Source organism: Puma concolor, chromosome B4 (genome assembly GCF_028749965.1).
Source record: "Puma concolor isolate L17-30 chromosome B4, mPumCon1.1.hap2, whole genome shotgun sequence".
NCBI lineage: Eukaryota > Metazoa > Chordata > Mammalia > Carnivora > Felidae > Puma > Puma concolor.
Window position 1 is genome coordinate 116,081,255 of NC_141673.1, and position 70,569 is coordinate 116,151,823.

Genomic DNA, 70,569 nt, shown 5'->3' on the forward strand with positions numbered 1-70,569 from the left:
GGCATCCTGAACCATGTGGCAATTTCGGAAGCCCAAGATTAAGAAATGCTGTACCAGGACTTTCTATCTGGAGGTGGAAGGGAGAAGCATAGGGCAGTTTCTATTTTCAGAGTATGGTTCCAGGACCTCAACTTTGAGGAAGTCATAGCACAAAGCAGTTAATAAAAACATAATACATGTCACACAGAATTACACAATTCAGGCACTTTGAAAGACCTACGTTTTAGCTTTCTGCACAGGAGAGCAGAAGGTCTCTGATTCACACACAGGCCCAGTTTTACACACAGCCCTCCTAGATAAACAGTGGCCACAGCTCAGAGTATTCCGGAACTTCCCCTCCCTCCCCATGGCTTACTGGGGGATTTTCCTCCCCTTCCCCCCACGTGAGGCCCCATTTTCCTTGTTCAGTTGCTGTTCCCACTTTGCATACTGCTGACCAAAGTTGATGAGTACAGTATTCCAAAAGGTGAGAAGGCAAAAAGAAGGAGGGGGACAGAGACACGGTCCCTTTCATCCTTGGCTGCACTCCCCCACCAAGAGTCCTAGGGAGCCGGGGAGAGGGCTGCAGGAGCTGAGGGCACAGCCTTGCACACAGATGTGTCCTGAATGCATCATAGATGCTCACTCCTTGCTTCTTAAGGTAATCACGCGCGGCCCAGAGCTCCAGGGATGGAGTTTCATCTGGGATGGGTGCTGCCGGGGCAGAGCAGAATTTAATGACTCACCATGCAGTCTCTTCAGGTCTAAGGGGCATCCCTAATCCACCTCAGAGGGTGAGTGAGGCCAAGCAGGTCCACAGCCAGCAGCTGCAGCGACCCAGGCTGTGACAGAGGAATCGGTTTGTTTCAGGTACCAGAGAAGCCTGGCCAAAGGCCCCAGAGCAGTTGGCCGTGGGGGCAGGGCCTGAGGTCTGGAGGTCCCTGAGCAGGGGGAGTCAGCCCTGAATCTCCTCCTCTACTGGATACTTCATCCTTTAGGCTAATGTGTCTTTTTAGTGTTGTCCAAGCTAACTGCTTCGACAGGGCATGGCTGTTCTGCAGATTGAAGCTTTGTCACTTTGAAAGACTTAACATGAAAAAGTCCAATTATAATTTGAAACTCTCACACTTACCATGAGAAACGTACATACGCCCATGAAGGAAAAAGAGTTACTGGATTTTTAAAACACCATTTCAACTTTAAAAATTGTTTTAGGGGCGCCTGGGTGGCTCAGTCGGTTAAGCGTCCGACTTCAGCCAGGTCACGATCTCGCGGTCCGTGAGTTCGAGCCCCGCGTCAGGCTCTGGGCTGATGGCTCGGAGCCTGGAGCCTGTTTCCGATTCTGTGTCTCCCTCTCTCTCTGCCCCTCCCCCATTCATGCTCTGTCTCTCTCTGTCCCAAAAATAAATAAATGTTGAAAAAAAAAAAATTTAAAAAAAAAAAAAAAAAATTGTTTTAAAGGTCAGGGAGCCTGGGCGGCTCAGTCGGTTAAGCAGTTAAGCGTCCAACTCTTGATTTCGGTTCGGGTCATGATCTCACAGTTGGCGGGTTTGAGCCCCACATCGGGCTACGCACTGACAGCGAGCCTACTTGGGATTCTCTCTCACTCCTCTCTCTGCCCCTCCCCTACTCGCACTCTTTTTCTCTCTCTCTCAGAATAAATAAGTAAGCTTAAAGAAATTTGTTGAAGAGTATAATGATTCTAAATTTACTCACGTCTCTGCCTGTATAGGGTCTCATCCGAAGTTTATTATCAGAAGTTTGGACAGATCATTATTCAAACATCTTAAGTGGTAAATGTGTAATTGTTACAATATAGAAAAAAATTAGAAAGTTATGCTCATGAAATCAGTCTCAAGTTCCTCTTAACTTTAAAAATATCTTATTTAGGGGCATCTGGGTGACTCAGTTGGTTAGGCATCTGACTTCGGCTCAGATCGTGATCTCGAGGTTCATAAGTTCAAGCCCCAAGTCAGGCTCTGCTGATAGCTCAGAGCCAGGAACCTGCTTCAAATTCTGTGTCTTCCTCTCTCTCTCTGCCCCTCCCCCACTCACACTCTATCTCTCTCTCAAAAATAAATCAATAATTTAAAAATATGTAAACAAAATATTATTCAAAGCTTTATTCAAATTCACAAATTACCTTCAAATACTTTGTATTTTACTGTTATTATAATTTAAGAAAATGAAACACATTTTTCACCAAGTGATCTATAGATATCCCCCAACTTATTCCAGTTAATTCCAGTATTCTCTAATCATTATACTTTATGAATATGCAAAACGTTGGAAAGCAGTGTCCTATATTCTGTTTATTAGTAGAGAGCCCCATTGGAGTTACGTAAGGTCGATGCTCTGACTGCTGATCTACCCATAGTTAATCATTTTGTTTCCATGAGTAAATGAGTTCTGATTTGCAAACTGCAGATTACAAACCCATTATTGTCCCGACCTGTAAGTGGAGAAAGCGTCAAGTAAACTGTAACAGGTTGCAACTCAATTTTAAAGTGCATTTTGTTGGCTGCTGAACAGCTTCAAAAGACCTGTTTTGTAATGAACTTCATGATGGTTTCTTGGGTAACTCTCCTATGGGTTGTGCACACGTTGGGTCAGGTGGTTTCTCCTTGTCAAGTTTAAACCTCACTTGGCTAGCAAGCTCCTAAAAAAAGCAGGATTGCTTTTGCAAGACCGTGTAACCAAGTCCTGACCAAGTAAAATGCAAGGAGTCTGCAAACTTTTTCTTTCCATTCCATTGTTCTCTTTCTTCAGTCTCTTCCAGGACACCAGATCCAATCTTTGTTCGACTTAAAAAAAAAATCTTTTGTTTAATAGAATACTTCCTCTCAATTCACCCCACCAGAGGAATTCTACCATCCTAGAAGTCATTAACAGCCAATCAGAACCTTCTGGAGCAGCCATTTCACGGGCTCCTTAAAATGCAGCTGTATTTGGGAGTCTTCTTTGTAGGAAGTACAAGGCTAATACTTAGTTCCCAGAAGATGAGGTGTGGTTTTAATGAGCTCATTCAAAGGGGTGGAGGCGGGAGTGGTTCCATGTTTCTATTTTTAAAATGCTTATAAACATCATCCCTTGCTGCTCAAAGACAACAGATGAGGGAAAGACATCTTTCACGTTCCCACTGGAGATAACAATCGCGTCAACCGTTCCCAGAGAAAAAGCTAGAGAGCAGTTTCTACTTCGGTTTCTGCACACGTTGTCTCTCCCGAGTCATAGCAGCGAAGTCGGTCCCTCCCTCCAAGAGCAGAAAAGCCCGGTCGTCCAGAAGGGCTTCTCCTTACGGCGCTGGGGACCCCTTCACTGCCCGGGACCACCTGGACAGTTCCAGAGGTTCGCATACATCCCGCATCATTCATGTCACAGCACTGCAGTGGCTAAAATAATGCGGGGGGGGGGGGGGGGGGAGGTTAGTGACGAGTCAATCAGTCCTGCCCGTTTTATTTGCTAGCTGGGCTCATTTTTACTGATGGGCTCAGCTACTTGTCAATCACTTTATCAGCCTCGTCCCTGCCTGACCGGAAGCACAAAGAGATTATAGGAGTCAAGGCCCTACAACGAGGGCCGTGCTTCCCACCTAAGCAGGCCTAGGTCCATCAGCAATTTTCACACGACTTCTTTGCATCGGAACAGCAACTCACTTTCCACAGAAGAAACATGGAAAACTCTAGAGCGGGTCCGATGCAGTTTTGAAACCGCGGGGGTAGAATGAGTGTGGGGACTGGAGAGGACAGGGCGTGGACTCAAAGTCGTGGGGCGTTTGAATCTGGGCTACGCCCGGGACCCCCAACGTCCAGGTCTGTAAGACCTAGAGAATTCCTACCTTACATTCCCTCTCTTTCTCTGGGCTGTCTTGCAGAATATCTAGCTGATAGTAGGTGCTTGATACTAGGGAAGTATTGAGGGACGAGAAGGTGGTGAGTTGCAACTCAGGTACTGTGAAAGGCCGGCAAAGTGGATTTCGTGGACAGAGGCGCTATTTTCCCTGGAACTCGCTTCCCGCTTCCCCTGGAGGAAACGCTTTCCCCTCGAGAAGGAAGAAAGCTACAAACAAACTTTGATCTTTCCAAGCTGTGCAGAAAACCCCAGACTTGCAGCCGGGGTTAGGAGGTGGAGAGGAGTACAGGTATATTTCCTAATGGGACGGTGCCACCAAATGCCCAGTTCCAAGACTGCCGAGAACAAGACCAAGTTTGGCTGGCGGGGTACACTGCCCCTCTCCGGGTGCTCCTTCGCCAGGTTCTCGCCCACCTGGCGCCAACCTCTCCCAAACTTTAAACGGGAGGCCTTGCGTGCGAACTACTACGGATCACGGCACTCATTGTACGTGGACGTGAACCGAAACCTGGCCGGGTTTGCCGCGCTACCCGCAATCGGGTGCACGGACCCGGTTCTGAGAGAAAGAAATCCAGAAGCCCACCTCGGCTCAGTCCTCCCGGAACGTGGGAATGGGCGCAGGGAAGGGGTGGGGCCGCTCGCCCTCCCCGCCGCGGCCTGGGATTCCGGGGTAGCGCGAACGGCTGGAGCACGCTAGGAAATACGATCTTCTTTCCGGGACTAGGAAGGGGTGCAGTGACACGGCCGCGGGGCATCTTACGCCACCAGGTGGTCGGGTCCCCAGCCCGAGGGAAAATCCCTAGGTGTCCCAGGCCACCATCGGGAGCCGCGGCTACAGTCCGGGGTGGGGGGATGGGGGTGAGGGTAGCGCTCCCCAGGTGGCGTGGCGAGTCCCAGCTCCAGTAATCCGCCAGCGCCCCTCCCCTCGCGGCGCTCCGCTCCTCCCTAGTCCCGCCTTCCGCTCCGCCCGGGCGCCCCGAGGACAAACGGGGCGGTGGGGGGGAGGGGGGGACGGAATTTCCCAGAGCGGGGGCTCCGGCTTCCCCGCAACGCGGCAGTCTCTTTCTGTTTACGGAGTGAAAGGGGAAATGGAAAAGGCGGGGAGGCGGCGGCTGGCGTCCGCTGCACCGCCCCTCCGCCGGCTCAGACGCCGTGAGTCAAGGGCCGACGAGGGCGGCCAGGACGTGCGGCCTGAGCTGGCGGCCCCGCGCTCACTGGTACGCTCGGGTCCGGACGACGCGCCACGCTCTGGGGCCGATCGCCCTGGCTCCGGCGTCTGCTGCCGCCGGATCTCGCTGCCCCTGCGCGCCCGACTCCGGTGGGCCGGCCACCAGCGGCGCACCGAGCCGTCGTGGGGCCGAGGCTGCAGCGCTCCGTCCGCCAGGTAACCCTGCATTCGGGGACTTCCGGAGGGGGGGGTCTTTGTGGTCGCAGCCCTCCTAGTGGTGCGCCCTCCCCACCTCCGACTGAGGGGCAAACTGCGGGGCTCTGGGAGGTGGGGGCGTGGCCGCCGCCCGCGCTGCTGCGCTTCCGCGGTTCGCGCGCGTCCCGGCTGCAGCCGGCACAGCTGGAAAGCACCTTGCGCAAGGGTCTCACGGGGTGCAGACTCCGACTCCTCCCCCTTCCTCCTCCTTCCCGGATCCCTAGCGCGCGAGCACGGTAGATCCGAGCAGTGAGCGGGGACGCAGAGACCCGCTGTCACCGCGCCTCCCGCTGCGTACGCCGCCCGGCCGGCCGCACTCTCCCCGCCGACCCCGGCGAGTGCGCTTCGGAGGCTGGAGACCCGGCAGCCGCCCGCCCAAATCGTGGGGGCTTTTATCATTTACAAGTCCTGGTAGGCTTCCCGGGCTTTGGAGAATAGGAGGAGGGGAGACGGGGTTGGCGGTTGGCGGAGCAGAGAACTTTTTGAATAGCTGAAACTTAATTTCGTGCTTATGTAACCCGGACGCTCTTCTGCGATTAAAGGGTCGTTGTAGCAGAACGTGAATGCTGGGCGTTTGGTCTAAGAGAGAGTGTTAAGGAAAAAGTTATTTCACGGATGTTTCCCGCTGGTCATGCGATATCAGGGCTCCGAAATTCTTCTGTGTCTGGGCGGAGAACGACACTTAGAAAGAACGGCGTGCATAGGATTGTCCCACTAGTTGACAAGGAAGGCCAGGAGGTGTCTTTAAGAGAAACGTCTATTTCACTTTCGGGAAGAGATTTTGGCACAGAATTAAGAAGTGCTCCTCATAAAAACAGGGAAAGAAACACTACTACAGTTGCATTAGGCGTCTGTAGCCTGAGTCTCACGTATTTGCCAAGTGGAATATAATCTGATCCCAACTCTGATGGATTGAGGTTTGTATGCCTTACTTCCGGCAGATGGCCCTTTAGGACTTTTTCTTTCTTATAAGGCAAACTGGATAGTTGAGGTATCTAGAGGTTTGGAAGCAGATTGGCTGTGCTCGTCTACAGCTAGAATGTGTAATTCTGGGGCTTTTGGAGAAGATAGATATAATAAGAGGTGGGCCCCGAGGGGCAATGTACCGAAAACTGGCAGAAAAATCTTTCGAGTGGGAGGTAACACAAGGTGTAATTATCCTTTGTTAGGCAGAGGCATATGCCGACAACCTTGGCCATTTTTCTTTTTTTTTAATTTTTTTTTAACGTTTATTTATTTTTGAGACAGAGAGAGACAGAGCATGAACAGGGGAGGGGCAGAGAGAGAGGGAGACACAGAATCTGAAACAGGCTCCAGGCTCTGAGCTGTCAGCACAGAGCCCGATGCGGGGCTCGAACTCACGGACCGTGAGATCATGACCTGAGCTGAAGTCGGACGCTTAACCGACCGAGCCACCCAGGCGCCCCCTTGGCCATTTTTCATTCACACTTGCTAGGGATTTCTCAACTTTTGTTTACATAAATAGAAGTAGCCAAGAGGGTAACGTTAATGCTTAGGATAGGATTTCCTCTTGCTGATTTCTGAAATAATTCAAAGCAAATAATTTGGGCTGTATCTGCCCATTTCTCCATATCTAAGATTGTTGTGTTTGTCCACTCCGTTGACAAGTGGGGGCGTCATGAGGATTTTTATAGTAACCTCTGTGGGGGAGAGTCTTTATTGGTGAAATAGAATAGCTTCACAAGCCACGCTTTTTCTACATGGGTAGTCATCTGTAGAACTCCGAAATCATTAAGCGTGTTGTCTGCTTAATTAAGGCCTGCAAGTGCTGAGGCTTTAGCAGGGGCCTTTAGCAGGCGGCCGGGTCCTGGGGTTGCTGGGGTGCACTGATTTGCGTGGGAGGAGGCTGTGTTGCTAAGGAATTAAGCCTGGCTTCAGTGTCCTGCACTCCTCCGCCTCCCCTGCCCTCCCTCTCTCCTTCCCCCTCTCCCTCTCCTCTGCTCCTCCTCTCTTCCTTCCCCCCTCCCTCATCAGGAAACTTAGGAGTGTGTGCACTCAAACCTCCTAGGCTTCGGGTATGAATGCTTGAGACTTTCTGCACAGTGTAAAAATCAAAACCTGTCTTTCCTCTCTGGATCATCTGACTTGTAAACTGCGTGGACTTTTTTTTCTCTTTCTTTCCTGAGTCACGTTGCTACTAGGAACTTTATTTTCTCTCCAGTCAGCCATTTGCTAAGTCCAGGAGCCTTGGAACTTTTCAAGCCAGCGGGGGTCCTCAGTCAGGCTGGTTTTGCTTTAACTTCCTTTTCTCAGTAAATTCTACGGGCAGAAACTGCAACCGAATGGCCCAACGAAATTCAGGGCGAATGTTCCTCCATTAACCTAAGAAATTCCTTTCATAACTCAAGACTCCAAGAGCCTGCATCACAGTCTCTCTCAAAGACACAGGGAGGTCTCTGAGAGGAGCTCTCTAGATATAACTGTGGTGGTAACAGCTATCAAAGCATTTCAGAGGTTTCTACCTTTTTTTTTTCATTTTGTCTCTTATTCTAGATACAGCCTTTAGAACCTAACCGTGGGGGCGCCTGGGTGGCTCAGTCGGTTGAGCGCCCGACTTTGACCTCTCGGGTCATGATCTCGCGATCCCTGGGTTCGAGCCCCGCGTCGGGCTCTGTGCTGACAGCTCAGAGCCTGGAGCCTGCTTCGGATTCTGTGTCTCCCTCTCTTCTCTTCACCTCCCCCACTCGCACTTTGTCTCTCCGTCTCAAGCTCTCTCTCTCTCTCAAAAATAAATAAGCATTAAAAAAAAAAAAAGTGAAGAAGCCCGGGGATTGGTAGCCACATCCCATTTGCAGATAAGAAAGGCCTAAGCGTATCTGCAAAGCCAGGAGTCTGACTCAGTACTTCTTTTATGCAGGGACCAGCAACCACAGATGACAGAGCTTATTAACCATGCAGCAGATACCTTGCACACCTGAACTTCTTTAAACCTCACAACCGCCCTATGAGGTAGGTGCTGTTATGCTTCCATTTTGCAGATAGGGGAAGTAGAGGTGCAGAGTGGTTCAGGTGCTTGCCCAAGGTCGGGAGGCAGTGAAGGAGGCGCTGGGAGCCCATCCCCAGCAGTCTGAGCCAAGTGGAGCATCAGACTGCAGGGTGTGGGATTGCTCTCTGCCGACACAACTTTCCGCAGCAGAAAATGGTCACGGAGTTAAGTGACTATCTAGCGACACCAGATTGCCTGGTTCTCTTCTCAAATGAAATTCACTCCGAGGCCAGCGGTGGGTTCCTGTGTTGCAGGTGGGTCCCCGAGGTAGAACATTTCCTGGAGCTTTGTACTTGAGCTCCAGTTAGGTGGAGGCCCGTGGCTTTAGCGTGGAGTGTTGGAGGTGTTAAACGGTTGTGCTTTTTTTTTTTTTTTTCAACGTTTATTTATTTTTGGGACAGAGAGAGACAGAGCACGAACGGGGGAGGGGCAGAGAGAGAGGGAGACACAGAATCGGAAACAGGCTCCAGGCTCTGAGCCATCAGCCCAGAGCCTGACGCGGGGCTCGAACTCACGGACCGCGAGATCGTGACCTGGCTGAAGTCGGACGCTTACCCGACTGCGCCACCCAGGTGCCCCACGGTTGTGCTTTTAAGAACCAGAAACATGGGGGCGCCTGGGTGGCTGAGTCAGTTGTGTCTGACTCTTGATTTGGGCCCAGGTCATGGTCTCCTGATCTCATAGTTCATGGGTTTGAGCCCAGGATCTGGCTCTGCGCTGACAGTCAGGAGCCTGCTTGGGATTCTCTCTTACTCCTTCTCTCGCTGCACCTCCCCTACTTGTGCTCTCTTTCTCAAAATTAATAAACCTAAAAAAATATTAAAAAAGAAAAGAACCAGAAACATCTTTCAGAGAGGCTGTGCCTTCAGGAGCACAATAGTTCAGGGAGACATTCATGCCTCTGAATTCTCTTAGATGTCTTAAGTAAATCTTTTTATCTTTAATCCTCTGGCTAGAACGGAGTTGTTCTAAAATCCTGAGGAACAGCCTCTTTTTTTTTTTTTTTTTACCTTTGCTTTACCTTCTTTTTTTCATTTATGGATCCTGAGGTGTAGCCCCCGATTTGCATATAAGAACTGAAATACAATATTAGCAGGTATGTAGTTAGCTGGCCTTACCCGTGTCTTGCTTAGGACTGATTCGGCTTTGCAGGCCTCTCCATAACACCACGACTTCTAGAGGGTGATCAATCTAAGTATTAGATTAACTTTCTTGGGCCATTGAGATACATGTTTTGTGCTGTTAAGGAATTCTGGTCTCAAGAGGAGACGGCTGATTTCACAGGCTAAAAGAAATCTTCCCCTCTCTCACACTCCTGGCTGGTAGGATTTGAAGCTTGTGGTCCCCAGTCTACAGGAGCTGTTTAACTCATTTGCATCAGAATTATTCCTGAAACTTGACCTATCACCATCAGCTTACTCACATTAGAATCCATTTTACATGTTTTTGGCTCCAAGGCCTGAATTGTATTTGCCATGTGAGCTCCTGAATTTGATAAAATTGTTCTTTTCCTTTAAAGTCACCCAAGGCTGGGAAGCCACAGAGATCTGTGCGGGGAGGGTTGGTCTCTTGGGGGAACGGTAGGGTTGGAAGCTGTCAAGGGCCAGGAGCCTTGGTATTTCGTGAAGGTTTGTTTTCAGTGGCTGTAGCTGATGCCACCAGTTCAGTGAGTGAGTGAGTGAGTAAGGAGTAAGCTCTCTGGATTCAGGTTTCCCCTCTGTAAAGTGAACAGCTGGACTAAAGGTTATCTAAGGTCCCTTTCTTCACTGTCAACTTGAATTTACACTGTTGACACAGAGCCCTCCTTTCACCAACAGGCGCATGGAAGCCTGTTCCCAATCCTTTTATGTCAGTTTCCCATTGATCTTAGTCGCAAATACAAACACCGTCACTAAGCGTTCGTGTTTTCTTTTGCAGACTCTCTAAAAAGCACAACAGTGATGGAGTACATGAGCACTGGAAGTGACGATAAAGAAGAGATCGATTTATTAATTAAACACTTGAACGTGTCCGATGTCATAGACATTATGGAAAATCTTTACACGAGTGAAGAGCCAGCAGTTTATGAGCCCAGTCTGATGACCATGTGTCAAGACAGTAATCAAAACGAGGAGCGTACAGAATCTCTGCTGCTCAGTGGCCAGGAGGTGCCTTGGTTGTCCTCCGTCAGATATGGCACCGTGGAGGATTTGCTTGCCTTTGCAAACCATATATCCAACACGGCAAAGCGTTTTTACGGACACCGACCACAGGAATCTGGAATTTTATTAAATATGGTATGTTTTTTCCCGATCATTGAGTGCTATGGGTTCAGCTTTGCTACGGCAGCTTCACTTAATGCAGAGGGGCATTTGAACCAGGCTTAGACTGGCTGCCAGGTATGACTTTTAAAAATGTGGCGTCCGTGAGAATCACCTCTGTGTTAAAGATGCAGGAAAGGTCTTCATTAGGAGTTCCACTTAAAGAACCTTTTCCATCTGTCCGTTGTACAAACAGGCCATTAAGAAGAATGTATTTTAACCTAACAATTCATTAACAAGTTCATTCGTTAGTTAGGCAGAAGAAAAAGCCTTAATGAGAATCCTTCATCTGAGAGGGGGATGCAGACTTTAATTAATATTTTTGAAAGCTGAATTTTTTGCTCATCTCTTACCACATCTTGGGAATGTCCCGATGTTAATACTGGCTAACTTGAGTTCTTGCAGAAATGTAGTTTGCAGGCCATAAATAGCTATCCACAGATTCACTCTCTTTAATTGGCAAAGTATGAATGACAAATGAAATACCTCCTTAGTCATACCAGGTATGCAAATAATCCAAAATGTTGTGACAGTACTTTGTCACAGAAGTTGATCAGATGATGTGTTTGGGTGGGTCTGGGATTCTGGCAGTCTTAGTGGGTCAGAGGTGAATGTAGGTGCTGGGTAAAAGTCACTGAATTTTTTAAAAAGAACAATTGGCAAAGGAGGAGGTAATAATGTGCAAAATGTGTATATTGATGAAAGTAACTCCTTTTCCTTTGGTGCATCTGTGTGGCAAAATGGATAATGTCGGGGGAAGGTCAGTGTTGAATGATTAGAGTCTGGACAAAGTACTTAATTATTTCGTTGTTGGGTTTTGCTTTCTTTCTTTCTTTTTTTTTTTTGTTTCGTGTACTGCATTCAATTAAAAAACAACACAGTAATTTAGGTCAGCTTTGTAGTATACTGTTTTGTTAGAAACCAGTCGTGTTCAGCTCTAGCTCAGTTTGGAGCAAGGTTACGTTTTGCATCCTTGCGTGACTTGCTTTGGTTCCAAGTTGTATGTAACAGTTGACGAAGTACTTTACCTTGATAATATTAGTTCTTCTTCTACATGGAGGTAATCCTCAGCTAGGAGCACTACGTGTTTTCTTAACTAAAATATAGGTGGAGAGTTCTGGTTAAAAAGTACCTATAATGAGAAATAATTGTATGTTTTTTTAATCTATGCATATGTTAAGATGGGTATTTTAAAGGAACACACGCAGAATACACAAAATTCTTTTGCTTATAAATATGTAGAGACTTAGCAACATTTCCTCCGGTCCATCAGATTGATGAGAGATGGGCCATAGAAGTTCATTGGGGGTGTACAGAAAGGAATTCAGGAAAATTATAAAGAATACAAAGAAATAGCTTCTGGAAGGGTTTGGGGGGGGGGGGGAGCCAATGCAGAAAAGGGGAGAAACAAAGACATTAAAAGGAAGTAGCAATTTTATCAGTAAAGGCCGAGAGTAGTATGTTGCCAGTCCCTGCCATGGGGCCCGTGCTCTATAAATGAACGGATGCTTATTCAGGAGAAAATTTAAGAATAGGACAGATGATAAAAGCAGGGACCTTTAAGACTTTAGAAAGCTTTTCAATTTAAAGATGATCAAGAACATAAAGCAAGGAGATTTAAAACTGGAGTAGAATAACAGAAGAACCTTAAAATCCACAGGAATGTAGACCAGGCCTCCCTGGGCAAATCAGCCCAGTGGTCGGTGGCTCTCGGGCCTGTGGTTGACTTTTCTGTCACTAAGCTTCAGAATCGGATACCTCCCGTGACTGCTAGTAACCTATGCCAGGCCTGTGCTTTATAAATAATGGCTTAGGAATCGTGATTTGCAGTGCTTGGTCTTCGGCAGTCGGAGACAAGATGAGGAAGGAGGCACAGCTGGCTTGTGACTCCCATTCATCCTCATGTGGTGCTCCCCTGGGAACCATCCCCTGGGTAAGACCTTTGTCTTCCTGTGGCCCTCCTCCTAATACCCTTATCAAAGCTTTTCCGCTCGGGGCTTCATTTGCTGCTGTCTCTTTGCTTTAAAAAACGATAGCTAATTATCTAACAGCCGGATAGATTCCGAAGTCAAATTGATCTATGAAGTGCATCTACACACGGACCAAATGCTTTCCTTTCCAGTATTCATCTATTCATTCGCTAGACGTAGGTCAAATATCTGCAGCGTATCAGGTACTTTTCCAGGTGCTATAGATCCAGTATGGAAGAATCTGTGCTCTCGGGTAGCTTACTGTCTGGTGAATGTGGGAGAAAAGTAAACAGGCAATTACAATGAATGCAGTGTGCTACTTCCCAGTACAACTACACCTTGATTGCAGTGGGGCTGCTCAGACGGGACGCCTTGACTTTACATAGCTGTGAGGGTGGGGAGGGGGAAGAGACAATGCCAGACAGGCTTCTACAAGGAATTGGTGCCTGAGCTCTCGAGCTGGAGTCCTCCAGATAAAAGGGGGTGGAGAGAGGAGGAGAGTGTTCGAGGTGTAGGGAATGGCACATACGAAAGCCCAGAGGCATGGAGACGTCGTGTGTTTCTGGCAACCAACAACAATAAAGCCCGGGGAGTTAATGAGACTGGGCGGAGGACCAGGAATTGCAAAAATATCCCCCAGCCTAGGCATCTAATTGGCCTGCACGTGTATGCAAGCGCGTGCTATTTTTCTAAAAATAATATTCATAAAGATTCCACCCACGTCCAGCAGGACCTGGAGAAGAAGCTTTTGTAGACTAACCTGGGCATTGCTTTGTATGACAGTGCTGTGAGTTGTTTACACTCCAGACCAATTCATAACCGGAGTGGGGGATGAATAACCGAAAATGGGTTGCCAACACCAGACTCATTGGTGATTGTATGGGCGCTGCAGGGCCCCAGAGGGCTCGCTCATGGCTTCCCAGGCCTGAAAAAACCCTTAAAGATACTTGAGTCAAGCCCTTTGTCTGATGCTGGAATCACCCCGGTCTATCCAATAATTGTTGGAACATTTTGGTCTGTGCCTGAAAATGTCCCGTGACGAAGAGTTGATCGCATGCTGGGGCATTAAGTTTCATACTTAGCCCATTCCGACTGTAGGAAAGTCCTTCTTTCTAGAGAACTAAAATCTGTCTCTGAGTCCCCTTAGCCCTAGTCCTACTTTTCAGCCATAAAAAGGTGTATATGTTGGGTAGTGTGAGGGTGCAGGCCCATGAATGAAAGTGCCTGGGTGTGTATTTCAGCTCTGGCTTTAGCTCTGTGATATGGGGCTAGTCATTACACCCCTCGATGGCTCAGTTGACTCATCTGTAAACTGGGCAGCATCGTAACACTTACTCTGTGGGGGTGTCGTGTGGGACAAATAATGAAGGCACGTGAGCTGTTTATGTATTGTGAGTGTTGAAAGGATGCCAGCTGTTGTCATGGCCGTTGTTGTCCACAGCTGTTACCCTCCTTCCTTAGGACAGTCTTTCCTATATTTTATTTATTTATTTTTTTAACGTTTATTTGTTTTTGAGAGAGAGAGTGACGGAACATGAGCCGGGGAGGGGCAGAGCGGGGGAGGAAGACACAGAATCCGAAGCAGACCCCAGGCTCCGTGGCGCAGAGCCTGACATGGGGCTCGAACTCACGAACTGTGAGATCACGACCTGAGCCAAAGTCGGTTGCTTAACCGACTGAATCACTCAGGTGCCCTAGTCTTTCCAGTATTTTGAAACTTTAATGTTCCCCACATCTTCTCTCCTCTGTCCCAAACACTTCTCATTGTGTCTGCTACTTGTCACTCACTGGATCATTAACTGTCGTTGCCACCTGGGCAGCACCTTCTGAACTCAAGCCTGGGTCAGTGCCTGTCTTACAGCCCAGAACTTGAATGTGGCAGTCCCTTTGTTGTGTGATCAGCAGAGTGGAAAAGAGCCAGCTTTGCCTGTGTTCCCCATAATATGCCTCTTCTAAGTTGTATTCGTTTTGTAGCAGCCATAAACACAGGCTCCCTACGGAGTTTATTCTTCTTAAAATACCTAAGAGTTTTTCTCAAGTCCTGCTGCTGGGCCCAGTATTGTTGAACGTCACTGATCTGGAGGAGATCCAAAGCGTGCTTATATGTCTGCGCTTAATGGTGGCTTTGGTAAGCTGAAGAACTGGCAAAAGATGAGCAGCGTGGACTTCCAGAAGATTATCTTGCAGGGACCCTAAAAGAAGAAGAAGGAAAAAAAAAAAAAAACACATTGCAAACCCAAATAAGGGAAGGTCTAGGGCCAGGGGAAGAACCAGGGACTTTGCAGAACTACAGACTAGTTGGTGCTTGCGTATCACACTGTGTGTTTCGGGGTTTATCATCAAAGGAGAACCGGCCCTCGGAGGAGGGTTCCCAGAACATGCAAGATTGCAAAATCAGGCCGGAGGAACTCGCGGTATTCCCTCTAAAGAGGTGAAGGCTAAGTGCTCAGTGACTTGTGAGTGCAGACTTTTAATAACTGGCTTTTGATCATGGCTTAGCTTTAATTCCAGTCTTCTAGAAGATCAGAGGCACGTAAGAGCTGTGGCTTTGGGGTCAGACAGACCTGAGTTCAAATCCTGACTCTGCCATTGCCTAGTGAGTTACTTAACCTCTTGAAACAGGTTTCCTCATCTGTAAAATGGAGATAAAAATAGTGCTTACCTCACAGGATCGTTGTGAGCCTTTGACGAGGCCGCAGGACAGTGCCTGGTTTGTAATTAGCTCCCAACAGGGGCACCTGGGTGGCTCTGTCGGTTGAGCATTCAACTTCAGCTCAGGTCATGATCTCGTGGTCCGTGAGTTCGAGCCCCCTGTCAGGCTCTGTGCTGATAGCTCGGCACCTGGAGCCTGCTTTGGATACCGTGTCTCTCTCTCTCTCTCTCTCTCTCTCTCAAAAATAAACTTAAAAAAAAATTTTTTTAATTAATCACCCAACATACGGCCGCTGTTATTCTCCTTTATCCCTTGGATCAGGTTGGGTTATAACAAAGTTGGACAGAAGTAAAACTTCTACGAAGGCGAATGATACCCTGAAGTGGATAACTGGAGTCTAGGTGACGTGGGATATGTAAATATTTAATAACAAGAAAGAAGCAATAAGCATGTACAGTGGAGTGCCGTGGGTATGGTTCTGTCTAAATGTGGAAAGGGACTAAATTTATCACGTTCTTAGCGTGCTGTAAAAAGAGGCCTCCAGTCACTGGAGGTGAGACACTTCTCGAAAGGAGGTCATATTTCAAACGAGGCAAGTCTATGGGCTGTCGTAAGTATTCGTATTCGATTTCCTGCTGGGGCTCCGTGCAGGAGCTGGCTCCGGGGAGTGCTCAGGAAATATTTCATTTTAAATTTAGTGACTTCACACTTCTTAGTATTGGAGCTGTCCTCTGCTTCGCTGCCTGACTAATAGCACACGCATCTGTTGGGGGGGGGGGTGCAGCTAAGATAGGCGGTAATGGAGACGCAGTGAATAACCCTGGGATTATTAGAACTATTCCCGCGGCAGTGACCTTACGACAGGCCCACGCATCTGCACATGAATCAGGTGTTCATTCTTTTCCCATGTGGTCCACGTTCCCCTTTGGCCTCTTCTGCACTTGAAATAACTTAATGTCACGACAGTTTCATAGTTCCTGAATTCCTAAACTGAAGTCCTAATACTGCTAATTGCAGTGAGGAAAAATTTATATTTTTGAGACCATTTATCCCTTGAAAGAATATTTTAAACCTGTTTTAGGCATGTGCTCCAGGTCATAATTCCCGTGGACTATCTGATTACTTTGTTTTCATTATAATTATAATTATTTCCCCTTGTAATTTTTTGCTCTCTTACAATTGAGATATTCTTGATGTGCAGCAAAATACAGAGACCTTAATTGTCCATTTTGTTGAGTTTTGACAAAAGCACATACCCTTGCAGTCCACACTGCTACCAGGATGCAATTCTTTTATTTATTTTTTTAAGTTTATTTATTTATTTTGAGAAAGAGAGAGAGTGCAAGTTAGGGAGGGGCAGAGAGAGAGAGAAAATCCCAAGCAAGCTCTACACTGTCAGCTTAGAGCCTGACACGGGGCTCGAACCCATGAACTGAGATCACGACCAGAGCTGAAATCAAGAGTTGGACCATTAACCAGCTGAGCCACCCAGGTGCCCCGAGATTCATCTCTTTTTTTTTAAGATAATCTTTTTTTTAAATTTTTTTTAACGTTTATTTATTTTTGAGACAGAGAGAGACAGAGCATGAACGGGGGAGGGTCAGAGAGAGGGAGACACAGAATCTGAAACAGGCTCCAGGCTCTGAGCTGTCAGCACAGAGCCGACGCGGGGCTCGAACTCACGGAACGTGAGATCATGACCTGAGCCGAAGTCGGCCGCTTAACCGACTGAGCCACCCAGGCGCCCCTGGATTCATCTCTTTTAATATTTGAATCGATTGGTTTTGAAACCTCCCAGTGTGTTTGCCTGCTCGGGAGCTCTTGGAGGTTAAGGGTCTCATAGCTGCCTCCTCACCACCGAACACAGTGGCCAGCACACAATCTGCGCTCAGTAAATTATTCAGTGAGCGAGTAGATGAGGGATAATTCTGCCCTTACTTTATTTACGCAGCACTGTCAACTCATAGCCCTGGCATACCACATTATTTTCCAGAATCCTCCACGATCACCAGTTGATTTTCACGCTCTCTCTGTATGCGTCATGTGTGAGTAATAGCTATGCAGACTAACAGGTTAGCACATTTTAATTGGAAGCAAGTCAACTTGCAGTCACAGCTTATATTTATGCAATCTTTATTTTCAGCCTTTTGGTCGCTGTAGTCATGCTCCCTTCGATAAATAATTTTTAAAGTTTTGTTTGACAATGAATTACTCACCAGTAGGTGGAAATACGATCTGGTCGGACCAGGGATGTGTTTCTGTTACATGCTTTCTCTGTCTTGCTGCAGCTCTAAATATAGTCTCTGTACACTGTTAGGATTACACAACAGTGACATTAATTTCAAACACCGCGTGGAGGAATGCAATCTAAAGTAACCAGTCTGAAGGGTGTGTCTTAGAAAAGGAGTTTGCTGAAGTTCTCACCCTCCCACCTTTTTTTGTTGTTGTTGTAGGTAATCACTCCCCAAAATGGACGCTATCAAATAGACTCTGATGTTCTCCTCATCCCTTGGAAGCTGACTTACAGGAATATTGGCTCTGATTTCATACCTCGGGGGGCGTTTGGAAAAGTATACTTAGCACAAGATATAAAGACTAAGAAAAGAATGGCCTGTAAATTGGTATGTACTTTATAACCAGACATCCTGTAAAATGGAGATAAAAATAGTACTTACTATTCGTATGTTCCTATGTTCGGTATTGTGGGTCTTACTCGTTTGCGTTACTCAGAAGTTGTTACCATTTGACTGGATCTCATGTAAGGGTGCCCTGTCCAAAGGCACCTTTTCTCTTTTTCTCTTTCTTCGTCTTTCTCTTTCTCTTTTTCATCCTCTTTTCCTTTTGCTGTCTCCTTTTTTTTTTTTCCCCCTTTTGGATTTGCTTGCTGCCTGTGGCTGTTCAGCCCCTAACTCTGCTTAAGTGCATAGTTGGTTTTACTCTAGTTTGCCTTGATAAAAAAGAAAATGCCGCTGGCTTCTGTACCCGGCTTGGATATCATCATCCCTCTTGTGGTAGGGTGGAGTGGAGGGGAGCTATCCTGCAGGAGCAAATCTGTGTGCTGCTCCTTTAATTCCACCCACTGGGGAAGGGGCCAGGTAGGGAAGCAGAAGCTGGGCAAGCTGCCAGGCTTCTCAAGACTGTAGATTAAAGGGCTGAATTTAGGGGCCCCTGGGTGGCTCAGTCAGTTAAGTGTCTGACTTGGGCTCAGGTCGTGATCTCATAGTTCATCAGTTCGAGCCCTGCATTGGGCTCTGTGCTGACAGCTCAGAGCCTGGAGCCTGCTTCAGATTCTGTGTCTCCCTCTCATTCTGTACCTCCCATTAATGCCCTGTCTCTCTTTCTCTCTCCCTCCCCCTACCTCCCTCCTTCTCTCTCTCTCTCTCAAAAATAAATAGTAACTTAAAAGAAAATAAAAAATAATAAAGGGATGAACTTAAATAGGCCAATTCTTGTAAAGATGCCATCACTTGTTATTAAACGGTCATTGCTGAGGTACCCCTGCTTTGGACATGTACCTGCCTAAGCTGGGCACGTGTACACACCCCATGACCCAGCAATTCTGCTCCTATAGGTACACACCCCATAGGCATGTACACGTGGTCACCAAAAGCTGTGTACTAGAATGTTCATCAGAGCACTATTTGTAATAGTCCCAAACTGGAGAGTTTCTAGATGTTGCAGCATGGTCTCTTTATACAATGGGATGCTGTACAGTGAAGAGAACACATGATTTACACCTGTAGTAACGTGGATGAAACTCATAAAGACATGTTAAGCCAAAACAGCCAGACAGCAATCTGCTCTGTGAGATTCCACTTCTATAAAGGCCCAAAATAGGCTAAATAGATCCATGCTGCTGGGAGTCAGGATAGTGGGTGCCCTTGGGAGGCAGTGACTGGCGGAGGTCAGGAAGGGGTTCCTGGGGCGCCGGTAGAGTTTTGCTTCTTGATGCAGGTGGTGGTTACATGCTGAAAATTCGTTGAATTTGCTAGTTAACCAGTTTTGTGCTTTTTTGTATGTCTGTTTTACTTTCAAAGGTTTTTAGAAGTGCAATAAATTGAAGTCACTTTTGATTTGTTGACTATGGCCTTAGTCTATGTTATTGTAATTAAAAGCTCACCAATATACTGGCCTCATTTATTCCTTCATAGAGATTTGCTAGAGTATCTGTTATCAAAAGGAAAAACGGAGGTTATTATCACAAGCCACTTGAAGGTTGCATTTAGAGGAGACGTGTCTCAGTTGTCTTAAAAGAATCTGGGGACATTTTAGAAAGAGCTTAGAACCAAAGTGCCCTGTTGTACAGTTTTGTCAGAAAAGGCATGAAAAAATACCTTTGTTGTTCTCAGAGTACTGACATTCAATTTTTAAGCTGTATTTTTTTGTCTTAAGAACATACAGGGTGATTAACAACCCCTAGCAGATTCAAAAGAATGTAGATTGAAGAATGAGACCCCTTTGGCTGAGGCAGCTACTGTTAATGAGTTCTGTGTCTTTCCAAATGTCTGTGGACATGTGTATGTATAGCTTAAAAGTTCTTTACAAGTGGGAGCATTAAATACGTACTTTTGCATTTTGCTTTCTTTGTCTAACGCTAGATTTTGGAGACATTCCATTTCCATCTGCACTGAAAGATCTACTTTTTTCTTTATTAGTAACTTTGATTTTCCATAGAATAGATGGCCAGTGCTAGAGCATGAGCTGTGGATCCAAAGACATCATATTATTTCGTGACAAGTTGAAATATTGATGCTAGAGCCTAAAAATCTAGGTGCCGTAGAAAGTGTATGTAAAATGGATGGGAAATTATCACCCTTTCGATTCAATCATGGATAGTTCTTTGGTTGGATTGCTACATTTTAAATGAAAATAATACTTTATATTTTGTTATTTTCTTCTCGTGAATTGTACAAGTTTGTACGCTTTGACCACCTTCACCTGTTTCCCCAAGCCCCCAGGCCCCGGCCATCACCTAAAGCGGACATAATGTAAATGCAGGTTTGAAGTCAACATTATTTGAACTTGGCAGTATAATTTCATGCAGATCCTTGAGGGATCCTTGGGGGCATTTATTTGCCTTCTGGTTTGTGGGTTGACCTCTATTATAGATATTTTTTCACTGTCCTGGGTTGGTTAGCATCTTACTGGTATTTCTGCCTTCTAGATCCCAGTAGATCAATTTAAGCCATCCGATGTGGAAATCCAGGCTTGCTTCCGGCATGAGAACATTGCCGAGTTATATGGCGCAGTCCTATGGGGTGAAACCGTGCACCTCTTCATGGAAGCAGGCGAGGGAGGGTCTGTCCTAGAGAAACTGGAGAGCTGTGGACCAATGAGAGAATTTGAAATTATTTGGGTGACAAAGCATGTTCTCAAGGGACTTGATTTTCTGCACTCAAAGAAAGTGATTCATCATGATATTAAACGTGAGTAACCTTTGCATGTGAACCTTTTAGGCTCTTAGATAGGAGGCAAATGGACTCCTCCTGTCTTTAATCCAAAGAACCTCAGTGGAGGGGAGGACAGCTGCCCTGGAGCACTTTTCTCTGTCCTCCCCTGCGCTCCTGAAACATGTTTTAGAACCCAATAGGGTCACTAAAGCTTTCAAAGTCATAAGGAAGGAGGATTATCCAGTTGTGGAAGATTAGAGCCACACATCTGTTGAGTCCTGACTATGCCCTTGTTAATAAGGCTTTCAAAAATAGTAATTTACTTTAAACACACACAGAGTCCAGTCGTTTTTGGGAAACAAATGGCTTTTTAATTTTGAACACCATTTTGCCAATAATTCGTTAAACAGGCCTTCGCTGACTGCTTTCTAGGGGTAAGAGATGGTGGGAAATACAACACAGAGACCCACTGTAAACCCTTAATATTTAATGCTAAATCGCAGTAGCGAAACTATTACTTGAACAAAAAATGGGTATTTTACTTTTTCATTTTAGGAAAGTGGCATGATAATCATATGCTTATATCTTAGAATTTGAAAGCTAAGCTCGTAAGCATTATATTTTTCCAGCTTTATTGAGATCTAATTAACATATAACATTGTGTAAGTTTAAGGTATGTGATGTAATGATTTGATGTATGTGTATGTTGCAAAATGATTAACACAAGGAGATTAGTTAATACATCCATCACCTCACAGAGTTATAATTTGTGTGTGTGTGTGTGTGTGTGTGTGTGTGGTGAGAACTTTTAAAATTGACTTGGGGTGCCTGGGTGGCTCAGCTGGTTAAGCATCCAGCTTTGACTCAGGTCATGATCTTGCATTTGTGGGTTTGAGGCCTGCATCGGACTCTGTGCTGACAGTTCTGAGCCTGGAATCTGTTTCAGATTCTGTGTCTCCCTTTCTCTCTGCCCCTCCCCTACTTGCACTCTCTCTCTCTCTCTCAAAAAATAAAACTAAAAAAAATTTTTTTAATCGACTCAGCAACATTTAAATATATAATACAGTATTATTAACTATAGTCACCCACGGTGTATATTTTACCCCCAAAACTGGTTCATTTTACCACTGCAATTTTGTGCACTTTGACCACCTTCACCCATTTCCCCGAACCCCCAGCCCCTGGCCATCACGATGTTGTCTATTTCTATGAGTTTAGTTGTTTGAGATTGCACATACTAGTGGGATTCATACAGCTTTCATCTTTCAGTCTGATTTCAGTCATTTCACTTGATCTTCAAGGTTCTTCCATGTTGTTGTGAAAGGCAGGAAGGATTTCATTCTTTTTTATGGCCGAGTAACGTTCTATTATATTGCATATACACACATATCATATTTTCTTTATCCACTCATCCATCATGTACCCTTAAATCGTTTCCATGACTTGGCCATTGTATCTTGAGCATTATTAGTGTGTGCAACCATTTACGCCCACATCGACTGCGTTCTTGGCATATCTAAAGTGATTTTCACTTAAATTCTCACCCAGATTTATCCTGCTCTTTTGAGTATAATATGATCATCCTGGTAGGGAGCGCATTTTAGTCTATTCTGATTTGGGACTCACTGTTTTGGATGATGTTTTTATTTTATTTATGGGTATATAGACAATTTGATACTAAAAAATTGTCTTCTTTTTATAGCTAGCAACATTGTTTTCATGTCCACAAAAGCCGTTTTGGTGGATTTTGGCCTAAGTGTTCAAATGACTGAAGATATCTATTTTCCTAAGGACCTCCGTGGAACAGAGGTAATTCTATTCCCCCAGGGATGGTCGATGTCTTTTTAAGAGTAAAAATAAAAAATGTTCTAGCGTTCTTGCAGAAAGGACTGAAAAGGGGGTGAAAAACCATTGCATCAAATAGGATTATCACTGGAGCATATTTAGTGAGCACTTGCTCTGTGCCAAGTACTAATTTTAGCATTTTAAATGAATTATATTATTTAATCCTCGTAACAAATTACCTCGTTATTGGTAAATATTGTTCTCGTAGGCAAACACTATTAGGATTCCCATTTTACAATAAGGGAATATGCTTGGAGGGGTTAAAATAAAGGGCCCAAAGTTACTCAGCAAGTGACAGATCGGTACTTAAACCAATTTTTTTCAGAGCCAAATATCGTCACTTTTTACGATAACTAATATATATATATATATATAGTCTCAGTGTAACTTGTAATACCGTCTTGGTTCAAGCATAGCCATAACTGACGTAGTTACTAATAGTATATATTGAGGGCCAACCACATTTTAGGCTTACCTTTCATTCTAGAGAACCTGTAATGAATCTCAAATTTATTATAGCACAAATAAATTGTATTTGAAGATCCAAACTAGCTATAATTAAGTCAGTGGTGAAGCAAAAGCAAAACCAAACCACAGCCATTTCTGGATGTAAATGAGATGCATGCATGAGCTTTCAGCTAACGTATTTAATTTAACGTACGCATGATTAGGCTGAACAGTTGATTCATATAACAAGCGTCTATTGAGCATAGCTATGTGTCAGGCTGTTGTAGGTATCAGGGATGGACCACTGGACAAGGCCAGCGGGGACCATGCCTTTGGTGGTATTTCAGCAGCCCCCACTCTTTGGTGAAGGGACCTGTTTTAAAGTTACCCGAATTCTTCAAAAAGCAACAGTTTAGTTCATAGTAGACTATGATGGGCGTGGGGTTGGATGCAAATGGTAAGGTAAATGGGTATGGAAGCCTCCTCTCTGGTTCGTGTCCACCTCGGTAGGGTGCTTAACTATTAGAACCTCCCAGCCCCAGGTTCTCTCCCTGCTGAAAATGTCCCCAGCAAATGGAGAGAGGGCCCTTGGCTGCACCTTTACCTTAAGATCACCGGGTCAGTCTTGGTGTTCAATCAGATGACAACCGTTAGTCCAGCTGGTAGGCGCAGTGCACTGAACCCAACCGCGGTATAAAAACAAGCAGGCAGACTTCATCTTAAACCAAGATTGTGGGAGCTTTTTCGTAACTCTCTCAAAGCAAAGACTTCTCCTGGGCAGCAGCAGAAGTTGCTGATAGTACTGAAGTTATTCCGGAAAATACTTGAGAAAGGATCCTTGATAAGTTGTCTGTGAGCAGGGTAATATTTAGAAGAGAAAACTGTAAACTTCTTTAAAAGAATGTTTCAGTCCCCAGATCTTAAGAACACTTCACCAGAGCACAAAATCTAATTAAGACTTAATGCTTACGACATGTTTTTTTTGGGAAATGTTTCAGCATATTTTGGCATTACTCAGAAGTTCAGATACGTGACATTCTACCCTTTTTCCTGGAGTCGGTTTGAGAAACAAACTATTTATGGTATTATAGATAGAAAATACCTTTCTCTTCCCGGCAGTGTGATCAAATTGAACATTTTGCAATGGCTGGAGGAAGATACGTCTTCTGCGGGATTCTCTAGCAGACAGAGTGTGTGTGTTTGGATGGGAGATAATGGCATAGCGTTTGCTCTTAAATAGTATTTGGATTGAGTTATTTTCAGCAAATGGAAATTGCTTTTTGCAGAGTGCTCAACTGACTTTAATGTCCAGAGTTGTCAACTTTCTTCAAATCAGCCTGCATTTACTATCTGTGTATGGTACTCACAAGTCAAAATTTGATGAGTAAGGTGGTAAAGTCACCATTAAAAGCTTTTAGCAAGACCCTTCATCTTTGAAGAGTCAATAAGATGTCATTTGCCAAAGTCAACTGAGCAGAGTTACTTTCCATTAGAACTTGATCACTTGTCGGGGGGCGGGGTGCCTGGGTGCCTCAGTTGATTAAACATCTGACTCCAGCTCAGGTGATGATCTCATGGTCTGTGGGTTCGAGCCCCACATTGGGCTCTGTGCTGACAGCTCAGAGCCTGGAGCCTGTGCTTTGGATTCTGTGTCTCCCTCTCTCTCTGCCCCTCCCCCACTCATGCTCTGTCTGTCTCTCAAAAATAAACATTAAAAAATTAAAAAAAAAAAAAAAAAAGGAACTTGATTACTTGGCTACTGCATAGCCAGAGATGATTTCTGATCCCTGCTGTGTAACTCACAAGTGCAAACACTGGTCACCTGTCTTTGATCTCTCTCCCAGCATTCAGATTCAGAACACAGCTAATCTGGCATATGTTCAATCTATTGTTTTTTAATTACACGGCAGAGAGAAAGAATAAATAATGAATGCAAATAGCTAATTGGAACAACTTTTATAGCATGGTTCTTTTTTAAAAGTTCTTATTTCCTTCTGAGTCTGTGTTTGGTCTTACTTGATAGAGGTTAACACATTAATCATCACACGCGCACACACACACACTTTGCACAGTCTCTTTCTGTTTCTGATACACGTGTTGAGAGGTGAAGCCTTGACCCCCAACCAACAGGTTCCCTTGCTCTAGTGCCCCAGGCCTGAGGGGGTGCAGGTCTCCGAGAGCCTTCCATGGTTCCCACTGGGCCTGTTTCATGCTTGCCGTCGGCCAGCCTGAAGAGTTCTCGAACGCCATGCCCTACCGCTCTCGCTCTCCTAGAGCTTGAGGAAGCAGGACCTCTGAGCCACGGAACTCTGGGGGACCTGCCCGGCGCGGGCAGCGGTCAGGTTGCCAGGTGGGTGGGACGCTGCATCCCCAAATCCACCACTGACAGCCTCCAGAGCTGACGTCGCCCACGCCGACGGGCCATCCGTGGCCTGATCTTTGCCTAGGAGAGCAAGCCAGCAGGCAGGAGACGAGCATCCTCCATCGACAGCTAAGCCTTCCCGCTGCATCTGTCGTTTCGCTTTGTGATGATATTTAGTAAGAAAGTCTGTTGGGATGCAAAGGCGGTGCCTTTACTTTAGGAAATGCTTGAGAACAGGGAGCTCAGTGTAGCCTGTTTGGTGAGACAGACAGACAGAATGAGCAAGGGAGGCCAGGAAGTGTGTTGTAGGATACTGTTCAGGATGGTTAGGATGGGGAAACTGGGAAATTTCCCCAGTTTTTGTAAGCCAGTTGTTTTACTTATTGACTCTGAAATATATTCCGGGAACACTTACCCCTTTCTCCATATTCAGATGATGGACAGCATGAAAATTTCTTAATGCTAAATATGGATATTTATATTTATGTCTGTACCAGCCATAAATATGGATCATTGGCTACGAGTGTTTGCTCTCTTTCTTTCTTTTTTAAGTTTAGAAGCAAACGCTTCTTAGAGAAACTATTTCTGAAACTAGCCCTGCTTTTCCAGCATGAAACCAAATAGAACTTACAGAGTGATACAATGTCACACCTTTAATATTTAGTCACCGGCTACATCGTAGATAGAAATAAGTAGTTCACGTAGGGGCACCTGGGTGGCTCAGTCGGTTAAATGTCCAACTTTGACTTAGGTCATGATCTCACGGTTTGTGGGTTCGAGCCCCGCGTCGGGCTCTGTGCTGACAGCTCAGAGCCTGGAACCTGTTTCGGATTCTGTGTGTCAATCTCTCTCTCTCTGCCCCTCTCCTGCTTGTGCGCTCTCCCTCTCTCTCTCTCTCTCTCTCTCTCTTAAAAATAAATAAACATTAAAAAGAGAAGAAGAAAAAGTAGTTCTTATCAATGACAGGACCACTTTTACAACATTACCTGCTATTTTAAGTTTTCCTCTCCCGTGTGATGGGTGTTAATACCCTAGGTATTTCTGCTACCTTTTATTACTGCAGATCATTAGAGGGTCGGCAGCTTAATGACAAACATGAAGTGAAAAAGTGGATTTGTAGTATCCATTTAAATATGCAAGGAATTGGTGTTTTAATAGAAAAATTAAACCAAGGTGGGTGCCTTCCAGAACCTTGGCGAGTGGGTGTCCCAAGTGGGTCCTTGGCTGCCACGTGTTCAGTATGTTCAAAAGCGGTGCTTTTCTTTTTTTTTTTTTTTTTTTTTTTCAACGTTTATTTATTTTTGGGACAGAGAGAGACAGAGCATGAATGGGGGAGGGGCAGAGAGAGAGGGAGACACAGAATCGGAAACAGGCTCCAGGCTCTGAGCCATCAGCCCAGAGCCCGACGCGGGGCTCGAACTCACAGACCGTGAGATCGTGACCTGGCTGAAGTCGGACGCTTAACCGACTGCGCCACCCAGGCGCCCCAAAAGCGGTGCTTTTCATTAGGCTGCAGAGACGTCTCGGGCCCAAGTTGCTGGCTCCCTGAGGGTGTCTGTGTCACTCTCCCTAGCGTCAGGGAACACAGCGGTGACACAGTCTTCTGAAGGACTGAAGCGTGCAATAAATACGGTAAAGCTGGAGGAGCCAGCTTCCAGAACTGGCTGAGGGAAATGGACCCCAGACAAATGGAGGGAGTCAGACTGATGTTTTCTGCTTCTTTTTTAGATTTATATGAGCCCAGAGGTGATCCTATGCAGAGGTCATTCAACCAAAGCAGACATCTACAGCCTGGGGGCCACACTCATCCACATGCAGACAGGCACCCCGCCCTGGGTGAAGCGCTACCCTCGCTCTGCCTATCCCTCCTACCTGTACATAGTAAGTAGAGGGTCAACCAGGGCTGGGGGTGCAGGGGAGTTCTGCCCGCTTGGGAGAGCCGCCGTCCCTCCTGTAGCCCACCTGAGGGGAAGATGTGAACTGGTGACCCACGAGACGGAACTGGAAAGTTCTTCCCGTGTGGAGCAGAATCCCATTCCTGCAGAGAACGCATTGCTGGGAATTTACTCAAATCTGCACCGGGCGTCAGTTGCATGCTATTCTGTTATACGTGTCATCCTACAGTGCCACTTAGCGCCGTCCGAGTAGCATACATCTCCGAGCCAAAGAAGCTGTGTCTGTTCTTTGTCCACTTTCAGAAAAGACATGTTAGATTATAGATCCCCAAGCCAGCCTGGCACATAGCGAACCCTGCAACTTCCATTTTACCATCGAGAGAGAGCAGATACGTCCCCGTTACGGCACGGTGACCCTTGAACATCGTTAACCCACAGAATTCGTTTAATTCGGGGGCTCTTAAGACATCCTGGGCAAACGTGGTTAAGACAGGACTGTAATGGTGCGGGGCGTGCGGTGGGAGGCAAAATGACTTTCCAGGTCCTGGTAACTGGAGCGCTTTTCCTGTTGAGGGTGTATTTTCGTACCACTGGTGCTTAAGAGAGCTTGTTTGCTGCTAGATCCACAAGCAGGCGCCTCCGCTGGAAGATATTGCAGATGATTGCAGTCCCAGCATGAGAGAGTTGATAGAGGCCGCCTTGGAGAGGAACCCCAATCACCGCCCGAGGGCAGCAGACCTGTTAAAACATGACGCCCTGAACCCCCCCAGAGAGGATCAGCCGCGCTGTCAGAGTCTGGACTCCGCCCTCCTTGAGCGGAAGAGGCTGCTGAGCAGGAAAGAGTTGGAACTTCCAGAGAACATTGCTGGTATGGACACCCTCCTGTGCCCGACGCCCCCCTGCTTCCCTTCTTTTTCTGTCTGCATCAGACTTCTGATGGAGTGCACGAAAGCACTCGGAAACAAAAAACTGGAGTGACTTCTCGAGTGCCATAGAGTTGTTTGAGAAATTTAAGCAAGAAGTTTAGCAAAAGCGTTTAAAAAAACAAAAATTGGCTAATCGACCAGCAAATCAGGGCATGGTTCAGTGCAAATGCAGGTAGCCGCAGTCCTTGAGAACTGCCTCTGACTTGCTTTTTTGCAATAGGGAGTATCATGTGCCTTTAAAAATGGATGGAGCAGGGCAGTTTTGCTGTTGGTTCTGAACAGACTTTTATTTAATTCGGTTACGGTAAAGCCGCATCAGTCCTTGGTTGGAAACATCAAGATGAAATACTGAGTCTGAAGTCAACTTGCATTTTTGTCTTCCTCTGCCTAAAACCTCTTTGCCAGCTATGAATCTTTCCCACTTAGGAAAGTCAGTACGCATTCCAGGAACACTGAACATGCACGGAGAGTGTTTCTATTTTTATTATTAAGATCTGTGGCATTCTTAATCCATTTAGGTCCAAACCCAGATGTCAAGCCTGGAATGTTTATTTGCATTTCATTGTCTTCTTGTCTGACTTTACTGTATTTAAAGAGAACCATCTGGGGCATTGGAAAATACGCCAGAATTTCTAGCTAATTTCTTGTCATCGGTGACTCTTTTTCGAACCTTTTTGTCTGTGCCATATTACCAAAACTAGCCCATAATGTTCAACTCTATCGTTTTTTAATAAAACCATAGCTCGAACAGTTTTTTCACGAAGACCAAAGTTTCCTTGTACCGCCTCCCCCACCCCTGCACTCCTCCCCTCCCCAGCCAGAAGGAACAGGTATTTATTATTGAACATGTCACCTGATCATTTATTTAATTTTTTTCAATGTTTTCCTTTTCAGATTCTTCATGCACAGGAAGCACTGAGGAATCAGAGATGCTAAAGAGACAGCGTTCCCTCTACATAGACCTTGGGGCCCTGGCTGGCTATTTCAACTTTGTACGGGGTCCGCCAACACTAGAATATGGCTGACTGATGTTATCATTTTCTCTAAATAATCAAGACTCAGCGTTGGTCTCCTGGAAGCTGGTCCTGCTGAGTCTACACTGGGGCTCTGGATAACGAACTGTGCCATTTGTTAGCTGGCCGTGTGGGCTCCCGTGACTCATGAATGTGACTCCACATGGCTCCCATGGGTTTGATGTGTGAAGCCGCCCTGGTAGCTGCCAGGTCTAAAGGTTCTCATTTCTCAGATGGTATGACTCAAAGGGAGCTGAGGGTTCATGGCAGGATCGTTTCTAGTGACTGATTCCATTCACTGTGCACTTTGCTCACCATTTACAAAATACCAACCACAAGGATAATGTGTTAGCCTGAAATTAGCATTCTTGGTTCTGATTTAAGTACGGGAACTTCATTTAACTCAGAATAGTTGGCTTGTATATATGGGTGTATATTATAACTCCTCGAGCCTTTGTGGGTAGATTCTAGTATAAATTAAAGTCATATTTTGGGTGAATAGAACAACTTGAATCTTCTAGCAATAAGCTGAACTGGTGTCTCAAAAATGGCTCCTTATTCAGGAGCCATCTGACAGAAGCCACTAGTGACAGGTTCTGTTATGTTCCTATGGAAACATTTTGTACTGTATATGCTATGCTTAAAATATTTAAAACATGGTGTTTTGAATGTGGATAAAACTGTGTTAAACCACATAATTTCTGTACATCCCAAAGGATGAGAACGTGACCTTTAAGGAAAATGAACTTTTCTAAATTCTTAATGATGCTACTTTTGTAACTCTCCTGAACACTTCCTCGTAAGCATTTGTATATTAAAATAGCATACTGTGTATGTTTTATAGCAAATGCCTTCATGAATCTTTCTTACACGTACACATATTTTTAACACTGTAATTACGTCAGTATTCCTACCGAAAGTACGTTTTTACATCAGGCAAATGAAACCGGCACTTTTATCCAGCGTGATTGGTCAAATCAACTGAATAAACGCAGTATTTTGCCTTAATTCTTGTGGAGAGTGCGATTCTCAGCTGGGACCGGGGGTGGGTTGTGGGGGTTGGGATAGAGGTGGGAGGAGAACGTATATCACGAGGAAGCAAAGAACACCTGAGCGTTTTGCAAACGGTTCGTTCGTATGCTCCTCGTCTATCACTGCTGCGTTAAGCCATTGTTGTCACCTGGGTTACACCGCATGCCTTCGGCACAGTGGTGCAGAAGAATACTTGTTAGCCCCCGGTGCAGGCCAAGCCTGGTTCTATTTTGCATCTTGTTTTTATACATTTATACTACCTTTGAATATATGCTTGCATGTCCTATGTCTGTCGTTTGTCGGGTAAATAACTAACTTGCCTTGTGTTATTAACTAACCTTACCGTGTGAGGTAGATTTCAGTCGAGGACACAAATTCTAACAAGTGTCAGATAGGAGTCTGATTTGTCATTCACCGAGTGACCCGCGTGACATACTTTTACGTGTGTTATGTGTGTTAGGTTTTGCTAAAGCCATCTCTGTAACCCTCACAAGCTCATGGATGAAAGATGCACCGTTACCTCCATTTTGGGGGACCCAAAACACCGTGAGGTTAGACAACTTTATGCGTAAAATCCCAGAGCGAGTGAAGAGCCAGAACCCAGGCCTTTCTGTCCCCAGTGTGTATTTTCTTCCTCATACTGTGCTGCTCACAAGTGATAGGCCATCGCAAGAGATAGATCATCTTGCTGCAGAGAAAGCACGATGCTCCCACTGGAATTCAGTTCTCCAAATAAGGGCAAAAGTGGATTCGCCACCAAGCTAATGAAGCTTCAGCCTCGGGGCCCGTCACTTGCATGCCGCCCCATGGCCCTGCGCCTCCTTTTATACTGCCTAGATCACGTCCAACAAAACCTGGACCCATCCCTGGGGCAACGTGTGTAATTTTGGATGATTTGCATGAAAAACTAAAACAGTCCGTATGAATTGAGTTCCAGTTAACAAATTCCACTCGGAGGAAAAACATGCTCTCTAAGTAAATTGGAGCTCTCATGGAAAGATCTGGGAATGTTTGCCAAAAGATGGCCATAGGCAGTGGTGGCCGAAAAAGTGGTCATGAGGGCTAGCAGGGCAGGTTCGGGGCTGAGACCTGTGCGCGGAGCACCCGAAGAGCTGTTGACCTAGGAAGCAGAGAGTTGCAGCCTGGGATGGGCCACCAGAGTCGGCTTGAGAGAAGAAGGAGGCCCTGAGTTGGTTCTGAGGAAATCCATCATTTGCTTCCTGAGAAGGCAAGCAGTGGGGCTTTCGGGCTTGGATGTAGCGGGGACAGAATAATCACATCCTGAAAGCTTCTGTCCTTCCCTCCCCACCCCCCCACCCCGCCCGCGAGAATTCCTGTTTCAGGCAGCAAATCTTTCTGATTGTGCGGGGTCATTGGAATGCTTCATGGAAGACAGATGGGGGCCTCTCCAGTTCGGGTCCTGGAGATCACCTTGCCTCAGCCCCCTGTTGGATAAGTTAGTATATAGTTACACTTGCTCGTCATCACATGGCAAATGCTAAAGCCATGTTTTCTGATTATCACCAACCCCGCCCCCCCCCCCCCCCTTGTACTTGCCTCGAGGTCTGTAAAATGACCTGAAACATGATGATGAAGACTGCCTACCAGGAATTTGCTGGACCTCATGGGGATTTGCCCATCCTTGAACAGATCGTTCCCATCTGGGGTCAGCCAGTGACTACATCGATACCTCTGGAGCTAAGTCGTCACCAGATATCCATCATGGCGCTAAGCACCATGATAGGACTTGAAATCAGTGACACTGACTTCTGTCAGCTCCCGTGTTCCTCCCTAGTGCATGCCTACTATCTGACAGACTGAAGCCAATCCATCTTTTATCGAGAGCAAATCTCCGCAGCGTAACTTAACATGAAAGCAATTTGCTGTGTACAGACGTGTTATGATTTCAACTCCATGTTTTGAAAGCTCTTTATGGACAAAGTTGTTTGTGGTTTGAACTTGTTTTGAGTCACTTGTTTTGGTGAAATTGTTTTGAGATTAGATATTAGGACTTTGTTCTCAAACTCTCACACTTGGCGTGGGAGGGACCGTTATGTTATTGACACCAGAGTGACAGCAGTGGCGTCTGTCACTTGAGGGACTTTTAAACTGCAAAAGCCAAGAGGTTTGACCAGCTATTTGAGAGCGTTTGGCCTTGACGAGAGTGCTTTTCCTTGATCTGATTAGCTCTCCAAAGATCTTGAGACACTTGCTCCTACTGTGGCCAGAGTATTCCCGGTCAGCAGTGCTGTTGGACCATACAACAATCTCAGGAAGAGACGGAATGTCTGTTCCCGTCTTGGCGACTCTGTTCCTTGTAGGCAGTAGTACAAGCTGCAAAACAGTCGCTGGAGTTGTAACCAGTGGGACAGCGCCCCCCCCCCCTTGCCTTCCAGTGATGGTGCCATCACCCACCAGCTACACGCCCCAACGATGAGGGACCTCATCTGGCAGCTGATCCCCAGCTTTTGATTGGACGGACTGAGTCCACTGAGAACCAGCTTGTAGAAAGGTACACCTCAATGAAATTTGGCCTTTCTGTCACCTCCCCTTTGCCTGGAACCATAGTGTAATTAATCTATCACTGGTTTGGAGTACGTTCTTTCTTTATTGCCTTCTTAAGAGGCATTATCTGGTGTGCTATTGGCTTGTGAAATAGTATAGTAATTCCCGTAATGAGCCTGTGTCCAATAAACCATTGGCAAAGAATCATAGTCTCTGAGCTTAATTTGCCCTGAACAAAACTCCAGTGTTTTTCTAGAGGGCCCGGGGGGAATTTTTTGTGTAGCTCTGCAGTGTGATTTAGAGTAAAGATTGCTCGATGCCACGGGTCCAGGGCCAGGCCCTCCAGGGTATCCAAGAGGGAAGGCACGGTGGGGGGGAGAGCAGACCTATCTAGTGGAGGACAGGCCGACTCTGGTGGAGAGCTGAAGCCTTACTGGGGACCCAAGCTGGGCAAAGAACTGTGCTCGTCACTGCAAGGAGCGTAAGTGAGGGCCCAGCCCCTCATGAATCCAGTCCCTGCTGAAAAGAAGCGCATTCCGCCTTGCAACTGTTCGAAGATTCTTTGTTTTGACATACGGGCCCTGCCGTGTCAACAAAGACTGTTTTGGCCAAGCATTCGCTTGCTGTTTTACCTACTTCCTGCGAGCTAGATTTTTAAATGTCGATGTAATCTCAAATGCACCAGAAAGCGATGATTACAATAACATGGTTTCAAAAGCCCACTTTGGGCCAGGGAGAGGAGAGATGCAAAGTAGCTGCGCACAAAGCACTTTTTGTACTCATCTGTATGCGCCCTCCCCAGGATTTTTGCTGGGCTCCCTGGAAAGGGAGCGCAGGGCGGAGTGAAGAGGGAGAGAGCTTGGTGTGGTCGGCAATCAATGCTCTGGACTCCGCTGCTCAAGGGCCCTCAGCCTGGGAGCAGGCAACTGGAGTTTAGCTCATCCCTCCACACGGACTACAATGCCCTCCCATGTGACCCACATTTAACCTCGCTGTGGGTCATCTGTCCCATCTCCCTTCAAATCAGAGTTAGACGGGAGCAATCCCTTGTGAGATCTGTGCTGGTTTAAGTTCTGGGTACTTAACCAATTCAGACATCTGTTGAATCACAAATGACAGAGAGATAAGAGCTGCTTATCTGGCTGCCCAGAGCGCAATAGCTGATCCTGTGAGGTCCTGCTCTTTCCGGTGAACAGACCCGGGAAGGGGGAAGCCGACTGGAAATACAAATCACTGAGGCATCAGCCAGAGAGCACAGCGTCCTCTTATTACAGTTCTGTGTCTACAGGGAGGTGCCCTGAGTCGGCCTGGTAATTGTGTCATCACACAAGTAACACTAAGGATTAGAGGAGTCATAGAATTCCCGTACAAACGTTGGCTGTAACTCATGCTGAATTTTCTCTCGATGAAGCTTAACATACCCCGGGCCTACCTTTCCCACCCGGGCACGTAGAACTTCAAAGGGCAGGGACTGTCTTGCTTATTTCATTGGCACAGGAAACAAGTAGAGGACCATTTGTAAATTTCAGCAGCCTGCTTGGAGCTAGGAGTGGCGTTGACTTCCCATTCAGTATCGCTTTTTCGGAAAGCGCCTGTGGGGACTGGGTGGCTGTGAGCCCCTGGGCAGTGGGGGTAACGGATAGGATAGGTTACGGGATAACAGGGAGGCCATCAAGGTCTTCTGACAACTTCTGGGCTTGTGTGAAAAGGCATTGGCATTACCCCCACTGGCACAACTGCCCCCCTTTCGGCCCAGGCATTTCTTCTGATCGGAAATTCGGGTCTTGCCCAAGTTTGGGTCCCAATAAGACAGAAGGCTGGGTGGGGACTCGGGACCGAGGGGACTCTCTGTCACTCTTACAGCTTCCCTGTGTGGACTTAACACGTGCGTCTATGCCAAGGGCCAGCGAGCCAAAAGGCCCAATTGTTTCTATCTTAATTCAGTTACGTAGGAAAGAAGGAGAACAAACGTGGTAATTGATTCAGTTTCTCACTGAAACCCAGCGTTCCTTTTTCCGTCTGGCCGGCGGGCAAGAGTGAACAGAAAGATTTGGCAGGTGTCTTCCTCATTCACCATTTCAGCCTTGCCTCTCGCCCCTGACACCTCCGCGCCTCCCAGTTGCTGGGTTCTGCTCTCCAGAAGCAATTGCTGCTCGCAAAAGACGGTCTACGCAGCTACAAACATGAGATTATATAATACCCTTCTTTGTAAAACAACAACAATAAAATCTGCACCTGGTAGCGTGGTTTACACATAGTTTACATCTTGGGTTTTTTTTGACAGAATATTTCCCAGAGATTACGGAAGGAAGTATTTTAATAAGAATAATCTCACTTAACGTAAGTCTTGCATTTGTCTTAGACAAAGCCTCTCGCGACCACTTCTGCCACGAATCTGGCTCTCCTTATTCTTTTCTTTTCTCCTCTGGGAATGAGGGGCAGAACTACCTGTTAATGCTGCTTCGGGCCATTGAAACGTGTAGAATTTAGTTTATGGGGAAAGGAAAGGGAATGGCGAAAAGTTAATGGATCTGAGGTCTGAATGTAGTTGTTCAGAGAGCAGGGATGGGAACCAAAGCCCTGCCCTGACTTCCCCGTTGTGACCTTGCCACCAAGAGCACACTGCAGTCTGCCACCTACTGTTGCCTTCTGGCTGTCAAGGGCCCGGGGAATCCCACAGCAGGGACAAGACAGCAGTTTACAGCCATGTTAGCTTTGGGGCATGGGGAATAGATAGGAACTATCTGTCTAGACTGATCAAGTTTCCTTTCTCCTGATACCAAGAGGCTGGATCCTGTCTCTAGTTGATGTCATGAGATGTGATCTACGTGGATGAGAATAGGTTCTGGGATAAAGGAGGCAGGGGAGAAAAGATTCCACACCTAGAGACAGATTCAGGGTGATGGTAAAGGAGAAGCATTGATGGGGGCGCCTGGGTGGCGCAGTCGGTTAGGCGTCCGACTTCAGCCAGGTCACGATCTCGCGGTCTGTGAGTTCGAGCCCCGCGTCGGGCTCTGGGCTGATGGCTCAGAGCCTGGAGCCTGTTTCCGATTCTGTGTCTCCCTCTCTCTCTGCCCCTCCCCTGTTCATGTTCTGTCTCTCTCTGTCCCAAAAATAAATAAACGTTGAAAAAAAAAATTAAAAAAAAAAAAAAAGGAGAAGCATTGATGGTGTTTGGTACGGAAATTAAAGCCATGAGCTGCTCAGTAACGAATGTCGATAACAAAGCGTGTTGCTAAGTGCCAGCTGTGAGCTCAAGATCTGGGGATGTAGCTGTGGTTATAGTCATATTCCAGTGAACTAACTCTATGGGAATCAAACTCCTTCCCTGTAAACCATACCGTAATTTTGGCATTTAACCAAACTCTAGTCACCAATTCCGATGTAGAAGGTGGTTTCCCCACAACACCAACAATTCTCAGATACCCTCTGGGCAGGTTCTGACACATCCTTCCTGCAGACAGCGTCAGATCCTACAGGGTAAGGGTTCAGTCCGACTAAACTGTCCCCCCCCCCCCCCCACATACAAACATGCTTCAGATGCCAGTTATAAGACCAGGTGGTTACCCAGCCTGCTGACTTACTGGCTATAAATCAGAGGTCCCCATGATCCACTCTGTGGGTTCGATTAATACAGCGGCTCAGAAAACTCAGAGAAACATTTTATTTGTTAGATTACCAGTGTATTACAAAGACTATTAAAGGTGATGAATCAACAGCCCGAGGAAGAGATACATAGGATGAAATTCTGAACAAAGGAGCTTTTTTTTTTTGTCATCCTGGAGTTTAGGGCCTGGCATGGTGGTGCCTAAAAGCGTCTGACACAACTCGTGCCTGAGTGGCTCAGTCTGTGAAGCGTCTGACTCTTGATTTTGGCTCAGGTCATGATCTCAAGTTTCGGAAGTTCGAGCTCTGAGTCGGGCTCTGCGCTGATAGCACGAAGCCTGCTTGGGATTCTTTCTCTCTGCACTTCCTCCTCACAAAATTAAAAAAAAAATAAGCTTTAAAAGTGTTCTGGTACACCAAGCTGGAAGCTCTCAGTATCCTATCCTTTTTGGGTTTTATAGAGGTTTTATTACACAAGTTCAGTTGATTAAATCTTTGGCTATTGGGGATTGGTTCACCTTTGGCCCCTCTCCCCTCCTGGAGGTTAGGGAGGGCGGGACTGCAACTTACAATCCTCTAACCACACAGTTGAACCTCCCGGCATCTGGTCTCCATCCTTAGGTACTTTCCAAAAGTGACCTCATTAACATAAACTCAGGTGTGGTTGAAAAGGGTTTGTTGTGACTATCAAGACACCTTTATCACTCTCATCAATTCCAAGGGTTTTAGGGTGGGAAATGGGGACAAAGACCAAATATATATTTCTTACTATAAATCCCAATACCGCAGCATTATTATTTCTGTTTAGAATCAGTAGAATCCCAGAATCAATTGTGAATTCAGCAAAGTGATGCCAAATGTCCTGGAAGCAAAGCTCCTCCAAACTCACTTTAAGCTTCGAGTTGGCAGGTATGTTGCGAGTGTGTTTCTTTTGTCACGTGCTTGGGTGGCGGAGACTCAGACCGCAGAGCCCAGAGTGGATCGTGTTTGTTTCCTGGAAGCCGACCAGAGCCCTGGCCTGGGCAGGGGAAGGCTGTGCTCAGGATTTACAAAGTCTGTTCACTCCGAAGTGGCCCCAAAGTCACTGAACCCTGGTTGTGTGAGGTTTCATATTGTCTAGTAAGGGAACAGCCTCACAAGAAATGTAGGCTGACATTTACTGAGTGCTGGCACTGTGAATGACATCTGGGTGATCACGTCTAGGCATGTTAGTAAATTAGGGAATTGAGACTGAGAGGTTGAGTGACCAATGTGAGGACACGCTGCTAGAACATGGCAGACCTGACATCTGAACCCCGGTCCCCCGGATTCCAAAGGTCATGCCCTTCTCACTAACCCCAACTGCTTCCCCATATGAAACTGGAGGGATGAGAAGCAAGAAATTCATCTACGAAACCTCATTACGGTGAGAATCCAAATCCTGTGACTCCTGCATTATGGCTACCTCTAGAAATAAAGTCACTTGAATTATTATAATATTTGTTCCTGGGGCACATCCGCTTCTCCAGCACAAGTAGAACTGTAGAGAATGTGGTTTTAGCTCATAAAAAACTTTACTCCGTGTATTTGAGAACTTACCTGCGTGGCACGGAGTACTGCACGAGCCCACAGCGAATATAAACTTAAAGTAACAAGAGCTGTAGGGTCTTTCTTGGGGACCAGGCTCCCTAGGAAACAGAGCATGAGGCAGAGTCTACGTGCCGATGTTTTACGGGACACACAATCCTAGAGCCGTGAGAGTGAGGGAAGAGCGAAGAGAAGGAAGAGGGCAGTAAAACGGGAAAGGCCTGGAAGCGATAAACTGTAATATCACTGAACCGGCCACAGTTTTAGGAAAAGACACAGCTCTCCTGGAGTATCTTCAGAGGGGCCCTCCCGAATGCCACGTCCCAGAACAGCCCTCTGAAGGGATGATGGGAAAAAGACTCATTCTCTCTCCCTCCTATCTCCCGTCTCATTGGCCAAGGTTGCTGCATGGGAGTCAGCTTCCCTGCATGTCTGGGTTGTGGCTCCAGACACCTTTGGGCAGTTGCCGGGAAGCCGGTTTCCCTGGGCTGCAATTGATCATTTCATCTAAACCCATAAGGGAGGGGAGGGACCGGAGCCTCTTGGGTCCTGTCCGGCGTGGACATCGGAGCTGCTTGTGGCTCCCACCGGAACAGGAGCAAGAGAGGCCATGTGGGAATTTGGTGGAGACTTGGAGAAGGTCAGGGCGGTGGTAGGGGGGAGTCTCCATGAGGAAGAAACCAAGGGCACTGGTGACAAGCGGGGTCAAGTGAATCTGAGGAGGTGTGTAAATTGTTATCTGATACTGAGTTCAAAGACAAAAGAGAGGGGATATTATAGAGTATCCTATTCAAGAGATAAGGTCATCTGAGAAAAATTTATTCACAGTGACAGTCTTCCAGAGATAGCAATGTAGGGGAACCACGGGGGATATTCCTTCACTCTGTTATCAACTCCAGGCTGGAAGGAATTAGGGGAGAGAGCAATGACTAAACTCAGAAAGATAGACATATAGCAGAGGTCACCTTGAAGGGATAAGTGACCTTTGGTCAAAAGACATGGCCAACCCCAGGGCGATATCACAAAGGAGTCAGAAAGTATCAACTCCAATCAGAAGCCAGAGAATGAGAGTCTATGGAGGTAGTCCAAGCAGGTCACCCCTCACCCCTGCTCTGCCCTGGGGCTAAAAGCTGGGTGGAGAAGTGAGGACTTTGGGTCTGGAGGGACATTTGGCAAATCTATAGCATAGGGTTTCCGAGAGCACTGATCTAGGACTCTCTCACTCCTGCCTTTTTTTTTTTTTTTGTAATTAGATGAGAGATGATGTAGCTTGCTTGAGGTTCTAGCACTGGGAGAGACCTTTGCAGGGTGATGTGGCTGGGCGCAGGGCAGCTAGCCACAGGCAAGGCAAGCAGAGGAAACAAATGCCCAGGGGCAGGGATGGGCAAGGCAAGTTTGTGGAGCACCAACGGGGTCATCCTGACCCAACAGAAGTCGAAGGATTGTGAGAAATACTGGTAAATGGGTGGGATCATCCTTTGAAGGGCACCGAAAGCAGGCAGGGCCGTTTCCCCTTGGTGTGGCAGGAAAGAGGTTGCTCTTGAAGGTTCTGAGATGAAAGCAGGACTCAGTAAGATCAGCCGAGGCAGAACAATGAATCCATTTTACAAGAAAGGGGAATTGGATCCAGGGTGTCTGGCTGGGAAACGGTTACATAAATACAGAATGGAGTGATGTGAGGCTAGATTCGAACATGGCGGAGGATATAATCATAAGACGTGCGTCAAAGGGGAAATTTGTAGGTGTTGCATATCGCTGGAGGAACGAACAGGTAAAACATAAATGGTTAAGTCTGGGTGACGGGAAAGGCATTGTGCTTCACCGAGAGAGGAAGGTGACGTGGATGGTCCTCTAGGGCAAGCATGGGGACAGAAGTGATGATGGCTGAGACATTGTTGACTTTGGGATAACCCACTACTTAATCGCCTCTTCTTCTTGACTTGTGTGACCAAGGTCATCACCCATGAAAGAACAGAGCAATGGTGCACCAAGGCTGGGCCAGCGGTGGGGGGGGGGGGTGCTGGGGGGCTCCAGAGCACAGGGGACAATGGGGTATGTCTATAGACAACTGACAATCATGAAATCAACTAAAAGTCTATGTGCGTTTGATTATGATTATGCCCTGGTCAGTGATAAAATGCTCCTTCGTTGGTCTAAATTCTTTTTTTTTTTTTTTTTTAATTTTTTTTTTCCAACGTTTATTTATTTTCTTTGGGACAGAGAGAGACAGAGCATGAACGGGGGAGGGGCAGAGAGAGAGGGAGACACAGAATCGGAAACAGGCTCCAGGCTCTGAGCCATCAGCCCAGAGCCCGACGCGGGGCTCGAACTCACGGACCGCGAGATCGTGACCTGGCTGAAGTCGGACGCTTAACCGACTGCGCCACCCAGGCGCCCCATCGTTGGTCTAAATTCTAAACAACTGCTGTGGTATACTATTGACTCTTAGCAACACATATAAGCTTAATGTTAGCACATTTTAATCACCTATCCTTTTTTATTATTTTTTTAAATAATTAGTTATTTTTAGGGGTTCCTGGGTGGCTCAGTCCGTTAAGCGACTGACTTCGGCTCAAGTCATGATCTCGCAGTTTGTGAGTTCGAGCCCTCCATTGGTCTCTGTGCTGACAGCTCAAAGTTTGGAGCCTGCTTCAGATTCTGTGTCTCCCTCTCTCTCTCTGCCCCTCCCCCGCTCATGCTCAGTCTCTCTCTCTCCAAGCAAGTGTTCAGCACAGAGCCAACATGGGGCTCGAGCTCACAAACCTTGAGATCCTGACCTGAGCTGAAGTCGGTCACTCAACCGACTGAGCCACACAGACACCCCTCACACAGCTCTGTGCTTAAACAGGAGAATCAAAATGAACAATGACTGATAGCCCAGCTGTTTTAGAGAAGAATAAAGAGGACTTGAGACACTTTAATTCTGTCGTTCTTTGTGACCATTTGGAATTCTTATTTCTGTTTAAAATTTTTAAAGTAGTAAAATAGAGGGCCCACTGTGAGCTGAAATAGTTTTGTTTGGTAAGTGTAAACTTTGACTCATACATGAAATATTTTAAATTTGAAGGACATCTTTAACATTGAAATCAGGGGCGCCTGGGTGGCTCAGTCGGTTAAGCGTCCGACTTCAGCCAGGTCACGATCTCGCGGTCTGTGGGTTCGAGCCCCGTGTCGGGCTCTGTGCTGACTGCTCGGAGCCTGGAGCCTGTTTCACATTCTGTGTCTCCCTCTCTCTGCCCCTCCCCCGTTCATGCTCTGTCTCTCTCTGTCCCAAGGGGCAGGGTCAGAGAGAGGGAGACACAGAATGTGAAACAGGCTCCAGGCTCCGAGCAGTCAGCACAGAGCCCGACACGGGGCTCGAACCCACAGACCGCGAGATCGTGACCTGGCTGAAGTCGGACGCTTAACCGACTGAGCCACCCAGGCGCCCCCCCCCCAAAATTTTTTTTTTATTTAAAAAAAAAAATTTTTTTTTCAACGTTTATTTATTTTTGGGACAGAGAGAGACAGAGCATGAACAGGGGAGGGGCTGAGAGGGAGACACAGAATTGGAAACAGGCTCCAGGCTCTGAGCCATCAGCCCAGAGCCTGACGCGGGGCTCGAACTCACAGACCGCGAGATCGTGACCTGGCTGAAGCCGGACGCTTAACCGACTGCGCCACCCAGGCGCCCCCCAAAATTTTTTTTTTTAATTGAAATCATTTTCTAGTTCCTAATTGTTAGTTTTATTTTTTTTTTTTTATGGAAGCACAATGGACACACAGTGTTACATTAGTAATTGTTGGTTTTAAAACTAAAAAAATAGATGGGGCACCTGGGTGGCTCAGTGGGTTAAGCATCCAACTATTGGTTTCTGCTCAGGTCATGATCTCACAGTCGGCAAGATGGAGTCGTGAGCTGAGCTCTACACTTGGGGTTCTCTCTCCTCTCTCTCTCTCCCCCTCCTCAGCTCGTGTGTGCACGCACATGTGTGTGCGTGCCCATACTCTCTCACTCTCTTTCAAAATAAATAAATACACTTAAAAAAAGAATAAAACTTGGGGCGCCTGGGTGGCTCAGTCGGCTGAGTGTCCGACTGGCTCAGGTCACGATCTCCTGGTTCGTGAGTTCGAGCCCCGCGTCGGGCTCTGTGCTGACAGCTCAGAGCCTGGAGCCGGCTTCAGATTCTGTGTGTGTGTGTCTCTCTCTCTCTGCCCCTCCCCTGCTTGCTCTCACTCTGTCTCTTAAAAAAAATGAATGAACACACACACACAAAAATAAAAATAATAAAACTAGAAAACAGATCAAAAACTTTTTTTTTGGCAGGGGAATACCAGTTGAATAACCTGGTTAAGAGGAAAAATCAGCCTCCTACAATAAAAACGGTCCCATCTCTGCTGTTCAACAGAACGGAGAAAAGTATGAAACAGTCAGTTGGCATTTGACAGCTTCATGTTTCTTAAGCGACATGAGAACATAGGTGGTTTACTAAATTTTTTAAAATGTGTCTGTTTTGTTTTTGTTGAAGACTGCTTACAGATGAGATTAGAAAAATGGAACATTTGACTTTCTAACTGGCTTTAAAACTTGAAGAAATTTGATCTTCAAGGCCTTGAATGTGAGATAGCTCAATCATATTTCTTCTTTCTTGCCAAACAGAAAAGTCCAGCAATGAAATGCAAGCTCCTAAAAATGATCAATCAGATCTATCAAGTGACAATAGATTAAGAAAGAAAAAGTCGTGGGGCACCTGGGTGGCTCAGTCGGTTGAGCGTCCGACTTCAGCTCAGGTCATGATTTCACAGTTTGTGGGTTCGAGCCCTGCGTCGGGCTCTGTGCTGACAGCTCGGAGCCTGGAGCCTGCTTTGAGTTCTATTTCTCCCTCTCTCTCTGCCCCTCCCTCTCTCACACTCTGCCTCTCTCTCTCTGTCAGAAATAAAACATTAAAAAAAAATTTTTTTTAAAAGAAAGAAAAACTTGTGAAAAATTTTATATCATCACTTGAACCAAATTGTGTTTTTAGCCCAACCAAACTTTTTTTTCTTGTGGTTTAGAAGCAGATAGGTCATCCTGAATCAAAAGAAATTTGTTGGCTCCGGTGGGTATTTCCAGACTCAAATTGCAATCTGGTTTTGAAAGAACATTTCGTAAAAAGTAAGCACACTATCCTTTCAGAAGAGAGCTTTATTTCACGCACATTTCTGAAATATTCGAAATCAATTCACTTACCTTCTGGGAAATAACATCAAGTTGAAAAGAGTGGCCAAGGTTAAGAAAAAAAGCAGAATATCCTGGCATTCTGATACTTTTCACTTATTTAATATCTGAAGTGATCAGATGTGTCCTTATTGGAGATGGAAAATTACTTTACAGTAAAGGAACCAGTTTTGAGCATCAGTTGTGTTTCAGGGAAGATTGCTACTGAACACATCAAAGAAATCTTGGAACAATGGATCTGGGTGGACATACCCAACGTAGCATCGGTGTTCAGCAAAGAGCTCAGAGATTGATCGGGTTCTTATTTGGGTCCTTCTGCACATCATCCTCTGCACCTTCGCAGCTTACACTTTGGGACATGTTTTTTTCACGTGTGATCCTTTTTGGAATTATGGGAAATTTCATTCATTCTTAGTAATCTCACCCATCGATTAAAAACTCTGCAGACAGTAGGCAACAAATCCCCAAAGCCCTTCCCAGATAAATAAAGTGCTCGGTATGAAGCTGTGCATATCACAAAGACTAATTTTGAAAAATGAATCCCAACTTCGATGCCGGGAGGATCAGTTTAGATTGTATGAAGAAGGCCTTTAACCCTGCAGCAACAAAATGTGACCAAGTCTTGTTGCCCTAACAAACAGAATTAGGGGCGCCTGGGTGGCTCTGTCGGTTAAGCATCAAGACTCTTGATTTCGGCTCAGATCATGATTTCATGGTTCCGTGAGTTTGAGCCCTGCATCAGGCTCTGCGCTCACAGTGCAGAGCTTGCTTGGGATTCTCTCTCCCTCTCTCTCCGCCCCTCCACATCTTGCACCCACATGCACAAGTGCCCTCTCTCTCTCTCTCTCTCAAAATAAATACATAAACTTAAAAAAAAGAAAATAGAATTAAATTTTGAAGAAGATGTGGAGAAATGACAAAAGATGCTGGCCTTCCATGGCCAGAAGAAACCCAAAGGGCAATGTCTGAATGTCCTAACTGTTTGCGCCAAGAACTAGACACTTGTTCTAAAGGAGTAGATCAGATCATGTCAATGTTCATGCTCTGATTTTTGTAGAAGAAGGAAAACTTTGAAAGTTGTTAGCATATGTAGAAAAAATCTATGACGAATTTTCTGGAGAAGATATTTGCAAGGGAATGGAAATTTTTTTAATGCGAAGACTTTTGAAAGTCACCGGGACCAACCCCCAAGGGAAAAAAAAAATGGACAGTATTCTAATTTCTGAAATTTATCGTGAAATGCCATTTATATGAATCTCTGTTAAACTATATTTTTGTAACTGGGTGTAAATCTGTTATCTCATGCAGAAGAAACTTTCCAGAGTTAAATTAATAAGTTTTGTTCTTCAATGAACTATGAGTGAAGAAAGATGTATAAATCTGACCATAACATAGAGTATATTGCATATAAATATGTAAAGAAGATCGATCAAAGGTCAATCTGTCATTGGATGATTTGCATGAGTTACAGCTGGAAAACAGAGACTGTAATTTATTATTCTTTACTGAAACAGAAAAGAATATAGTTTTTTCTTCTTTCAAAGATACATTCATATAATTAAAGACATTTATGTTTTACATTTTTCTTTCTTAAATGTAATATTTATTTTTATTGGTTTTTACTGGCATGGTTACATAGTTGAAGTTTAATAAGAAACTCTTTTCATTGTCTAGGCTTCTTTTCTGGTCACAACTACAATTTACTTCATTTTACGATCATGACTGAAGATGATTCTGTCCTAGAGAGGAAGTAAGTGTTAAAAAGTGATCTGCTCTGGGAGTGATGTTAGGTCTGCCATTGTAATAGACTCGTCTTTGCAAGTTGTAGTAAGAGGTCCTTTTCTGCCAAGGTATTCATGGAATAACATAGAATAGCTTCTTAACTCTTTAAAGTATTTTTTTAAATGTTTATTTATTTTTGAGGGAGAGAGAGAGAGAGAGACAGAGCACGAGCAGGGGAGGGGCAGAGAGAGAGGGAAACACAGAATCCAGAAGCAGGCTCCAGGTGCCGAGCTGTCAGCACAGAGCCCGACGTGGGGCTTGAACCCACTCACGAACTGTGAGACCATGACCTGAGCTGAAATCGGACACTTAACCAACTGAGCCACCCAGGAGCCCCATCTCTTGATCAGATTTTGAGACTAAGGCTGGGACTTGAATCTTGTTTTGCTTTAGCTAGATTATGGTAGAGGAGAGGGTGTGTCACAAAGCTCACGCATAGTAGGTGCTTTAATAAACATTTCTTGAACAAATGAGTGAACGAATAAGTGAATGAAGGACTCTTCTATCTGGCAATCCCCCTCTGCACAAAGGAGCATGTGGAATCTTAATAGGACTTTGAAGGGTTTTAAAAATATACTAACAATCTACCAAGGATGAGATAGTCTATTAGCGTAAGGTTTCCAGGAGATTTATTAACATTGGTATGGCTTTTAATATCTTGGTTGTACACAGCCTACTTAGCAAAAAATTATGAACTATAAAAACAGACTGTTTCCTTAATTTCAGAGGAAGCTAAGTGGTCAAGAAAGAGAGGCAAATAGCAAGAAAAGTTTGCAATGAGGAGGAAACAACATGGCAAAGAGGGATACCACCTTACCTAAAGAGTTATAGCCAACACGTGTTTTGGGCTCTTTGACACCCAAACCAGAGAAATGAGGTTTAGTAATTTATGACACTGGTGTAAAGCTTCATAAAACTTTTAGTTCAAAGCTTCAATTGTGGATCCATCACATCTGACCTAAAACAGCTGAACTACTCAAGAAGGGTGGTATTTGCTTCCTTCCCCTTCTACACTCACTGATGGTAATTAAGAACGAAGCTGGGATAACTAAAAAAAGGTCAAAAAAAAAAAAAAAAGAGGAAGTGTGTGAAAATGGTTAGTGTGAATTTTCAGTACATTTTTGGACAGTGTATATGCTGGCAACTTATATCACTGTGCTTTCTCCCCACTAGGACTCCCAACTCACTTCAGAAACACATGCAGTCTGGTCCATGGGGCTTTCTTTTTGATGTGAAATGCACCGTCTCTCCTGTGATAGGGAGTGCTCCGTTGGAAGTTTGGTAGTGGACGTGGGTAGGTAGGCATCGACGGTCATGAGCCAGGTGGGATGGCCTATCTAGCTGCTATTCCTAATAGGCCCTGCTAAATTTGCAGACCAGGGCAGGGCTCGAATTGGACGCATAAAATATTAACTGAAATCGGAAAAAAGAAAAGATAGATAGGGCTGATTACATAGAAGAGGTTGTTCGGTTAGGCATCCAAAAAGAGTTTTAGTTTGCGTAGGAGAGAGGCAAAGAGAAATATGTTCACTGCAACGTAATTGTAAGATGTTAATAACAGCAGGGAAACGATTCAGTAAATTATGGGACGTTTACTTATGAGTCTTGTATTATCAGTAGAAATATGTATTAGGAAGAGTTAGTAATTATACAAAAGAGTTGATCTATGCTCCATTACTGTAGCTAGTGATGTCTGATCAGAAAGGCTGATTATGCTCAAAAGGAAGTCTTCATTGATCTTAGGATAAAATTCAAACTCAGTAACCTAGTTTGTATGGTCTGTTATCTCCAGAATCAACCTTCAAACCTTCTGTCCCGCTTCCCTTCTGTCTTGCATGCATGCTATTCTCTTTGCCTAGAAGGGTCTTTCCTATTGCCCAGGCAACTCCTGCTAATTCTTCAGATCCTGGCTTGGGCCTCACTTCACTCAGAAAGCCTTCCCCGACAGCCTTCTCTGAGACTAGACCGGGGCCATGGCACTTGCTTTCTGCACAGTGTCATAACTGTCCCCTTACTTCTGACAGGAGACAGTAGGCTGGTGAGGGTCAGGAGACTTGTATCCCTAGAGCCTGACACAATCCCTCACAGATCAAAAATGCTTAATGAATATTTGATGAGTCAGTTTTCATCCTGAGTAAAAATAGAAGGACCCACACTGTATGCGTGATATAAAGTATTCTTTTTAAACTATACCTTTTAAACAACAGGAAAGACATACATACCTTACAACAAAGCGCTAATATTTTAATTACTAAATTTCTATCGCAACCATGTATTATTTTTACAACGACAGAGAATCACTTTGTTATTTTTAAAATGTAACATAAAAGAGGAAACTCTTTGAATTCAACCATGCAGTTGAGAGTTAGTGTTTCAAGCATAGCGCCAGTAACTGTGACTTGAATTAAGAAGAAAAAAAGCGGGGGTAACCTTTGGGTGGAGGGAAGTGACATTTATATAAACTACCCGTGTGCAAGCCACAGGAGAGGTAGGCACGGAGTGAGATGGGAAATGAAAGCCAGAGCCTGATAGCACCTGCTCACAGGGCAGGCAGGAGACCACTTGGTGAGAGGGCAAAGCCTGCAAGAGAGGTTTTCGGCAGAAATGGGGATATACCAGCGGATGCTGAAGAAATGTGAAGGGATGCTAGGGGTAATGTGGAGAAGTCGCAGGAGCAGCCTGGAGCCGATCATCCCCACGGGGACAAGGATGGCCTTGCTTGGTTTAGATCCACAGAGAGAAGGAGGGAGGCGGGATGAAGGGGAATCTGAAGAAATCGAGGCTGTCGTCGGTGGTGGTGGTGGTGATGTATGGTGGGGAGCGTGTGGGTGTGTGGATCACAACACAGGCAACGAGGCCCTCAAAAAAGAGCCCCAGGGAAATTCAAAGAAAGGTACATGCAAGTTGACAAAAGGGACCATCCAGTTTTATAAAAAAAAAAAAAAAAAAAAGCAAGGTACCAGAAGAAAAGGTGTCAAAGGTGAAGAAAACTTGGGACTTCATCAAAGATGAATAAATCACCATGAGGTGACACTCAGTTGACTAACCCAGCATGTGAGGGGCACAGTCCCGCCCAAGGAGGCAGGAACTGGAGAAGCCGGCAAGGGCGTGGAAGTGAGAAGTTATTTTGTTGTGCTGGAAGAAACTGGGTGGAGGTGAGTGTCAGGGACAACTTCTGGCTTGTTTGGTGCTAAGCTGGGGCAATCATGTAATGACAGCTTGTAAGGACCTTCCTAAAATAACAACCTCGCAGCAGCTGACGATAACAAATGAAATAAAACACCACCACCAAAGGAAGCTGGTGGGAGTTCTACTGACAGCAAGCTTTGTGCTGGGCTGGAGAAAGCACCCCCTAGGCGGTGGGGCATGAGACGTGGGGCTGCTGGAAGGGCTCCCCCAGCTGAGGTGGCTGGCTCCCCAGGGGTCCAGAACACTCTGCGTCCAAGGAGCCTCAGGCCCTCTCAGTCCGGCAAATCCGCCTTCCTGGAAACCGCCCCTGTGCTTCTCCTCCAGCTCTGGCTGGTGCGTTTAGTTATGTAAAGTCAGAGCCAAGCTCTGCCTGGATCTTTGGGCTGGAGACCCACTGCCATGAAGTTAGTTCCCTCGGGGTCAAAAGCATTAAGGTGTGCCGGGCACTCAGCAAGCACGTCAGCTAAACAAAATAAGTTCTAAGAATCTGAGAAGGAGCTGAAATCACCAGGGTGCCAGCGTAGAAAACCTATTTCTCGCAGAAGCCTTACGTAACCAAGGCAGGAAATGTCTTGGAGAGATCTCTCCCCTGTATCCAAGCAGAAATCTCACCAATACTCTTAAGAGGGGATATGCCTACACCTCCTGTGTCCTCCTAGCCCTGTGTGACCTCAAGGGCTCCAACTTGTCATGCCCCGACTTCATGTGGAATTGATGGAAATATACCTGTGGCCGTCTGCACACGTGCGTGTGCGCACACACACACACACGCACACACACCACTAAGGAATAACACTTGAAAGCTCAGAAACCACATTTCCTGCCAAATGGTAATGCTTGCCATCATGGACACCGAAGCTGGTGTCCCCAAATAGGACAAGAGACACAGACAGAGTCCGGGTGCCACTTGAGATCTCTGGTTCCGGTCTTCCCTCAGGCTCCGTTGCATCCCTGACCTTCCTACTGTCAAAAATTTACTTAGGTCCTTGAATCAATGAATCCCCCTTTGGAGCTAAACTGGTTTGACTTGGGCGTCTATCCCCTACCCCTGAAACAGTACGCAGAGGCCAGTGGAGGCAGGTGGCACTTGCCAGAAAGGATCTAGCTGCCGAGGAAGAGGGACGGTCTGGGGATTCATGACCCACACGTTCTTGCATGTGACTTTGGGAGTGTCCTGGTGTCCTGGTGGATGTTGCTGCAGGTGCCTGGAAAGTTGGGGGGGTGGGTAAGGGAAGCAGCGAAGAAACCTGGGGAGGGGGAAGGGAGAGAAGGCGAGGAGGCACGTGCTGCTGTCACTTAGCTGAGGAATTTGTCATTTAGGCGGGGACAGTCTGAGACATGCAATCCATGTAACTCAAGAAACCATACTGTCAAGAACAGTGATCAAATCTGCAGGATTAGGACATAAATGCATCTCATAAAAGAAAATTATATGAAATCTGCGCGGGCTGGTAGGTCGTATGTCTGCAAACACCGGGGTGACCGTAAGACCCCATTTGGGACAGTCCTGGTTTACACCTAGTGTTTTGGCATGATGACTGATGGCACCCTCTTTCTGACTCAAAAGTATCCTGGTTTGAATGGTAGCTTCTGTGGTGGCCTTAGCGAATAGCTCACTTACCACCGTGTCACAGCTGAAGGGAGGGTTGGGTTTAAGGTCCCAACGTGGCCGTTGTTGGTAACTTCTGCTGAAAGGGAGCAGCGAGAGGCAGAGGAGGAGGAAAGTGGCGGCTTTGGGAAGCGAGGGGGGAAGAAATGAAGCTGCTGCCCACTGTTGGCAGGGAAAAGAAGAGGAAGCTATAAAGAAAAAATGAAATGATACGGGAAAAAGCCAGCAGCCAGCAGAACACTGTTGAGGACAGGACAGGTGGAGCTGCTGAGGAGGTCTGATGAGCTCAGAACCACAAGGACATGTGATCCTGGGCACCGCGGGGATGACCTTGGAGGACACTGAAGTGTCACAGATGGAGCCGAATGAGTCATGGAGGTAGAACCAGACCGGGCAGAATCCGAGGCTGAGTAATTTGCTGCAAACAGTAGGATCAGCATGCATCCCTGCCAAGGACCAGAGCTGTGCAGAGCTGATGACAAACAAGTTCAGGACTAACCAAGGTCAAGGGGAGAAGACAGACACACAAGGGGGCTGTTGCTCTGAGGTTCTCTGAAGGATTCATGCTTTGTACTCTGAGAAATCCAGGGGTGCCAGTCGACTCAGCTCGGGGATAGACATTGAATCCTGAAAAGATGACCATCTAGGAGCAACTCCTTAACTTGGGCAGGCAGTGCGAAGGAGATCCAAGGGCGTTAAGCCACTGGCCGTGTCCACGCGGGGTTGAGTTCAAGAGCTAGAACTGCAGTGGCCCGATTCTCAAGGCGGTGCTCAGGTGTATTTTAAAGAACACACTGCTGCAGGGGCGCCTGGGTGGCTCAGTCGGTTGGGCGTCTCACTTCGGCTCAGGTCGTGATCTCGCGGTTCATGGGTTCAAGCCCCGCATTGGCCTCTCCACTCTCAGTGAGGACCCCATTTTGGATCCTCCGTCTCCCTCTCTCTGCCCCCTCTCCCGCTTCCTCTCTCTCAAAAATAGACATTAAAACAAAACAAAACAAAACAAAACACTGGCCTCAGCATGCAAGGCTGCTGAGAAGCCCTCTTTTTTGGAAATTAACCATGTACACTAGGATAGTAAAGGGCTTCACAGACCTCGAAGTGAAAAATGGATGTAACCCAGGACTTTCTGAACTTACTTGACCACGGTACCTGTTTTCTAGGCGACGCAGAACTTTTTGTGATGTACATCTAAGAAAATGCTTTGGAAATGCAATCTATCTAGTCCTTGGCTGCTTAGAACACACCCACTTTCTCTGGGGTTGAGGGTGCCTCTTTGCCTTTGCTTCTAGAAGCCTGTGCAATAGGGGTGTGAACATATGGCCATGCTCTTTTGGTTAATAAGAGTCTCTAGTAGGGAATCCCAGGGTGTGTGTGTGTGTGTGTGTGTGTGTGTGTTTGGGTCCTATGGTCCTTATACGATGCATTCTCCAGGTGCCACTCCAGTGAGTGCCCTCTACTGAGTGGACCGACCTGTACAACCACATTAGCGTGTGTGGCCTCCCTTGTCACCCTCCTTCCTGGCTCCTAGTTGCATTTGGATGAAGAGGGCCAGTGGGAGACGAGGAAAAGAATAAGCTCAGGCTCTTAGTTCCTTGGTTCTGCTCGTACTAAGATCCCAGGTGCTGCCATAAGGCCCTTTTCTCCTAGCTTGCTCTCTCTCCAGGCTCTGGTGACCACTTCCTCCGCGTCCCTTGGGCCTTCAGACGGTAATGGAGCACCCACTTCTCCTCACCCGACAGACTGCACTACATCTTCTGGCTTCTCCACCCTCTTTCCACGTCTTGAAAAGCGGTGACTTCGTTAAACTTCCCTTCATGTCAGTTTGTCGTGGTTTCCAGCGGGGGCCTTGCGACTGCAGTCCTCTTTCGTGGAGACTTTGGGTTCATTATTCGTTCGTTTCTTTGGCAGATGGCAGTTGGGGCCTGCAGTGTGCCAGGCGCTGTGCTGGGCACAGGGATACACTGGTGAGCAAGACAGAGCGGATCCCTGCCCGCATGAAGCAAAATGAGGGAGAGAAAACCGAGAAGTCAGTCAGTGACTAAACCGCATGTCGTCCCGAGTACGAGGAAGGAAACAGACAGGGTGCTGGCCCCGAGAATAGCAGCTACCCCTATCTTGTCAGGAAGGTCGGGGAAGTCCTCTCTGCAAAGACCAGAAGAACGAAGTAGGTGGCAAGCCAGAGAATTTTCCAGGCGGACGAAATAGCGATCAGCGGGGCCTCGGGTGGGACAGAGCTTGGTGTGTTTGACGTGTTGTTTTGTTTTGTTTTGTTTTCGCTAAGCAGATGCTTGGATGGTGGCATCTGTCCAGCGTGTGAGGCCCAGAGGGAAGGGGAGCAAGTGTCCACACAGTGTCACGTGGCCGTCAGCGAACAGGTTGTGAGTGACGGAGCCTTCGCGTGGCTTCCGTGCTTTGCCGGGTACCAGGAGGCTCCAGGCCACCTCCTCCCCAGCCTCCTCTGCACCCTCTCCCTCCTCCGCGGGGAGTCCTGTCCTACTGGGACTCGGCCACCAGGAGGCCCGTGGGGCTCTTGGCCTCGTGAGGTCCATGTGGTCCACGCCCCTGCCCACGTGCCAGTGCTCCAGATGCGCGGGAACGGCTCCTGGATGCCCGCGCTATTGCTCATGAAGGTGGGGGACATTTTTAGCCCCCAGGGGCAGGATGTCACAGACAGTTGTTTTCACTTTACTGTTTTCACTCAGCAAAATAGCTGCTGTTCCTGTTTTGGACGTTAAGCATCTGCTCATCTACCTCCCTCACGGGCATGTGGCCCCTGACACAAAGGCCACGGTCAGGGGGCCGGGGTCATAGGCAGCCATCACGCTCCTGGTGGCAAACATGTGCTGGGTGAGTTGGGGGCGCATCAGGGCCTGGTACTGTTGGCCACCCTGGGCTGGTAAGAAATGGCAGCGGCTCCTGGGGCGGTCCTGCTCGGGGGAGTTAGGGTGGGTGGGGGCCAGGTCACAGAGGGCCGCCAGCTCTGGGGAGAAGAGCCCTTGGTTTACCTTCTCTGCACCCACCTGTCACCACCCCATCTCGGAGACCTAACTGGGTCCCTCCAGCCCAGACTCCCTTCCAAGCTCTGTTCACCCCCACCCGGATCATCGTGTGTGAGTCACGGATGGATCAGAAGGAAACTTTTCTTCTTTTCTCCTTGGCCACAACTCCTCCCACAAATGCTGTATCTTCTGTGTCTGAATTGTGCCACCCACCCCTGCACTGCAGCCTTTGAACCTGTATCAGACTCCCCTCTGCTTCCCTCCTCCCGCCTGGGGACTCCTGGCAGGCCTTGCCGGCCATGGTCCTTCTCAGCGAGCCCCTCTGTACTTAAGCATGACGGCTCTCCATCCTTTCCACATAAAATTAAAATTCCTTAACCCTGCACATAATGCACAATGACCTTGCCTTGGCGCTTCTCCAGGCTTGTTTCCTAACACCCTCCCCCTCGTGCCCTTCCCATTCCAGCGAGACTCATGGCAACCAGCTCTGTGCACGCTTTCTCTTGTGTCCTGCCTTGACCAAGACTCATTTCTCTGCGCTGAATGTCCTTCCCACCCGCCAGCCCCTCCTCTGCCTGGTTAACCACCACGCATTTGGGTTCTTAGGAAACCGCTCAAGCGTCAACTTCTCTAGGAAGGGTCCCTGCCACCTTCTGTCTCTCCTCTGTGGCTTGTGTTCTTTGCGCTGTGTGACAAAGACTGGTCCACCCATCCGTTACCCTGAACTGTGAGTCCCTTAGAGGAAGGCTGCGCCTTTCATTTCTGTTTCCCCTGAATGTACTACTGTGTGTTCTGGGAATTCATTAAGAAATGAATGTCTCCGTACTAAGGGAGAAAAGCAAGGGTAAGGAATAGAAACACAGGAAGTGGCATGAAAGCGGGGAAAAGAGAGAACAGAAAAATCAAGCAAGGGCCTAAAAAAAATTAACTGCGAAGAGATGGTGAAAGAGGAAAGAGGGCTGTAAATGCACTGTGAAGGCTAGAGGCACAGGCTGCAGGGATGGGGATGTGAGACGGGAAAGACGGAGCATGGTCACGTATTCGGTCACGGGAATTGGAATGAATCAGTTGGAGAAGACTTTCGCGGGGTTAGTGAAGATGGCTTCTCCATTCCACATGCATGGAAGGAAACAAAGATCTGTCTCCTTTAAATGTACCAACTACTATGGAAAGCCGAGGAGCTAGGATCACATTGAGTTATGTAATCAGCCTTGCATGGTGAGAGCGCTTATAAATGAAAGGGCAATGGAGATATCTGCAGGAATAAATAACGTAGAGAGGAGCGAGCTCCATCGCAGTGCCTTCCCCGCGACTCGAGAATGTTTTGACCTCCTTGTTTTGCTGGCTTTCACTCCCACCTCCAGTGAAACTGGAAGCTGGAAGCAGCCAAGCCTACGTTGAACAGGTGTGAGTTCCTGATTTTCATGGCGACGGTTCCTTCCCCAAGATCGATTTCTTATGAGCCTTATTTGGAATTTCTGGTCATTTCCGACATGAAAGCTACACTCAGAAGGAATCTAACTCTGTGAGGAGGAATTAATACAGCAGAGACACTGAAGCACCAGAGAAAGAAGGAAGGAACACGTAGTCACTGAACTCCCGTGAAGCCACAGGTACCACGCAAGATGCTCCTCTGTGTTTCTATTTGGTGTCTTTCCTTTGCCAGATCGTTTCCAAATCGAGGCCATCTTTGCGAGATGCTTTAATGATTCAAGAAAACACACCCACGATCTCAGGCTTTCCTTTGCAGTGGGAGTAAAGTGTGCGGCATAGGGATGGGGCTGGTTCTGGGCAAATCTGTGATGTGGGCAGAAGGCTTGCTCCTAGTGAGACGCCACCTTCCCCTTCTATCTGATCTGTGTCCCCACAGCCTTCCCTGCTTTTTGGTACCACGTGGTAGACTTATTCATAGTAAAGTACCAGGGAGTGAGTGTGATCTATTTTCCGAGAGTATTTATAATTCGAATGAAAATTGGAGAGAGGGCAATGCTTGACGAAGGAGAACAAATGACGGGCAGCAACATTGCAGGCATTTTAGGGAAGACTGTCCTGCAGGAAGAACAGAGGAATGATTATCCTTCTCAAGCCCTTCGCAGCACACTAGATTGGCAACCGTATCCCCACGCATCTGCAAGGTCGGTCCACGCTGAAGGAGGTGAGGGGGTCTCAGATCTCCACCGGGCACCTATAGGATTTCTAGGCAACTCTAGGCTTCCATTGGGGTCCAGGACTCTGCTGGGTCCGTGCCGCTGCCCAGAGTTCTGTGGATTTCCCCTGTCTTTGTCTTCCTCACTGGTCTATGTCTTCAAGTTTCCCTAAAATGTTAAGTATTGAGCTTGGGTGTACCTTGGAAATAGTTTGTTTGATTAGCCAAGCACATAAAAAGGTCCCTGAAGCAGCTGAACTCTGAGTGGCTCCGCTACGCCAAGAATTGCAAGCACATCGATGCCCTGTTGCTCTGGACGACTGATCTGTTTGCATTTTTATGAAGTTGCAGGTTTGTAAGTACACGAGCTTCTGGATTTGTACCAAATTTCTTTCAAAGCCTTACTGCTCACAAAGCTGAAATTCCATTTCAAAAGGAGAGTAGGGGAGAAAGAGCGAGAGTCGCTCCCCTGGCCACTTGATGGGAACCAGTTGGTCAGTCAAGGCCCACAGCCAGGTCTCAGTGGAGGGCACCGGGGACACTTCTGGAAGAGGTGTCTAGGGGAATCACTCTAGCGTGCTGTCCTGTTTGCAGGGCCCGAGAGAGAAATTCCCCTGGACTTCACTGACCACTGTTTACCTTGTTGAGTATACTACCGGTAACTTGCCCTCACCACTTCCTTCCCACGCCTTTTCTTTCTTTCCCTGCCCATCTAGAAACATGATAGCATTGGCATCTAAGTCTTTGGAGAAATGAGTTTTCCTAGTCTGAAAAACAGTGTTGATTCTAAACTGCTGCATTTAGAATTAGCTAGTCAGGACTAATATCGGGATTCAGAACTAAAGAGAACGCTTTAGCACCATTTTGAAAAAAGTCTAAGGCTACAAAACCTTTGAAAAGCAAATAAGGGGGAAAAGATCACCGACTTTCAAAGCAAAAAAGAGACCTTAGGAAGGATTTAGTAGAATTCTGTTAATTCAGAGCTGCTGGGGCGCCTGGGTGGCGCAGTCGGTTAAGCGTCCGACTTCAGCCAGGTCACGATCTCGCGGTCTGTGAGTTCGAGCCCTGCGTCAGGCTCTGGGCTGATGGCTCAGAGCCTGGAGCCTGTTTCCGATTCTGTGTCTCCCTCTCCCTCTCTGCCCCTCCCCCATTCATGCTCTGTCTCTCTCTGTCCCAAAAATAAATAAATGTTGAAAAAAAAAAAATTCAGAGCTGCTGGGACAATCTTCCAAGATGGTCTAAAAGACCATCAGCTGTCAGGAGTCAAAACCAGAATGAAGGCTTAGGCTTTTCTGACTGGTTCTGTCCTATTTGTACAGCAACATGGTCCAAAAGACACTGAAGAGAAGCCTCTTATGTCATAGTTTACAATGGGAGGATGAGGCCGGATGGATTCAAATTATAGATATTTTTGAAAGTGAGATATAAGAAATATAATTGGATCAGTGATAGGAAAACCACAAAGCTTTCAGCCTGGTGAGTTTTTCTTAAACAATTTAATAGAATCTTCAATGGAAGCCCATTTGGCTGGAGAGATTCTTAGGGGACAAACCCTGTCATCCAAGGGTGTTGCGTGCAGTATCTACCATCAGAACTTGGACTTGTGAGCTCTGGAAGAGAAGTAGGCATTTGCTTCTCAGCCTTTTGGCTAAGATCAAGTAAGGTGTGGTGTCCCCGCCTCCGACACTCCGATGTCCAAATACAGACTTTTTGAAAGACGGTACTCTGGTTGAATCTGAATAAAATGATGCAATCGGAAGACAATGTTGTATACAGCAAAGGATTGTGAACTTTGGAATTGGACAAACACGGATCCGTAACTTACACCAGTGTGAACCTGAATGGTCTGACTCCCCAGGTCCTTACCTGAAAAGGTGATGTTAAGAGTATTTACCCCATGCATGTGAAGATCAGGTGAGATGATGCATACAAAGTAACTGAGACACAGTACATGTCAAGGTGAGATCATTCGCCACCCTTTTAACATAGAAGCCATCAAGGGAGAGACTGAATGAAGGAGGCAATTGAAAACACCTTCTTTCTGGAATGCAAGCCAATACTGAGTGCTGAAAGGAGTTGAAATAAGACAAGCACGAACAGAGTCCAGGGGAGATAACACAATTTTTAGGGTAGTTTCCCTTAATTTGTTATTGCCTTTGATAGAGACCAGTCTTGGCTATGTTCTAATCGAGACCACGTTAGATTTGATTCGATACGGTGGGTGCGACCAGGCTTGCTTTCAAGACGGGAAAAAAAAAATTGGCCTTTCTATATTTTATTGGTAGAAGCTATAATTCTGCTCGTAATGATAAGAGAATGCTAATGACGAGAAGTTTGACAAAGCTTTCAAAGCTAGGTATCCAATAGTGATCCTTATGCACGTGAAATCCATTGAGTGAGTTCATGAAAGTGCTCCCAACAGATATTGTAGCTTAAGGAAGTGTTGAGATCTTAAAGGATCTGTTCATCAAAGGAAGCAAAGGAGGAGGAGGGAGTAAAGAAAAGAAAGGAAGAAGGAAAAGAAATAAGCAAACAAGGAAAGAAGGAAGATCTGTGTAATTTGCGCATATAGAGAGTTAATGAAGGGGTCAAATGGGAACCAAATGGAAGAAAAGACCCAGAGGGAGAGAAAAGGGACATGGGAGTGCAGAATAGGAAGGGTTTCTTCTGGAACAACCGCAGCCTGGAATTATCAAGGAGTCTTTGAAGCTAGAAATGGACTGCTAAGGGAGTCTGCGTGTTTCTGATACATTGCCCTAAGTACCGCGTAATGTCGTGTTTTTCATACTGCGGGGTTGTCTTAGTCGGCCAGGGCAACTGTACCGAAATACCATAGATGGGGTGGTTTAAACAGCACAAATTTGTTTTCTCACTGTTTTGGAGGTTGGAGGTGAGGTCAGGGTGCCGGCAGGGGTTGGTAGCTTGTGAGAGTTTTCTTCCTGACTTGCAGAAGTGTGCCTTCTCACCTTCTAGCTGTATGGTCACATGGCCTTTCCTACGTGTGTGTCTGTTGGGTGAGAGGTGGGGGAGAGATCTCTTCTTGTAAGGCCACCAGTCCTATTGAATTCAGGCCCCACTCTGATGACCTCTTTTAACCTTAATTACCACCCAAGTACCCTATGTCTGAATACAGTCACATTGGGGGTTAGGGCTTCAACACCTGAATGCTGGTGGTGGAGGTGGGGGACACAATTCAGTTCATTGCGTGAGTTATGAAGTCCATTTAGTGGTTTGCGATTCGTATTTGCAAAAATTTAAATTAAAAAAAGACAATAAGGTGCACTGTAGATAAGGCAGCTAGGTACGGTTTTGTAGGTTGTGCACTGCACATTTTAAGAATGTCATTTGCATTTTAGTTCATGTGGATGACACCCCCTGTGTTTTTTGTGTATCACCCAAAGGTCATAAGGTGGTGGTCTGATAAGGAATGATAAATGTCATATGAAACTTTCATTTATATGCATGGGTATAAGTGTGTGTGTGAGTGCTGATGTGTGCCGTAAATGTGTTTCTTCTTAGGAAACATTAGGGCGACATTGGTCGCCCGACGTTGGAAAACCCTTTCTGGTGTTGAGGAACAATTAGAATCCAAAACTACAGAATCCAAAATGGAAGAGAATATTCTATAGCCTCTCTTCCTGGAGTCCAGGGTATGAAATCATTAGCAAGGTTAGCACAAGTGGATGTTCTTACCTGAAACTTGGGATCTTGAGGGGTTGAAGCGGAGACTCAGGAGATTACTAGAGTGGCAGGATGCGGTTGAGTGGTGGGAGGATGGCCAGTCAAAGGTGGAAAGTGACCAGGATCTGGTAGCAAAGGCCAATGGCAGAATTCTAAGCAGCCTGACCCTGGGGTTTGCTCAGCTGCCTGGCCTCCTTTGGCTGCTAGCTGTTTTCAGATGCCGAGAGCCGTTCGCTATGTTTCCAATAAGTTTTGCATAAATTTACCGGAGTCACTTTTCATCGTTTGCCACCAAGAACCGTGATCAAAACACACAGATCTTTCCAGGGAGCTGAACTTTGGATGTGATTCACCCATTCCCTCAGCCTACATTTTCAAGCCATGGAAATAATGAAATGCAAATGAAGGAGCCAAGAAATCGATGAGAAGAGAACAATATATATTGCTTTCTTTTTTTTCCCCCAAAGCGTTATTTAACAAGCATTGTTTTGGGAAGGAAAAAGAAAAGAAGGAAGCATTTCCTTTGAATTGCAGCACACGACCATAGAAATTGTGGCCAATGTGGTCAAAACCACTGTTCTCTGATTTTTCTGATACCCTATTTTTACTCCTACGAGTTAGCATACGAGTTAGTATGAAGCAGCCTTCCCCTGAGGCATTTACTCTTCATTTATGATCCACAACAATCAAGACAATATGCAGAATATATCCATACAGTCCTTCCAGGGTGCAGAAGTTTGTGCGCACTGAGCTGTGCTGATTTTTTTTTTTCCCCTAAAGGAAAATATTATCATACCTTCCAATCAGGTTTTTTGATGTTGTTTTATTAAGACAGTGTGTAGAAAAAACAGCAGTTGATCAGACTTTTTCAACAAAGAGCTTATTATTTTCACACTTTTAAAGTACGTATTCCAATGGGGCATAATATTATTCGGTTACCCTTTCAAGAGGGCTTGTGTTTATGTTTTTACCTGAGTAGAAAAACATCTCATTTCTCAGCCTTAGGAAGTGGTTTCAGCAGTTGGAAAGACCTCAGTCACCGAGTGTGATAAGGCACACGGGGCAGAACCGGAGGCTCTGACAATACTTACGCCAGGCCACCCACTGATGGGAGGAACTCTCCAGAAATGACACACGTCAGTGGCAAGGGTAAAGCAATGTGAGAACTTGCATCACTCTGACCAAATGAATGACAAAGAGCCAAAGAACTCACACACAAATTGGTTTCTATGCATCAAACGGTTTCTTATAAACCCCTTGGCTACCACAGTTTTTCACCTATGAAGTTGGGTGTCGAAACGCTCAGAAGTTGAGTGGGTTTCTAGTTGGTCACAACCTCTTTTTTTTTTTTTTCCTCTCTCTCTTGTTCTTTTTATTTTTCTGCATCATTTGAACCTTCTTCTTGTGCCCCAGCCTTTGTGACCAGTATCACACTTTTGGGACACACACCTGGTGGGGGACTCTGTCCTCCCGCCATTTTTTTTTTTCAATGTTTGTCTACTCCTGAGGCTGTTCTCTCTCCGTGGCTGAACTCCAGCCCGGAGAGTTCCATCTGGATGTCTGAACTGTGTGTGTGGTGGACCCAGAGGATCTTCCCATGCTTCCAGCGAACCCTCCAATGGTTCCCTTCTTCCCCGCCAGTTTTTCTTTGTCTCCTTTGGCGCCTCCTCCAGCACGCAACCTTTCTATCACGGCACAACACAGGGCTCCACTCAGGGTTTCACTCCCAGCTTTCTTCCTTAAGCATTTCCCCTCTCCCACGGATTTTAATCACCATCACTCTGTACGTCGATGACCTTCAAATCTGCACGTGTAGGCCAGATCTTTCGTTAAGCCCGTGACCTGTGATTCCAATTGCTTACTTGACCTCTTGACTTAGATTCCGATACCTTCAACCCATCGTAACTAAAACTGAATTTATCTTTGGTCCCACATCTGCTGCTCCTCAGCATAGGCCTCGTGTGCTTTACCAGTAATTCACCGCCAATCCCCCCAGGGCCTCAAGGAAGACAACCGGCCATCATTTGGGACAGCCCCCTCTTCCTCACCCTCCCGGACTCGTGTCTCCCTCCAACACATTCTCAGCACCCTTGACAGTGATGTGTGTTTTTTTTTTTAATGTTTAGGTTTTTTTTGTTTGTTTGTTTGTTTGTTTTTTGAGAGAGAGAGAGAGAGAGAGAGAGAGTAGGGGAGAGGCAGAGAGAGGGAGACACAGAGTCTGAGGCAGGCTCCAGGCTCTTAGCTATCAGCACAGAGCCAGACTTAGTGGGCTTAAACCCACTAACCATGAGATCATGACCTGAGCCGAAGACGGACGCTTAACCAAGAACCCACCCAGGCGCTCCCCTCACTGGTGATCTTAAACAGTAATGTGAGACATCCTCCCACAGAAATCTTTTCAAAAGTCTTCCCGTGGCTCCTAAGATAAGGTCCTGTGATAATGTGGCTGACAAGGCCCTGTGTGTCCCCACCTGTGTGTCCAGGGTCATCGTGTGCTGTTCTCCTCACTGCTCACCACACTTCAGCCACACCAACCTATTGTTCACTCTATTTCGGACACAGCATAAGCTGTTGGTTCTCGCTCCCAGGCCTCTCTCACCCACCTCGTCATGGCTGATCCTTTCCTCTCTTTCACGGTCTGCTTAGGGCCTTCCTCTTACTTCACACCAAGCTTCCCTACAGTGCATTCTTTTGTTTTGCAATGTATTATTTCTTTAATATTTATTTATTTATTTTTGGAGAGAGAGAGAGAGAGAGAGAGAGAGAGAGGATCCCAAGAATCCCAGGCTGCGAGCCCCAAGTTAGTGGGGCTAACACAGGGCTCAATCTCATGAGCTATGAGATCATGACCTGAGCCAAAATCAAGAGCCAGATGGTCAACTGACTGAGCCACCCAGGTGCCCCAGCAATGCATTTTTTTCATGAAAGTTATAGTTGGGCATAGTTTAAGAGTTAAATTGTTCTTTAAGGTTTTTAATGCAAAAAAAAACCAGCCCAGTTTCCTAAACTGCCCCCTTTCATTATCCGTTTTCCAGGGGCAACTACCTCCAACAATTCTGATTCCTAACATACTTGTTGCTTTTTCATTTTCCTGCTGTAGGCATTAGCTATTGATTTCTTAATATTCAAGCTGAAGGTTTAGTTCTCTTTCACAACTAATCCCTACCGCATTTTTGGAAATTTCCTGTCGCTCTGTTTTTCCAACGTAAGTTGTAACTTCAGGTAGATTACTGTGCGGTGCTTACATTCTTATTCTGTTCTGAGCTGTGTCATGCAGCCAACTAGGCTTTTACTCAGTGGAGTGAACTACTGCTTTTTGTGGGGTGGGAAAGAGGCTAATCGTCGATGTATTTATCATTGATTATTCCCAGATCTCCGTTTGTATTAACGTTGTTCACTGAAATCAAATACATTGGGTATTCTAATACTATGATCTCTTTTTTTGAGAGAGAGAGAGAGTGAGCGTGAGAGAGAGTGAGCCGGGTGGGGGAGAAAGGGAGAGAGAGAATCCTAAGCAGTCTCTATACCCAGTGCAGAGTCCAACTCGGGCCTCCAACTCAGGACCCTGAGATCATGACCTGAGCCTAAATCAAGAGTCAGGCGCTTAACCAACAGAGTCGCCCCGGCGCCCCGATTGTGTCTTCTTGAAGGCTCTTTTCCAGGAGTTTCTAACCTGTGTTCTGGATTTGGGTTAGTCTGGGTCCTCCAGGAAGTAGACATGAAAATGGTATCTGAGGGGCTCCTGGGTGGCTTGGTCGGTTAAGCATCTGACTTCGGCTCAGGTCACGATCTCACGGTCCGTGAGTTCGAGCCCCGCATCGGGCTCTGTGCTGACAGCTCGGAGTCTGGAGCCTGTTTCGGATTCTGTGTCTCCCTCTCTCTCTGCTCCTCCCCTGTTCATGCTCTGTCTCTCTCTGTCTCAAAAATAAATAAACGTTAAAAAAAATTAAAAAAAAAAAAAGAAAGAAAATGGTATCTGAAGGGTGAGAGAATTTGGGGGGGAAAGGCCTGTGGAAAGATAGAGGGTGAAAGCAGGAGAGGCAGGGAGAGCCTTCGGACCAGGATGCGGGGCTGATACGGGAAGGGGGAAGAGAGAGCGTCAACTGCAGTACAGCTCTGAGGAATTCCCCGCACGGCTGGCTGAGAGCCTCACCGGAGGAATCGCATGTTGGACAGAAGTGCTGGGGTGTTGGCCGGGAACAGCCTGGTGACAGCATGGCCAGGCATGGTAGCTGGAGGCTGTCCCTGACAGCTCCCTTTTCCAACAGGTGCTCTGCTGAAGGAATTGCTCAGGGGCTCACCCTTGTCATCCCAGACTGTTGATCTCGAGGTCCTCTGCTCAACTTGGAGCCTTCTGCTCCACGGAGCCATGACATGAGGCTGGAGATCTTGGGAGTTCCTTTCACCATCGAGAGGCTTCCGTGCCGCTTGCTGACCCACTGACTTTTTCATTTCATTAGAGTACTTTCGTCATTGCTTCCTGAGAGACAGTGCACGGGAAGCAAAGTTTTAAGAGCCTGTATTTTGGAAAATGTCTTTATTCCATTCTTGTGCTTTACTGATAGTTGGCTGAGTATAGAAGCCTAGATAAGAGGTGATTTCCCTTCAACGTGTTGCAAGTATTTTGTCCTATTTTATTCTACCTTCTGGTGTGCTTCTTGACAATGTTAAAGTCATTCAGGTTCCTGATCCTTGACTGCAGCATTCTGAAACTTCAGGGCAATGACCCTTAGCACAGTATTCTGGAGTTCTAGACTCTTAATTTGGAAACTAATGTTCAGATTTAGGAAATTTATACACATCATTTCTTTAATGTTACTCGCGTATTCATTTTTTTCAGTTAGCTTTTTCTGGACTCTTAATTAGATCTTATAATGTGTGTGCGTGTGTGTGTGTGTGTGTGTGTGTGTGTGTGTGTGTGTATTTCCTTCTATTTTTCCTTTTTTATTTCTGGGATATTTCCTCAGTTTTAACTTCAAAACTTTCCAGAGATTAAATTTTTTTCTCTGATTATCTTTTAATTTTATTTAATTTTATTTTTCAATGTTTATTTATTTTGAGAGAGACAGAGACAGAGAGAGAATGTAAGCAGGGGAGGAGCAGAGAGAGAGAGAGAAAGAGACAGAGACAGAGACAGAGAGAATCCCAAGCAGGCTCCATGCTGTCAACTCAGAGCCTGATGGGGGTCTTGATCTCATGAACCGTGAGATCATCACCTAAGCCGAAATCCAGAGTCGGATACTTCATTGGCTAAGCCACCCAGGCATCCCGATATTTTAACTTTAAAGCACATTGTTGTTCTCAGGAAAACCTCTTTGAAAACATTGTTCTTATTTCATGGAAAGAATATCTTGTCTTATTTTATTCTCAAGAAATTGATGATCGTTTCTTTTTAGAGTTTTCTTCTCTTTTTTTCTTACTCCCCCCCCCAACATTTTTATTGTTGATTAATTTTGCTTTGACTTTTCTTCTTCCTATGCAAAGGTTTCTCCAAATGTCTGCTGCGCCTTGGCTATTCATTCATAGTTAACAATCCAGAGCTCAGAGCTGATTAATGGTGCTGGACATAGGGGCCTGATTTCTACCCGTGGGGTGCACTTTAGCATGATCTGGACATGCTGTTTCATCGGGAAAAAGTCACTATTAGTATCAGTATTTGCGTCTCTAGATCTTTCCTTTTGAAGTGGATTCTGCATTGTCTGGTCTGCTGGTGGGTGATTTAAGTCTGGCTGTCAGCCTCTGGGAGCCGAGTGTGGAGGGTGGTCAGGGTCTCAACTTTCAGTATGTCTTCACTAAATCCTTCTTTTCTTGAAACCTAAGCATCACCTTAAATTATGCTTGGTCTCCCCCAGCCCAGATGCCCTCTGTTCTACTCTGTCCAGAGAATAAACCTTGCACCAGGGAAAGGAGGGACAGTCTCAGGAGTAAGGGAGTAGATATGGAAACTTTACTGCTACTGAAACAGACTTTTAACCAAGTCTCTGGTTAGTTTTTCTAGAAGTATCCGATGATGCCATTTCTTCGGCATTTTGGAGGTCTGCAATTTATATTGGGTTCTTTCTTAACTTTCCCCCAATACTGGGTTAGTGTTCAATTGCTTGGTTCTACAAAGTCTGTTACATATAACTTTCCAGTCCCCCCACTTTTTGTTGTTGTTGTCGTTCTCTATGGCTTATGCCTTTAAAAAACCCTTTGCTGTTACAATAGTGGTACTTCAGGAGAGCATGGGGATGACGACATGTGCTCAACTCACCATCTTTAACTGGAAGTCATCGAGGCCCTCCTCCAGCACAGTTAATCTCTCCGTTGTAATAACGTTAAAACTCTATTTGTAACTTCTCTTAAGTCCCCCCCAATCTTTCTACATTAAATATATATATATATATACATTAAGTATATGTGTATATATATATATATATATATATATATATATATGTTTATTTATTTTTGAAAGAGACAGAGACAGAATGCGAGTGGGTTAAGGGCAGAGACAGAGGGAGACACAGAATCCGAAGCATGCTCCAGGCTCCGACCTGTCAGCACAGAGCTCGATGGGGGGCTCGAACTCACCAGCTATGAGATCTTGACCGGAGCCGAAGTCGGGCGCTCAACCGACTGAGCCACCCAGGCGCCCCTCTAATTAATTTTTTTTTTTTTTAATGCGTGTAGGTTTTATTTTCTTTTTATTTTTATTTATTTTTTTTTTTTTAATTTTTTTTTCAACGTTTATTTATTTTTGGGACAGAGAGAGACAGAGCATGAACGGGCGAGGGGCAGAGAGAGAGGGAGACACAGAATCGGAAACAGGCTCCAGGCTCTGAGCCATCAGCCCAGAGCCCAACGCGGGGCTCGAACTCACGGACCGCGAGATCGTGACCTGGCTGAAGTCGGACGCTTAACCGACTGCGCCACCCAGGCGCCCCTAGGTTTTATTTTCTATCAGGTTCACTTCATAACAGTAAAGGAGGCATTTGGTGGAAGGTGGAGAACTACTGAATTATGGTAAGTAGAACGTGCTGTATTTACTATCTGTGCTCTGCCACTGAATGATTACTCCTCATGATAAGCGTTGCTGAACACACAGGTAATTCAGCAGATAATTCTTCGTGACAGTTTAATCCTCAGCCTGGAATCCTTCTTAATGGCTGTGAAAAAGCAAAAGTTCCATATTCCTTCTTCATCGTATGCTGTCCGTTCTTGTTTTTATTTGTAAGTATATATGGGACAAATGTCAGTATCAGATTCTATGTGCATGATGTTAAGTTACCCAAATGCATAAAGTACACAAACTCAGTGTGTGTAAGTGTGTAGCCATCTACATTTTGGTTAAGAGCCAGGTTTTATAAAGGGATAGATGTGGCTTCAGAAATTGACTGAACTCTCTGAGCCAACTTGGATCATCAGACTCTTACATGGAAAATGAAGATACCAGGTCATCCACTCATTCCCTTGTTTGGAGATTTAAGGAGATGTGGTTGGAAAATTCATTCTGGTTCCTTTGGAACAGAGAAGCGCATCTGGTATATGTATTTTTGTTTAGTCACTAGAGCTCTGTTCTTCAAAACAAACAAGATCTAGATTGTTACTGAAGAGTGCATTTAAAAAATAAATTTGTGGTCAGCAGCATCTAAACTTCAGGATACCTTTCGCAAAGATGACGCCGAAGGCAAAGAAGGAAGCCCCTACCCCTCCCAAAGCCGAAGCCAAAGCAAAAGCTTTGCAGACCAAGAAAGTGGTGCTGAAAGGCATCCGCAGTCACAAAAAAGGAAGAGCAGCCTATCACCTACATTCCGATGGCCATTCTGATGGCGTCTCCAAAGGCAGCCCAAATATCCTTAAAAGAGCGCCTCCAGAGAAACAAGTTGCCCTGTGCCATCGTCGAGTTCTCTGTGACCACCGAGTCAGCCCTGAAGAAAATAGAAGACAACAACACACTTGTATCCATTGCCAATGCCAAGGCCAGCAAACACCTGATCAGACAGGCTGTGCAGAAGCTCTATGACATTGACGTGGCGAAGGTCAACACCCAGGTCGGGCCCAACGGAGAGAAGAAGGCATATGTTCGGCTGAGTCCCGACTATGACACTTTGGATTCCACCAACAAAATTGGCTTCATTGAGATGGAGTCCAACTGGCTAAATCTAAATATACATTTTTTTTCCACCATAAAGAAAAAAATCAACTTCAGGATAGAGCCTAAACTCCAAATACTCATTAAATGTTTATTGGTCCTTCATGTATCCATGAAGCAAGAGGTCCCCAGCTGGTTCCACAGCTCAGGAATGAGCAAGTTTGCTAAGCTCAGGTGAGGGGGAAAAAATGTCTGATTAGAACCTTTGGGATAACAGTAACCACAAAACTGAGTTGAGGTTGTTAGTTTTTGGGGGCAGGAATGAGGTTGGGATGGTTTGGTCATTTCATTTTAAGAAACCAGCAGGAAATGACCACTAAGGACTGGAAGCAAAAACCAATGATGCAAATAAGGTCATGCCAGTCATAAACAAGATTCATTATCCGTGTAGACTTTCCGGCAATGTCTTTTGCTTTGATCACCCCGTCCACCCCATGGTCTCTTCCTGGAAGATGCATATCATAACTTAGACCCTTCTCGTAGGAGACACGATGTCCTATCTGCCCCATTGGAATTGGTAATTTTACTGTCACCTTAAAACCATCTTCAAGTAAGCAGATTTTTCTGGCTCGTATCTGGGGAAAAGTTAGGTCAAAATAAAAAAAAATTGAAAATCACAGCCAAAGATACTTACCAAGTGGACTGACTATTTAGCTCTTATTTGAAAAAATAACTAAGACTTTTCAAAGAGCTCTTTTTGGTTAAATCTGCAATATAGGAATTCGTTCACTAGAACATACTAAACCCTAAATTGCTTGAAAATGTGCGCATGGTTGACGTTTGACGGTTTAGAAATATATTTTAAGTATTCCGTGCAAAAGTAATTCAAGGCAACACGTCTCAAGTACATCAATAAAGCAAACATTTTTTTCCTTTGGGTCCACTGAACAATTAACGCATGCATTGTTTTTTGGTGTGCAAAAAGAGCACTCTGTTGAAAGAGTGGCTTGAATGTTTGGGTCAAGAGGCCTCATGGTAGAAGATTCTGATGGGTGGTTTTGTGAGCTCGCAGGAGTGGAGGAGGCAGGAAACACCGGCAGGCTTCTCCTCGTATTCCCTGCCCACAAGCAGAATAGTGGATGAGGTTTCACAGAATGACGACAGTGCATGTTTCCCTGAAACTACAGGAAATGCCATTTCAGTGCTCGTATTTTTTTTTTCCTGTGGCCTCTTGAGTTTCCTTTATCTAATGCATTTTTTTCTTCCCTCTTGAGGCTGCTTCTCAGACAGGCTTTGTCCGTGTGGCTTGGTGTAATGTCTAACTTCCCAGTCAACCCATTCCTCCCAGGGGCGGGACCAGGCCGCGGGGCTTGGGGTGGGGGGCAGAGCCACGCTGGAGATGAGTGGTTTTCAGTAATGCAGAATTTCCTGTGGGGGCTCTCATTTTCGCTAGAGCACATCTCGTCTTTTCAGACTTCAGCGTGTTACCACAGTCTGAATTGCTGGTGTAGTCAGCCACAAGATGAGGCCTTCAGATAGATACTCACAAATAATTTGTAGTGAGTTCAGGAGTTGATACTCTGTTTGCCCTCCTTTGGGAAACACTGCTCACTGTTCATGTATTCTGTTCGGTAGATCGTTGGTAGCGAAGGAGACACGTCACTTACATTTGTACAATGCTTTTTGCTTTTCCAGTCTTTACTTTTGCTGACAGCAACACATGACCTATATTGGAAGGGGAGTTGCCCTTGAAGTCAGAGTTTGAGACCACTTACCAGCAAAACTTAGAGAGCTTGAGCTGGCTGTTCAGAACTTTATTACCTCATAAGATACACACTGTAATAGTTCTCAGGGGCCATCTGGAAGTTTGAAGGGCTTTTAACAGGGGCATCTGGATGGCTTAGTCGGTTAAGCGTCCAGCTTTGGCTCAGGTCATGATCTCATGGGTCATGAGTTCGAGCCCCGGATTGGATTCTGTGCTGACGGCTCAGAGCCTGGAGCCTGCTTCGGATCCTGGGTCTCCCTCTCTCTCTGCCCCTCCCCTGCTCATGCACGCTCTCTGTCTCTCTGTCTCTCTCTCTCAAAAATAAACATTAAAAAAATAAATGGCTTTGTACATTGCAAAACACTATTTATGTATAAGTGTTTATTGTGAACATAGTAGGTGCTTAGAAATATTGGTTGACTGTATTATGCAAGCTAGCAGCTACTCTCCACATTCACTATTTATTTTTTTTAATGTTTTATTTATTTTTGAGAGAGAGAGAGAGAGAGCGGGGCAGGGGCAGAGAGAGAGGGAGACACAGAATCCGAAGCAGGTTCAGGGCTCCGAGCTGTTGGCACAGAGCCCCACGCGGGGCTTGAACTCACAAACTGCGAGATCATGACGCGAGCCATCGTCAGAAGCTCGACCGACTGAGCCACCCAGGCGCCCCTCAGTATTTTTTATTAAAGAGTCGCTTGTAATTAGATAAGGGCTCTGAGTTTAAATAATTTATCTGCTGGTCTGAGCTGGAGCTCCCTGGGGTTTAACCTCTGGCTCTGTCACTTACTATCCCTGTGACCTGGGACAGGTTGCAGCCAGGTCTGTAAGACAGTATGGTAACAGATGGGGGATAAGTTTTGGTAGAGTTTTTTCAACTTGCAAAGCACAAGTATAAAAACCCCACTGAATTTACCGATAAAATGATATATGCGGGATTTACTTCGAAATAACCCAGAGGATGGGGAGGGCAGCAGGTGGGGGAAGAGAGAAAGCCAGACCGTCCATGGATTCAAAACGGCTAAAGCTGAGGGATCAGTACAGGCAGTTTGTGTTCTTATTCCCTCTGATTCCATAGCACTTAAAACTGTCCCGTAACAAGATGTTAATACCAAGAAACCAAAGATTCCCTCAAAGTAATGTGGAATGGAGCAATTTGGAAATTAGCTTCTGAAATCCCAGTTGGGGTGTTGGCAACTTTTCTTGTTTTGTTTTGTTTTAAAGGAAAAAGCCCCTCGGTTCCTTGAGATAAGTGGGTGAATTATCAGCATGAAGGTTCTCAAGAGTAGCTGTGGTCTGACTCACCCCCCCCTCCCCCCCCCCCCCCCCCCCGGTGCCACAGTGACTTTTCTTTCTAGTGGACAGGGTATTCCCCTGCCCCACACTGGCCTATGGTGACTCATATACCAAATCAGAGTTTCACATCGAACTGTTATGGGCATTGATTACCAAAGCTGGAACCCAGAGGCCCCGGTTGAAATGAGGATAGGCTATCGAATACCCCTGGTTAAAGGTCAGAAGTTTCCTCCAGAAAAGATTCCTCTTCATCTGGAAGCCTCGGCATGACATCACCTTAGATATGAACTCTCTAAAAAGGGGCCGTTTCCTAAAAGTACACTCAGCTTTTTTGTGACACTCATTTTGGGGATGAAATCAGCCTACACCATAAATTGACTTGTTTACTTAGATTCAAGAAATGCCGGGGGAGCAGGGAATTCATCATAACCTTTATCACTCAGACTGTCTGGCCAGCCGACTAGCGGTTTCACTTTGCCTCTGACTCCACAGCAATTTAGAAGGAGGGCAGACTTGCTCTCTTTCTTGCTCAAGGCCCGTTGATCAGACACGAACTGGCCGCGACTTTCTCTTTCACGGACGCTAAAGGCAGATTCAGAAGCCTTCCTCGCTCAGGCAAGATAGCCACTGCCTACTGATGGCAAGTGAGACGTGATCGCTTTATCTGCCCCTGAGTGGGATGAAATCGATTTATGTACCCCTGGTTCAGTTTTCCTCCTGCTTTTCAAGGAAGGAGACCGAGGCTCAGGGAGGTCAAATAAACTCTCCTCCGGTGCTATACGTCATGGCCGGGTTGGCTTTGAGGCCACCTTCTCTCTGAGGTCAAGGAAACAATGTCTGTTCTGCATAGAATTGAAAGATAAAATCCAGCTAATGATAGAAATCAAGCCGCTGACAGAAATGTGTTTTGAGAATGGGAGCTAACCTTTCCTCACGTTTCTCATCCGTCGAGATAACTCTTCGGTAACTACGATGTCTCCATTTTGCGCAGGAGAACGGGGGAGAGTCCAAGAGTTGGTGAATGGTGGGAAGGTAATTCAAACCACCTTTCTCTGTGCTCAAAGTT

General features: G+C 46.1%; 2 protein-coding genes and 1 long non-coding RNA gene across 10 annotated transcripts; 1 reads left to right on the forward strand and 2 right to left on the reverse strand.

Annotated features, from left to right (window-relative positions):
- Positions 1 to 2,087: 2,087 nt before the first annotated feature.
- LOC147579442 (uncharacterized) lies at positions 2,088 to 5,910 on the reverse strand. The gene is made up of 2 exons (XM_086714657.1): positions 4,415 to 5,910; positions 2,088 to 3,371 (listed from the first exon to the last, which is right to left on the reverse strand). The coding sequence occupies exon 1, from the start codon at positions 5,651 to 5,653 to the stop codon at positions 4,901 to 4,903; it is 753 nt and encodes a 250-aa protein (XP_086570783.1). The 5' UTR covers positions 5,654 to 5,910; the 3' UTR covers positions 2,088 to 3,371; positions 4,415 to 4,900.
- MAP3K8 (mitogen-activated protein kinase kinase kinase 8) lies at positions 3,434 to 30,070 on the forward strand. 7 transcript variants are annotated; one of them, XM_086714655.1, is made up of 9 exons: positions 3,434 to 4,120; positions 8,133 to 8,224; positions 10,179 to 10,537; positions 17,638 to 17,805; positions 20,349 to 20,610; positions 22,277 to 22,383; positions 26,957 to 27,109; positions 27,745 to 27,991; positions 28,944 to 30,070. In XM_086714655.1, exons 3-9 carry the CDS (start codon positions 10,202 to 10,204, stop codon positions 29,072 to 29,074), a joined length of 1,404 nt encoding a protein of 467 aa, XP_086570781.1. In that variant the 5' UTR covers positions 3,434 to 4,120; positions 8,133 to 8,224; positions 10,179 to 10,201; the 3' UTR covers positions 29,075 to 30,070. The 7 variants fall into 7 exon arrangements, with proteins under 7 accessions (XP_086570781.1, XP_086570778.1, XP_025786428.1 ...); XM_086714652.1 differs by lacking the exon at positions 3,434 to 4,120 and adding an exon at positions 5,077 to 5,215; XM_086714654.1 differs by lacking the exon at positions 3,434 to 4,120 and adding an exon at positions 5,268 to 5,490.
- Positions 14,037 to 23,975, reverse strand: LOC147579443 (uncharacterized). Of its 2 annotated transcripts, XR_015253950.1 has the most exons (5): positions 23,471 to 23,842; positions 20,330 to 20,506; positions 17,397 to 17,494; positions 15,194 to 15,415; positions 14,037 to 14,723 (listed from the first exon to the last, which is right to left on the reverse strand). It is a non-coding gene; the product is annotated as an uncharacterized LOC147579443 (long non-coding RNA). The 2 variants fall into 2 exon arrangements; XR_015253949.1 differs by having other exon boundaries at positions 17,397 to 20,506; positions 23,471 to 23,975.
- Positions 30,071 to 70,569: the final 40,499 nt, after the last annotated feature.

Coding starts and splice junctions, on each gene's coding strand:
- MAP3K8 (XM_086714655.1), top strand. CDS start 10,202: ATGGAGTACATGAGCACTGGAAGTGACGATAAAGAAGAGATCGATTTA. Junction 17,806..20,348: donor AAAGAATGGCCTGTAAATTG/GTATGTACTTTA, acceptor TCTGCCTTCTAG/ATCCCAGTAGATCAATTTAA. Junction 22,384..26,956: donor AGGACCTCCGTGGAACAGAG/GTAATTCTATTC, acceptor CTTCTTTTTTAG/ATTTATATGAGCCCAGAGGT.
- LOC147579442 (XM_086714657.1), bottom strand. CDS start 5,653: ATGATAAAAGCCCCCACGATTTGGGCGGGCGGCTGCCGGGTCTCCAGC.